The sequence below is a fragment of the Hesperophylax consimilis genome, chromosome 18, assembly GCF_061612785.1.
Source record: "Hesperophylax consimilis isolate HC1 chromosome 18, BYU_Hcon_1.0, whole genome shotgun sequence".
Taxonomy (NCBI): domain Eukaryota; kingdom Metazoa; phylum Arthropoda; class Insecta; order Trichoptera; family Limnephilidae; genus Hesperophylax; species Hesperophylax consimilis.
In genome coordinates, this window is record NC_142853.1 from 5,906,505 (window position 1) to 5,978,593 (window position 72,089).

Here is a 72,089-nt window from a genome sequence, read left to right on the forward strand (position 1 = left end):
TCATAACCTCACATTTTCATACACTATAATTTGTTCTAAAATCGGTGTTGCCACAGAAATTAACTTTTTTAATTAATTTTATTAAATTTAGACACTTTCTCGATGGCCTGTACATAACTACCTAAGAGTCTAAGCTATTCTTTAACCTTTAACGCCCGTAGACCGGTGATAAATCTGCAGCCAAAACCTTAGGACGGGACGCGCCCTCGGAGCGCAGAGGTCAACATAAGCAGCGATGTAAAATAATGTCACCCGTGTTTATGTTAATAAAGCGAGGCGAGAGATGCCCCCCGCTGCCCGAAGTGCATGGTAATTCTCTCAACTAGCAGTAGAAATAAATTAGAAGTTGCTAAGAGAGTCCACTGAGTTCTCATAGATGCTGGAAGAGCTAGAGAGGATGGACTCGCCCAGCGATCATTGAAACGTGCAGATTTGTTTTTATTATATATCTAATATAATAAAAACATAACGATTTAATTATTTTTATAAGCAATAATTATTAGCCTGAAACACTCATCCACATTGAAAAATCTCCTGATAAAAGATACATGACGCCAACGGGACTTCAACCCGTGTCCTTTCGATTTCCGGTCGACAGCTCTGACCACTGAGGTATGGCGGCTTATCTCTTATCCGCGAAATAATTCAATATATACTAGTGTTTCATTCAACAATTATTGCTTATTACATTTTTTCACCTGAAAACAACAAACTTTATTTTATATGAGATAGGCATTGTAAGTGCTACCTCTCTCACTAGATGGCGTCGAGACAAATTGTCTACATTTTTTGGTGAAGATACTTGAACTTGTCAAATATTAATTATTATTTTTTGGTAAACTAATGTTGAAGACAAGATTTTTTATGCATAAAACCTAAATAATTGTTACCCCAAAGGGGAAAAATTATTTTTATAAGCAATAATCCACATTTTCAATGTGGATGAGTGTTTCAGGCTAATAATTATTGCTTATAAAAATAATTGTTACCCTTTGTGCTATGCATAAAAAATCTTGTCTTAAACATTAGTTTACCAAAAATAATAATTACGATTTAATTACTTTGGATATTATGAACCATGAATTATGATTATAATTATTGTAGGAGCCATAATACCATGGTCGTTGCAACTTCTTTGCTGAAGAATTATGTTGACGTCAGTAGTCTGCTGGCTATGGCGTCGTCCTTTCTGAGGCGTGGAGAAATGACAACACCTCGATAGAATGTATTTATTTCTACAGAATTACATGTGCAAAATTACGCCTTATATATTAAAAAATACCCCATCCCACTACTACCGATGACAAGTTTGTTTTCCATTGAACTCCAATATTGTTAAATGTTTGCGGAAAACTCGACCCTCGATGACGGAGGTGCTGTTCCGCCGTCGGTTCCTCACTGCGGCTTCTATATGAAAAAGCTGAGGATCCGGCATCGGGATGTACTCCACGTCATACGGGGGCTCGATGTTAACAAAGCTAGTGGACCTGATGGAATACCTGCCCTGGTATTGCAGAGGTGTGCTGCGGAAATAGTTCCAGTTTTGACAAAGCTCTTCAAAATGTCCCTGAATTGTGGCACTGTGCCCTCTGGTTGGAAAAAAGCGGTCATTCACCCTACTCCCGAGAAAGGTGACCGCTCCAACCCGGCCAACTACCGCCCCATAGCGATCACATCAGTTCTGTCCAAAGTGATGGAACGTGTGATCAACGACAAACTGCTCACATACCTCGAGAAGAACAAAATTATCAACGACCGTCAATACGGATTCCGGCGGAACCGCTCGTGCGGTGATCTTCTCGCGTATGTGTCGCATGTTTGGGGGCGGTGCCTGGAACGTCACGGTGAGACCCGAACGGTCGCACTAGACATATCCAAGGCCTTCGACCGGGTCTGGCACCGAGGACTTGTCAACAAATTGCCTTCTTACGGACTTCCCGCATCCCTGTGTACGTGGATTGCTGACTTTTTAAGGGATAGGTCGATTCAGGCAGTTGCTGATGGTTTCACCTCATCCTCACACTCTATAAATGCTGGCGTCCCACAGGGATCGGTTCTGTCTCCGACTTTGTTTTTGTTGCACATCAATGACCTTTTGACATGTGCACCGATTCATTGTTACGCGGATGACAGTACAGTTCATGATAGCTTTTTTTTGACAAGCCCCCAAAGGGCACACAAACTCCAACGGCTCGTAGGGCTTTGAAGCAGAGAATGGACGGTTATCTCGAGAGTATTTCCTCCTGGGGTAAAAATAATCTCGTCGAATTTAATGTTTCAAAGACCCAATCCTGTCTGATTACGTCTAAAAGGGATCTAAATGATAATCTAGTCTCCTTTAACGGAAGCAATCTTCCGAACAGGCCTTCCATTGATATGCTTGGTGTAACTATAAGTGACCAGCTCAGGTATGGGGGCTCCATCGAACCCAGAGTAAAGTTGGCCTCTCAGAAGCTGGGCGTACTGTACAGGGCCCGCAGATACTTTAATAGTACACAACTGCTGACCCTGTACAAATTGCAAGTGCGCCCTACTGTCGAATTTGGCAGCCATCTCTGGTCCGGAGCCCCTAAATACCTGAAAAAAACCCTTGACTCTGTGCAAAAACGGGCGGTCCGTTTGATAGATTCCCCAATCTTGACAAACGGACTGCAATCTTTAGAGCACAGGCGTCAGGTAGGTATGCTGTCCTTGTTCTATCGGTATTACAATGGAAGATGCTCTGAGGAACTAGCGTCATTGATCCCTTCGGCACCTAATCATATCTCCATCACTCTCTGTTGAACTTGACCGCTTCATCAGCGGTCTTTGGAAATTCCTCCATCCAGGTGATAGGCAGCCTCCGGTGAATTCATCACCCAGTGAATTCTATGAATCAGCGTATTGGTGAACAGTGGCTTCTTGATTTCGATGAAATCGATACAACTCTTCAGAAATGTACTTAGCAATAGCGCGTGTGCACCGATACTCATTTATTGACATCATCATTACCTATATTATTATGAATTATGCTTACGACTGCCCCTACGTTAAAATTTGGCTCAAATTCATAAACTCGTTTTTCCAACGCGACTGGGGGAAATTTTTCTACACCCACTGTTATTTGCCAACACGATACAAAGAAAATAATGTACCACCCTAGCCAGGAGTACTCCGGTCCCGGAGCGACCGGTACAACAGGGGTCATTGTCTCGTTATATCTAGGAACACGTGCGTTGAGGATGCGAAGGAGGATGGAGTAATTTACAGAGTAGAGGCAACCTTCAGTCAATATGAGAATTCTTTTTTATTCATAGTCCGTCTTGCTCCTTCTTGGTTTTTCTTAATTCATTTAGCTACATCTAGCTTCTTCTTGCTTTTTTAAATCTCTTTTTTCCTTTCGATTTTTAATTGCTATCGGGATTATTCACAGCTTCAAGGTTAACTTTGCAGGAGGCTAGTGGAGGAACTAATTAACTATTGTCTAAAGCCGTTTGTTTTATTCGCATTTGCAAAATCCACTATAAAGACTGCAAAGTTAACCTTGTCAAGTTATTTAAGCACAGCACATCTCAAAGGTATATTTTTTTCGACGGAAACCCACGAGAAGCACAGTAAAAATAATTATTTGTAATAAATTTAAAAAAAAAACATTAGAAACAGGCTAACAAACGCTGTTGTATATTTATTGCGACATCTTAAAAATGTAGGTAGTCTTTCTTCGAATACTTTACGACGTTTGCTTTAGAATTTCAAATAACATATTTTTTAATCACTGAATGAAAAAATATATTTAAATGCGACACAAAAAGTGGATAATTGATGGTTATGGTTTAAAATAATGTCGATCTAAGGCCATCAAAATCAATTCAAGACATAATACAAAGCCGTTTGGTCATATCTAACAACGGTGGACATAATATAGGTATTCTGCAGCGGGTACCTACCCACCAAAGATTGTGTTTTAAACATAACGAAATGTAATAAATGTCACGGGCGCCTTTGAACTTCAATTGCCACTTTATCGTTAACGGGCACCGTACGCCATTTTCTTATTGTAGACCTTGTTGTTCGGAATAGTAAAAATGTCAAATATATCTCGCTTTAATTGTTCGAATCTGTGTCCCGCGGCCAGGTACCACAATGGTGACAGCAGGGAGCCTCACAAACTATCGTAAACAAGCTCCGGTAATGGCCGGCGTCATACACAACATGGGTAGGGTGACCATGCATATTGGTTTAAACTTTAAAGTAATTCTTTTAATATTAAGTCAAATCGTAATTGTTGCATAACTATTCATTCGATTCAATATAACTGGTAGTTTTAACACTTTTTTCTAGCCTGTTATAAACCATCGAATTACTCTTGTTTTTTTCTCTAAATTCCTATGTATAGATAAATAAATTTTGATCCATTTCGGTCCAGTGGAGCTTATTTTGTTTCTTGTGGTGTTCCTTTTCCTCGGTGTAACTTTTTTGTGCTTTTTTCCCCTCTAACTGTAACTTATTTTCTTGTGCTGTTTTTTTCCTCAGTATAATTTTTTTTTTTTTTTTTAAAGAAAGACAAACATTCCCGGGTTACGAATAACCCAACAGTGTTTGAAAATCTCCTACTACCACCACAGAAAGCCGAAAATGTTGCTTATGTTGTGATGGAGGTCTTAGCCAGCCGAGGAATCGAACACGCGACGCTCGGGTGCATAATTAATTAATTAATTAGTGAATAATTAATTTTTATGTTTCGTTTACGGGTTTTCCTTAATGTTTATTTTGTTGCTCGTGGTGTTTTTTCTTCAGTCTAATTTATTGTTTATTGTTCATTTTTATTCCTCAGTGTGAGTAGTTTTTTTGGGCTTTTTTTCCTCTAACTGTAACTTATTTTCTTGTGCTGTTTTTTTTCCTCAGCATAACTAATTTCTCTAAAGCGTAGGGAGTGTGGCGAACCCATCGCTCAGGGAGTGGAGAGGAGAGACGAAGGCCTCTTCCCTATTGGGACCTTCAGGGAACCAAGGAGGAGTGGAGAGGAGAGACTAAGTCCTCTTCCATCGTGGGGCCTTCAGGGAACCGAGGGGGAATGGACTGTTCCGCCATGGGGCCTTCAGGGAACCAAGGAAGAGTAGACTCCTCCGTTGCGGGGCCTTCGGGGAACCAAGGAGGAGTGGAGAGGAGATACGAAACCCTCTTCCATCCCTGGGCCTTTAGGGAACCAAGGAGGAGTGGAGAGAAGCGACGTGACCCTCTTCCCTCGTGGGGCCTTCAGGGAACCGAGGGGGAATGGACTGTTCCGCCATGGGGCCTTCAGGGAACCAAGGAAGAGTAGACTCCTCCGTTGCAGGGCCTTCGGGGAACCAAGGAGGAGTGGAGAGGAGATACGAAACCCTCTTCCATCCCTGGGCCTTTAGGGAACCAAGGAGGAGTGGAGAGGAGAGACGAAGTCCTCTTCCATCGTGGGGCCTTCAGGGAACCGAGGGGGAATGGACTGTTCCGCCATGGGGCCTTCAGGGAACCAAGGAAGAGTAGACTCCTCCGTTGCGGGGCCTTCGGGGAACCAAGGAGGAGTGGAGAGGAGATACGAAACCCTCTTCCATCCCTGGGCCTTTAGGGAACCAAGGAGGAGTGGAGAGGAGAGACCAGAGGCGGACTTGCAGTCTTGGCCGCCGTAGGCCCCAGACCATGTAGCCGCCCCTTTCTCAGTACCCATCATATTGACCAGGAGTATCCAAACTTTTCAGTAAGTTCCTAGGGTCAAAACCGTTTTAATTTTCCTGCCATTATCATTCATGGTTCATGGGGTGAGATTTGTACAGATCTTGGCGGCGGATACGTCTGCCCACCTGCTGCGTGGCGGGCCGGATCGAGAGAGACTGGGTTAGGGTGGCCTTTCGACCTTTCCAGCCGGACTATCTTGACCCATCGCCTTGCACCGCAGTTGGAGGGATGTATTCATACGTATGTCACTCCTGGACACACTGATCCCCAGATTTCTACCCACCCCTCATACATTTTCCTTTTCAGAACTTCCTATCCTTCCCTTCCTTAAAAAGACCCTCCACACAGCATCACCTAAGATGACATAGTTCGTGAGGGAAAATGTTTTCCTCAAAACCTCCTGTGTGGAATTAATGTAAAAAAAATACGCTTGCTAAATTCGCTAGTTCAACTACTGTATAATTGTCGATTGTCGCAGGTGACATTGGCGGGCCGTTGTTTGGAGACCCCTGATATAGACTATAGACTACATAATGAATTTACTTTATTGACAACTTTTATCGAAATCTATAATAATAATCTTATATCTAATTTCCGCGTTTTTATTAATTACATCCTGTTGTTTATTATATTTTTCTTTAGCTCGCTTGCGATACTCAGCCCCACTTAACCTTTTCTTTCCATCCATATCTAATTATGCGAAATAACACTTTTTACGTGAGGTATCGTCCACGTCTTGCAAAATATTTTGATTTTTGTTAATATTGCAGTACATACACGTCGCGTCGCGAATACCTTTAAGATATTAGAAAAACGCTCGTCAACTCGCTACAATTGCTGTACGCACACTGGCATACTGACCACTGCCGGCACTGACTGCTGTCGCCTGTCGCGAGCGGGTGCGTATTTCCAATCCCTACGCGGGTTTGTTCCTCTGGAGCGATTTCGGTCGAAAAATGGACAACGGACCACTTTTATTTTTCTGCGATTGATTTCGGTCCAAAAGTGGACCACATTTCCTACCATTCGTAAAACATTTATTGTAATTATTTAAAACATTTTCTTGGCCAGCCGTTTATTTTAACACGGAGCTATTGCAAATTGCAATGCTATATCTATTTTGACCATAGATTTCACAAATCCGAACTCCGTAGGCTACTTTAGAACAATGCTAAAAAGGAATTTAGGTACTTAGGAAGTAATTTCTTGTTATCATCTGTGACTTTTTTGTCACGATTGGCCGCCCCTAATATCTGGCCGCCCTAGGCCCGGGCCTACATAGGCCTAAGGGCAAATCCGCCTCTGGGAGAGACGAAGTCCTCTTCCATCGTGGGGCCTTTAGGGAACCAAGGAGGAGTGGAGAGGAGAGATGAGGCTCTCTTCCCTTGTGGGGACTTCAGGGAACCAATGGGGATTGGAGAGGAGAGATGAGACCTGGGAAGACACATCGTGGAAATAGAAGACATAGCCCCATATCCAATGACAACCCTGGTGAACTGTATAAAAGGGACCGGGTGACTGTTAAAGGAATGAGGTAAAATGGGAGATAGCACAATGGGCCTATTTATTTCATTTCATTCAAAAAACAGTTTTTACATAAAAAGCATGCTCTGCACATCTCACTAGGGCATTCCTATATCAAGATGTGCAGCTGTACAATAATATCATTTAAAAAAATACATATATGTAAATTTAAAATAATAACAACATTAAATTAAATTAAATTTAAACCAAAAAAGAAAAGTTTATGACACGGACGTTTCGAGACCGGTAGACAAAAGGCCTAATATTATATAGACTATGGCCTAAGTGTTCACGGGAACTATATGTAAACCGTCTCCGCTCTGTAAAAAAAAAAACTTATTTTCTTGTGCTGTTTTTATTCCTCAGTATAACTAATTTTTATGTTTTGTTGTACGGGTTTTCCTTAATGTTTATTATGGTGTTTTTTCTTCAGTGTAATTTATTATGTTTCTGTGCATTTTTATTCCTCAGTGTAACTAGTTTTTTGTGCTGTTTTTTTTCCTTAGTGCTTTTGTTCTTGTGCTGTTGTTTTTCCTTAGTAACTAGTTTTATCAATTTCAGTTTACAGGATTCACATGTACGGTTGGTAAGAAAAAGTTGTGTGGCACTGAACGCTGATAGCATTCGAAGCATTGACGGACATGGGTTAAGTTCAGATTAATCTTCTTCCTGAATAGTCTTATTTAATGACTGTTCAGGAGCACATGGAATAATATTTAAAATACGCCGCATAATTGCGTATTTATTTATCTTGAAGAACATACGTAGTGAATGCTTTGTACAGAATTACAAAGGAAATAGGGTTTGAGAAAGGATCTTGTCTATTTTACTTCTTAAATATTTATATTAATCGTTAATGTTTATTTGCAGTCGGTTTTCACCCCATTCTGTTTAGATTTTGAATCGGCACTTTTATTTTATTTCAGAAGAGAGTTCATGAGAGTATATACCGGTCGATCGAACTCCAACATCCATCCTCTCCTCAGAGCATGTGTTCCAAGTCCTGACAAAACAGTGCCCCAGGTGTACTGGTCTCACCGGGACAGGAGTGCTCCTCGCTAAGGTGGTACAATTATATCGTACCGTATCTTGTGCTGTTTTTTCCTCAGTGTTTATTTTGTTTCTTGTACTGTTTTATTCCTCAGTGAAACTTTTTTTTCTTGTGCTTTTATTCCTCAATGTAACTAATTTTATGTTTCTTGTGCTGTTGTATTCCCCAGTATAACTAATTTTATGTGTCTCTAGAAAACCTATTAAACCGAGAAACCTATTAACAATTGAATGTAGGAATAAAAATAATGTAAGTACCTACTAATTTATTAATTCAAGGGTCTAACTGAAATATAAAGTACACTTATTGTGAACAAAGTATATTCCTACCGTACTATTTTATTTCAACAACAAATATTCAAGTATGAATAATGATTTTAAGTTTGGACACACTCTACCTGAAAGACTAACAAATAAAACTCATTCTCTAGTCTATGCAGTCTTTATGAGTGAATTTACAAATGGCCACTTCTAGTTATTTAAAATATAATATCATATTAAATTCTTAAATTTGCTTTCTATAACAAAAACAAAAATGATAATGGTGTTAGCTTTGTAATTTATGACTAACATTTTAAAGTTTCTCATTAATGTTCAACCATAGTCACAGCAAAACTGCTATTATTTATTCAAATATAAGTTTAGCATTCATTTTACGGCAACTTAGTTATCCTATTATAAACAGAATAATAATATCTGTAAATAAATGGCTGCTGATTTCAAAGATATCCAAAGAGAACTAAGGAAGCATCTCGAAAATAATTAGTTAATTTCAGAATTATGCATCTCATCAATGTTATTGGTTTTTTTAATGTTAGACCTGCCTCACCCAACTGCTTGAAGCCAGTGGAATAGTTGTCGCTAGAAGAGAAAGTATCTAAATATTTTTATTATATTTGCATTGTTTTCAAACACAACAAAGAGCTACTAAATATTCCACGAATCTTGCAAGAAGGAAATGAACTGCTTGTGGCCTCATATACCTGGGACATTCCCTTACAGAAGATATGAAAGACCTGGGGCGGGTCTTCCCTTAGGTCAATTGATTTTCAACCCCCCAGAATTATAAGACAACAATAATAATAAATTATGTGCATCAAAACAACTGGTCTTATTCTTAATTTATTTGAAATGTACTGCGAAATAGCAGGGCTGTGAGCTGCGGCGGCGAGTGACGAGCAGTGACATCTATTGTCTGTAATAGAAGCTTTCACTCACATGTCCATACGATTCACCGAGTCATTTTAAAGAATGTCCCGGCTTTAGCATCTTCTGTCCCTATGCGCGCCACAGAATAAATGAGATGGCACTATGTCTTTCGTCTATGTAAGTAAATATCAGGCACCGAAGAAAGCTTAGGGACACTTAGGTCATGGCCGTGACGGAGATAACACGATGAATATTATATGTTTTAAAGAGATGGTGACATAAACATATGTGGGATTTTCATTTTACACTCTTGTTGTGTGAAGAACAATGGTTGTTTTTCAAGTGGACAGTTGGGGAAAGGTTTGGAATAATTATTTATGCTGTTATAAATATAGAATGAAGCTGAAGAATGAAACAAAACAAAAAACGTAAAAGACCATTGTCAAATAGAATCGCAAGTCTAAATTCAAATGGAATTGATAAACGTCGCCTCGTTTCACACCACGGAACCACCATACTCTTAGCTTCACACCCAGTATATTTGGATACTGCGGACGAGCGTTTCAAACCCTTATTTAATTTACTTTAACGTTGTGCACAACTACATTAAAACGTATGATCTTAAAAATAATTTGCCGTAAGTACATGGAATGTGTAGTTATTTCCAATTTACTATATTAACATAGTATTTATTTTGAGTCGCGGACTCATGACGTACCTACCTGAAAATTGTTATAGATAATAATATATGGGCATTTTTCACAATATCAAATAAAGATTTGTCAAATTTTTTTTCAAATGACCTACTACGCTTGGATCCCTAGAGCCGCCTCTGTGAAAGACGTAGAAGATATGGAATGACAAGAAGAGCCATTAAAATAAGCGCCGGAATGCTCTTAATTTGGTTCTACTACTGTAGCGGCTATGTCAGAAAACTACTTTTTAACCTCTTGTGTACCAACATACCCTTAACCTTTTCCATGCGTCATTAATTTGTATCACTTCGTTCACACGCGGGGCTATTTATTATCAATCTAATTTATGACTTTAAACAATAATCACGCATGGATTTTAAAATTTGTTTTAAAAAATACGTCGCTTATGTCTTGAATTATCTTTTCAAGTATAAATAAACAATCCGAACATTAATGGGGCTTGATAAAAATTCGAAGTATATATTCATAATGTAACTGATACGGTATGCCCGGGCGGCCATGTTTATTTCAAGGTTAACGATACACATGATTATAAACATGCCGGAGTAGAGCTCTTCAACTGTGGTGCGATGTAAGTGGTTGATTTATGGGTGCGATGTCGCGTTTGACTGGATACATGAAATATTGACACACTTGAAAAGGTTCATATAATAAAAAATAACTACACTTAAATTTACAAAAATAATGAAATAATTTTTCTGTTATTATGTCACCGTAAATATGTATCACTTAATATATTTTTTTATCGTGATTTTGAAACAGTTCTCAACGCATAACGGCAGAATCATGGCTTTCATGTATTTCAGCAGCTTCGCAATTATTATCGATGTCACTGTCACTAATTTCAAAATCTGAATCTATTTCTAAAGTAGCACCAAATATTTCTTCGTCATTAAGACCACGACCCGACATTTTGTATTTTGGCAATAAAAATACTTTCAAGAATTGATAAAAAGTCAAACTTGTACAACTTTACACTTGATTTTTCACTATAAAAAAGTTTTAACCACGTATCTTTATTTGAAAATAATCTAACACTGACGAAATTTTATATTTCTTCAATAGTTTGAATGAATGTATGTAACTGAACTTATTTTAAAATATGATAAATCAGATTTAATGTACACTGTAATTAAAATAGTTCATATCCACGAAAAAGCAAACAATAATTCGATAAAACAATGTAATCTACACGGCGAGCGTCTCTGTTTGAGAATCTTATAAAATGCGCCTGCGCAATAACGTGTGTAAAGACGCGGGAAGAATTCAAACTGATTCATTTTTCGCTCTGAGTTGGAAGATCCCTTCAAATCTTTGTATCGATGATTAGGATACGTATTATGGATAAATATCGTAAGATGTCAGTAGTGTAAAGATGTGAGATTTTTTAAGAGTATAAGTTTTACCGTGCTCAAGCATGTTTCATACCCATAACGCCGAAGAAACTTTGCGTCGCACAGATGTGCCACCCGCGTACAGGGCATGTACAGTGCGTCGCAGGCGTGCGTCTCCCGCAGAGAAAAGGTTAAGGACATTTTCAAAAAATCATTTCTCAGAATAAAACTATTCGGGAGAAACTAGTTATGGTAAATTATATACTATTTTTATAAATATACAAACACTTTATCTGGTAAGACGGTACAATGACTCTTAAAATTGTACTGTAATTGGAATAAATATTATGTTGTACAATAATAAAAAAATAAAAAATTACAAAAACCTCATTTAAAAAAAGTGAGTTATTACGAAAATAGAATCAACTGGCGAGTGATGAAAATTTTGTTTCAGTGATCAAGGAGTTATTAATAAAAATAAAAAAAATTATTTCAGCTGAACAAAATGAACAGGTAAGTGCAAAACTCTGTCTGCCATATAAAAACATCTAAATAAATACATTGAATGATATTGATAACATAAAATAAAACATATTTAGCACTGGTACTACGACTGTGGTGACTTGAGGGAAATTCTCCATCTATAGTGTACTCTGTGACGCATCAAGGCAGCAAACGTATGCACCCTTCCCTATGCAAACATCTGTCAGGCACTGCATCGCCAAGGGATGCCGAACAGTGCCCTGTTCACTGCCACTGCACTACCCTATACGTACACATCTGAGCTGGGACAAGCTGAGGGTGTGCTATATCAGTGTATGCAGGCAAATTCCAGTAATTGTCATGGTTGCAATCCAAGTGTCTCAGCTCTTCGCTCGAGCGATGGATATAGATGATGCGGCGACCTCCCTGAAGAATGTGATTTAAATTAATTTATTTTATTGTTACTTTTCGAACATGTATATATTATATTAGTCCTGGCAGTTATATTATATTACTCCTGACAGTTATATTAGTTCCTGCCGAATTAAAAACTTTAATAAATAAACGGGAGAACTGTGTAGTAAGTATTTAATTTATATGATTTTTTGTTTGAACATTTAAAACTTAAGGCGATGCACTACGTCATGTTATATTTTAAATTGAGCCGCTATCAATAACCCTTACGTAGATGGCGATAAGGTTTAAATTCCCGCTGAACACCATCCGCCTGTTTTGATTTATGCCAAAAAAAAACATGGTCAAAAAGTGCCTTTTATTTTATTTTGTGGATGTTCAGGCATAAATATTTAATTATTTTTTGATCATTTTATAAATAACTTATTTTGCCACATTATACAATAAAATCATAACCGAATGTAGGTAGGAAATTTTGAACTTTAAAGTAGTTTTAATAGGCCTTATAAATTATTTTTTTCTGGGCTTATAAAAAGACTTATCTAAAAAATACTCGATTATTTCAAAGGCCAAGATGTATTCTACTCGCAGTATTTAATTAAAGCATCTGAAACATTTCTAGGCGACCAAATTTTCAAACCAAAAACACATGATTTTGCATTACTACGTATGGCATCGCCTTAACAAAGGCAAAAAGTAATTTTGCCACTATTTCACCCTGTCATCTGTTCCTGGGTTATTCATTTTATCAAGCCAAACATAAGTAAAAAGTAAGTATAAACAGTAAGTTGCTCACTTTTAACACATTTTGATTGGTGATTAATGTAAATGGCCAACAGCTTTCGCATATTAGTTGTCAGGTTTATCAGCTTTAAGTTCTTTGCGGTCATCTGCCATCTTCAAGAGTGCTTTGATCTTTAAAAAGAACTTGTCTAACATTCAAGTTGATTCTGGAACCAGTAAGATAGTTCCCAAAAGGTTTCCAAAATGATTCATCACAGAACTTTGAAAAAACATCAGCTTTCTTCTCATACAAAATATTTTCATTACAATCTATGTTATCCCAAGGATTTACTTGAGCAGAGATGATTCTTGGAACAGCGTGGTAGCAGAGTCTTGACTCTTTGGACATTATCAAAATATCCCCACTATGAAGAAATAGCGCATCTGGTTTTATGTCTTTGGTCTCGCCTCCGATTAAAAATAAAGCAGACTGTCCAAAACTGTAAAATAAGAAAATGTCATTTATTGCATTTTACGAATAATGGTAGACTAAAAAAAGTTAAAACGTCAAAATAACAGAATTATTATTTTTTAATGATAAACTAATGTTTATAAGACAAGGTTTTATGCATGGTATAAAGGATAACAAATAATTATAAGCAATAATAAGTCGCCCAAAATATCAATACAAATTGAAAATATCTCCTGATTAAAAATAGATGCCGCCAACGGGAATTGAACCCGTGCCTTCTGATGTCCGGTCAGGTGCTCTGAAACCACTGAGCTATGTCGGCTTATTTCCAACCCGCCAAATGATTCAGTATGTACTAGTACCTCAATCAACAATTACTGCTTTTTATATTTTTTCCACCTGTAAACATTATTTTTCTAGGAAAGGCTTTGTTAGTGCTAAATTTCTCACTAGATGGCGTCGAGACATATTATATCTTCATTTGTTGGTGAAATATTTTTGACTTGTCAAATATTATTATTTTTTAATGATAAACTAATGCTTATAAGACAAGGTTTATGCATAGCATAAAGGAAAACAAATAATTATTAACAATAATTAGTCTTGGCGGGTTGGAAATAAGCCGACATAGCTCAGTGGTTTCAGAGCACCTGACCGGACATCAGAAGGCACGGGTTCAATTCCCGTTGGCGGCATTTATTTTTACTCGGGAGATATTTTCAATTTGAATTGATATTTAAGGCGACTAATTATTGCTTATAATTATTTGTTAACAGAATTATTAATGAATGTATGAGATGATGCAAGGATGTGAAATTAGCAAGGGCTAAAAACAGCCTTTATCAAATCGGATGGCAGATTTTAATGATGATGGAATACAGAACCTGGTCGTACAATATGACAAATACCTTATAGGTGGCAATTATGTTGAAAAGTGGATTAACCTTTGGAACACCAGACCCTTTTTGAGGGAAATCAAAAATGGAATAGAAAATGAACTGAAAAGTGCATGCGATTCTGTTAAAAAATTTTATACACTTTCTCATGGCATACAAGTTTAAATCGCACATCAAAACATTCCAGCTAGGGCGAAGTTCCAAAGCCAGTAGCGCATGAAAGGTTTGTCGGCGGGAAAATTTTTTGTCACTGGTGCACAAACGGTTTTCCAGAGGTTAAGGTACAGGTGTTTAAATATGTTGGAATAATTTTTTTTTTTTTAAATTACACCATGTTTTCTTAACCCTTTGGCTTATGTTCAGTTTTGAGAACAAACTATTACCTGTAGAGTCAATTTGTTCACTTTTACGAACAACTCGTAGACTTATGATCTCATAAAAATTGTTGGGTCTTCCTTACTGTCATGGTAAGAAATATGATCTGAAAGGCGATAGAACGAGAAAACACCATGCTTTATGTTCAAATCTAGAAGTTTACCACGGAAGAATTAAAATGTACACCTCTATGAAACCGAAGTTTCCGACCACAATTTTCACACTATAACAACAAAAATTTATAAATTTTATGAAGTAATAATTATGTTTATATGAAATGACAAAAATGTGAGGTGAAAATAATGTTTATTATACATTTGTCTAATAAAACGCGTGTTTTTTTCCTATCAGTAATTTTAGCTTAGTGTTTACACGAAAAAACGTAAGGTGAGGGCATTTTAAGCCTTTTTTAAGTTTGCATTAAAAAATTTAATAATTCAAAAACGATATATTTTAAAATGATATGGTTAATATTAAAACGGTACCTACTTAAGAAAAACGCATCTCTTATGTATGTAAATAATTTATTTTTTTTTTTTAAAGAAAGACTAACATTCCAAGGTTACGAATAACCTGACAACATTTGAAAATCTCCTACTACCATTACAGTAATTCACACATTACAGTAATTAACACATTCTCCTACTACCATTACAGTGCTTGTTTTGAGATGGAGGACTTAGCCAGCCGAGGAATTGAACTCACGATGCCTGGGTAGAAACCATACGCCATGCCAACTCAGCCGGAGAATGATTTGAATGGTAGAAGAGGTTGGGGACGCCTGAGAGAGACATTAGCAATAGCGAAGCATTGCAGGATCCACTAGTTCTATATAATTATGTCATTAGTAAATCAATCATAAAATACCTGATAGAAATCAGAGGTGCTTCTAAATTGACTTCAGAGTGGTCTGTATGTGGGGCCAGAGTAGAATCCATATGATAATAGTTCACTATTGATGCTTGCGGTATGTAATCTTCAAAACCAACTGATTTTGCAACAATCTTGCACATTTCTGCAAGATCATTCGGAAAACTGTTTTTATTGCCTTCTGTATACACCTGAAATCAATAATATAACAGATGTTTTAGCTTATATAATTGTTTTGCAAACATTGGTGGCAATACATTTTTTTTTACAATTATTTTTTATAATTCCGAGAAAATAAGAGAGTATAATAGTAGAATATATATAAGAGGCTGGCTCGGAATTATTATAATGTATAACCATTCACATAAACCTTTTGAGAAGCTAGATGCAATAACAATTTACAGTAGAACCCCGTTAATTCGAACCCCGATAATTCGAAAAAACGCGTAATTCGAAATTTTCGGAAAAAAAATTTCCGCTGAAAAATTTTTTCATACAAAATTTTTTTTAATTCGAAATTCGTTAATTCGTAATTCGAAATTTGATTCGTATAGTTAAAATTGTAGTTTTGAGTAAAACCCATTTAAAGTTTTTTGAAATGCGTAGTACTTATTCGTTTGTAGCTGTAACTAGTGTTCAAACTTTTGCATGTAGTTCCATCTGTGTAAAATCTACAGAAGTAATATTTACACAGCAGATAAAGAAGGGATTGGAGTTCCCAAAAGGTGATGGAAGCAAAAACAGCCTGAGTGCGTTTAAGTTGTTATTGAACCCAGCTACTCAATTTAGTCTACCTCTTTTAAAATGATTAAATTTTATGACTTGGGTAAAGTAAATTAAATACGTATGTAAAGCAGTGCCTTCGAGGTAATATTTCACAAAAATTAACCAAAGCAGATATAAATAAAAAAACAGCTATTGAAACACTATTTTAGTTAACACAAAATACCTTTGAATCCCAATTGTGGTGATATCCCAGAGTTGACCATCTTAATTTCTTTTGAAGGACCTTGTCACTGTTAATATCCTTGTTGCAAGCGTCCCACCATTCTTCGGAGGCTTTTACATCGCCATGAACATCTAGATTAAGTTTATTGGGTTTCTTGGTGTAATCGTTCAAACACTTTGTTATCCAAAGCCTCTGACCAATATTTAAAAATGGGTTTCTAATGAATATTAAACCTTTTCTTCTATCAAGAGTAAAACCTATCCACTCTTGTAAAGGACGTAAACCGTATTTTACTGTCAAATCATCTGAAATGCAGTTTTCGTCTATGTTGATTTTTTTAATACCCTGAAACAAAAATATTAAATTAAAATCATGAGAAGTTCTCAAGTTCTTCAAGACTAAGATAAAAAAAAATCATTATTTTTCTCTTATTCCGCTTCACTCTTAATACGCAATATTTCACTTTCAAATAAATGGATTTAGCTTTATTAATTCAAAACATGATTTATTATGTCGGGGGAGACGCAAAAATACGCACTTTTAATTTTAATATCGTTTATTAAGTCACTTACGCGATATGTCAATTAGTATGCGGCGCCGAGCCGACGGCGACTATGTTCATATCAAGAATTGGATTATATTCATAATATTGTATTAGAATTAAATCACAAACCAGTCTATACAACCTAGCGTAGCCCACAAACTACTTGAAAACTGGGATATAACTCTAAAGGGGACGCGAGCAGGCGTTATTAAAGGTTCCCCAATATTTATAGTAACTTTTAGTAATAATATAACTAAATTCAAGTATTAATTCAAAGTAAACATTCCATATTTACCGTGAAGCGGAATTCGTAACCTTTACCAAAAAACTATTATTTACAGTTCATTGCAAATAAATTGAATGTGGGTAGTTTAAAAAAACAATTACAGTGTCTCAAAATAATTACCTCTATATTTTTTACACAGAAAATAACCTTAAAATAGGAATAAATATAATAACATTCTGTGACACTCACATCTGGCAATCCATTCGAATTTGAAAAGTCAATAACCTTTGAGAAGTTTGGTGGAGGACACCGTGACTTATAGTATTTAAAATCCTGTTTAAATATATCACTTGACATAATTGACCTTTCGTATTTCCAATTTCGGAAACACGGATTTTTGACACATGACAGTAGAATTTGACACAGAGAAAAATATCATTCTTATATTGATCTATGATCTAGTTAGTGGTGGGCAAAATCGAATTTGGTTTTTCGTTGAAAACGAAATGTTCCACAACTCAAATGAAGTACCTGCATATACTTTTTAAATGGTATGTAAATTTCTCGTAAACTTGTTAGTACATAATTTGTTTTGTCATCCTAGGCACAACATGTATAGCAAAACTGTCCGAATAAAATTATTTCTAACATCACAAAGAATAACGAAAAACCTGCAAAACACATTTTTCACGTAGTATTCCAAATAATTAAAACAAAAATAATGTTTACAGATTGATGATGGTAATTTTTTGCTTTTTTTCATTTCATTCGAATAAATTCTGAAAACTCTCGTGGTATTCAATGCTTTTTCCAGGGTAGTAAATAATATTATGATTTTTTAAACATTTTCGGCACATTTTGCTTTTCGATCAATGATGTTTCGAAATCTGATAAAGCGTTTCGATAATGTCCATCACTACTTCAACGATGTCATAAAAGCTTCTAAACAAATTCATTTTGATGTTTAGCTTTTTCTATAGCTGTCAAAATTTTGACAATCCGGATTTGGTTTTTGATTCGGTTTGATGACCGAAAATATGAAATATTAGATATTAAAACTCTTTCTTCAACTAAATACGTTTCTAGTTCGCCAATAAATATAAATTCAGTTAACTCTATTCATCATATTTATAATTCACATAACCATGAAAACTTTAAATGATGAGACCCTTGCTGAAGAGAATATTGAATCAGAAATTGTAAGCTTGTTGATTATGTTTGTTGTAATAAACTGACTTACGAACAATTTACTGTTCGGTTTTTGATTATTATAATATTTTCCAGGTTCCTATCGTTTCGGAGGGAAAACAAAAACTCAAACAATGGCTGAATAAAAACTTTAGAATAGAAATGACTGATGGCAGAATTCTTGTCGGTGTTTTCGTTTGTACAGATAGAGATGCCAATGTTATATTAGGTAAGACGAAATCTATACATTCAAATACGCTAATTTTAATTGCTTGAACTCCCTACGGAAAGAATTTGTAAATCAACCTATGTCGTACCATGATGAGTAGTTCCCCGTGAACAAAGGGCAGTTTTAGATAGATTTTTTAAAGAGCATGTTTATTATGTAATTAAAGTAAATACCACCAAATGATAACTGCAAAAGTAAAAATAATCTGTTTACCATTGAATGGTGGTATCGAGTGGTAATTACGCGAGTCATTGAATGGTGGTATCGAGTGGTAATTACGCGAGTCATAGATACTCGTTAAGTATTGCCCTCATGCAACACCACCATTCAGAATTGAATCAAATGAAATGATGGTAAAAATTCCGTACTCCCACTTACTAATATGACTAAAGTAAACTACTATTTACACCGGGGGAAATAGTAAAATATGCATTAAAGTTACATTTTTTCCTAGTCCAAAATTTACAGTACAAGACCAATGACATTTGCTGTGTTTGATTTTCTTAGTATGATGCAACGTTTGCCGGATGCATGTTTTTTCCATCTCCCCCAACATAAATAGTTTGTTTCCTGTACTAATTTTTTTTTTTTTTTTTTAAAGAAAGTTTTTTTTTTTAAAGAAAGTCAAACATTCCCAGGTTACGAATAACCTGACAATATTTGAAAATCTCCTACTACCACTACAGTAAGCGGAAAATGTTGCTTGTTTTGTGATGGAGGACTTAAGGACTTATTATAGGAGGATGGAGAACGCGATGTCAACTCGGCCACCGACCGGTCAATGAAACGTCTTGTTAGTTCAATAATTTAGGCATATTTATGAGTAAGCGGGAGTACGGAAATTTTACCCAAGTGCTTAATGTCTTGTTCATTAATCAAATCTGAATAGCTAGATCCCACTCGGCCAGCACTCTTCCCCGCGCACGCCCATTAGAATATTTCCAGAAATTGAACTGGATAAAACAGAACTTGATGAAATAATGTTAGGTTAGGTTTGTTCACTTTTTGTATGTTCTGTTTCGTCATGTAACTGAAGTAAATGAAAACAAGAAACCAAATAACCTTTCAATCTTTTTCAGGGTCATGCTCGGAGTATCTGAAAGCAGAATCGGATGGGGAAGAACCCAGAGTTCTTGGACTGGTCATGGTACCAGGAAGACATATAGTTTCAATACAGTTTGATGATTCTATTCCCACCTAGTAAGTATCCAAATATATTTTCACAGCCTATAACAATATGAGACTAAAGGGACATTGGAGGGGACCCACCCTTTCCCGACGGCTGTGTGAGGAAACTGATTGTTTAACCTCCTTAGCCGCACACGTCAGGACTCTAATTTTTTTTGTAAAAAGAAGCTAAATTTATTTTAAAACGATTCTAGACCCTCCAATGTCCCTGTATGCATGATTGTTAGTAACATAAAAATATACAAGCCGCGTATCGAGGGCAGTTTACCCCACTATCACGGGGCAGTCCCGGCAAGAATGAGCGTGGCAAGCGGCCTGGCCACAACAATGCCAAGCACCCGCGTCCCTTAGCCAGTTTTCCGAGAGTACCCTCGAAGAAATGTAAATGGGGGGAGGGGGGGAGATACTCCCAAAGACCCTAGGAGACTAAAGGGACAAAAAAAAAACTAAAGGGACAAAAAAAAATTGTACCTTTAGGCTAGCTTTAGACTTGTAAGTTTTTTCGTAAATTTACGACTTCTAGCCAATGGGCATATTGGATTCTCAAAATGCAATATGCCCATTGGCTAGAAGTCGTAAATTTACGAAAAAACTTACAAGTCTAAAGCTAGCCTTAGAGCAGGGGTGGGAAAGCTGCGGCCCGCGAGGCTTTTTGGTGCGACCCGCGAACGCTTTCAGTGCGGCCTGCTGACAATAATAAAAGAGGAAGAAAAAAATGCTTTCGGAATGCGAGAACGGTTTTCGTTCTCGGTGTATCAGATACATTGTTATTAAACCCAGGGAAAGGTATAACATAGTTGACTGGTACTTATGTATGCATTTACGTTACTAGAAAGCAGTTTGGACACAAATAAATATCCAATATCACTTTTTAATTTCTTATTATTTTAGTAATAAGAAATTATGACTGTGAACTGGGGACTCGCTTACAGATAAAATTACAGTTGTGGATTCATCTGCAAACGCATTTAAAAGGGAAATCATTCTCGTGTCTGAAGTGCAGTTATAAAATCCTAGATGCAGACTGTGTGCTGCAAAAATCAGAGTAAACTATTTTCATGAGCTGGGTGTAGTTTTAATTAAAGCTGGAGACTCGCACAAAGATTCAATCAGCAGTTTTTTCTTCCGTATGATGGGTTAAAATTCGAATGAAACCGTTCTTATATTCTGAGTGGACTTTAAATTCTAGTTTTATCACCATATGCTGCAAAATTCCGAGGATAACCATTTGCTTGCTCCGCGTATAAGGATTTTTTAAGCTTGTGGCTTCTTATGCAGAAATGTTCTTAAGTTTAAATCAGTCTTGTGTTTTGCAACTTATAATTCGATTTGTGGGCTCGGCTGTAGACGCAACTCGAGGGAAACCATTCTCGCTTTCTGAGTGTAGTTACAAATTTATAGAAGTAGACTCATTTTTGAACACAACATTTGGTAAAATGAGATTGTAATAATATATCGAGGATTCCGGCAACCCCCCCCCCCTCCCGCTACCAAAATCTAAGTGCGGCCCGCGGGTGATACTACAAACATCCAAAAGGCCCCCAGCGGCGAAAAGGTTCCCCACCCCTGCTTTAGAGACCTAAAATAAAAAACAACACAAGAAGTGCCTTGTGGACTTATCCAAATATTTGCCTAATCAAGGCTTGAATTTCTAATACAAAATTGTGTTTACTAAATTCAAATGGGACGGAGATCTACGATATCAGGTAAGTATAAGTGAGACGGAGCGCTGGGCTACTGGGCTCAATGAAACATTTATTTGCATTCAAATATGTATGGAAGGCACTTTTTGTTTTCTTTTTTATTTTATGTTTAGAGCACTGAAGAGATAAATGGATAAAAAAGTTTAATCATTGAAGACAATATTAGCGACTGTCAAATGAAAATTTGAAAATAGAAAAAGATTCAGTCTCATCTGGAAATTGAACCCCGTACCTCAGCCTTGTCAGGACTTTATTCTACCACTGAGCTAATTCCACCCTATCCCCTTCGGTCATTTTTAACTGTAACATACTTTGATAAGAACTACCAACATTATCTTTTTGCTATCTCTATGTATATGTAATTGCAAGATTCTTCCCGGACTAAATAAAATCGTCTAGTGTCCCGGCAAGGCTAAGGTCAATCAAGGCTATGGAATCTTTTTCTGATTTAAAATTTTTAGAGTCACTAATATTGTCTTCAATGATTACCTATTACAATTTAAGGTTTTACTCATTAAGTTATTTTAAAAAGTAAGGAATAAAAGTGTAGAAAAGTTTTATGGGCATGTCTGTATGCCTGAAGGTTAATTTTTTTGGGTGTAATTGAACAAACATTTTCGCATGTCGAAATTCTTTCTTAAACAGATAGCTAATTTCATAGGGGCCTGGTTGTGTATTTCCTTTTCCGTGTTCAATAGGAGGCAGCACTGCCTTGAAACACGCACGGGTTTGTTACGCTAATTCTCTTTCTAAACTCTAGTTCTGCTTCCTATTAACCATGGAAAAGTAAATACTCGGCCTGGTAGTCGAAAGGTGTTGTGTATTGGCCATATTAGTTTTCTTTCCAATCCCATTAGTTCACACTTCTGTTTTATATGGGTATCTGTTTTATTTGACTAAATTTGGAAGTAACATAATAATTTGACCATTTTTTATCCTAATCACGTGACATAAATATCATTACATAGGTATGTTTTAATTTTAGGAGTTAATTTGAAGTTGAATTTTTTATAGAAGAATCTCATAATACACTTATCTGAATGCGCATTGGGCTTGGCAAACTAAAGAAAGCCTTCGCATAATTTACAGCTTTTCCGAAGTTTCTCAGGAATCCGGAATGGGGATTTTTCAGTTGACCGCGCATTGTACCAAAATGGGTTTTTGCGTGTCTATCATCAGGCGTATTCTCTTGTTTGCCAGACTCTACAAACTGTTCTACATATTATGTTTGGGGAACTTATTATATTATTACTGTGTAATTTTTTTTTTATTCTAGTTGAACATGAGGCATAACATATTTTAATATTGTTCTTACTCTTTCTTCAGCAATCGAAATACTGGATCCTCAGCTGAATAACTCTACTGTAATCATGAAATATTGTTCATTATGATGTTAAATTTTTTTTAAATTATTCCTTCGTCAATGGTAACCTGTATTTGAAAATATTTGATTTCATTGTATCAAAACAAATCACAAGTAATTTAAATCTGAAAAACATACTATTTATCCTGTAATGATGAACATTCTAGTCAGTTGAAATACTTTTTGTCTTGGTATTTTGTTAAATAAATAAAAAGAAAAATTAATCTCAAAATCTTTTATTTTTGTAATAATTATTAGTAGTAATGAAATGGATAAGCCTAAATTAAATACTAAACTTCATTTGAAATAATATATGTACAGAGATAATTGAATTTTGTACCAATGGATTAAATGTGAGAACAAAGATTAAAAACAATACTATGGCTAAACTAATGAAGTTATCGATAAAGCGTTACAAAAATAAAATTACATATTATTTAGGTATTTAATAAAATAAATCTTGTATAATTAATCTAATGTAATAAGTCTCAATTTAGCTAACTCTTGGAATTACGTTAAAAATGAATTGGACTAAATCTCTGAATGTACCCAAGAGATTTGACAAAACACTTCTCAAGATATTGACAGATATATATTTTGTATAGAATATTCAAGCCGCCTATAGGATGAAATTAAATTATGATTGGTGCCAAGTTATTTATGATGCAGCCGTTTTGTACTGACAATATGGGGTAAGGGCCAATCTTGCAAACATATTCTGTATATCAAATCTTACAAAATTTACTTTCAAATAAATTAATACTAATATTAAATTGTTTTAAACAATGGTTGAAGCTTAAAATAATGATTTAAAATCCTTACACAACTATTTTTAATTTCAAAGCATTCTTATACATTAACATGGGCTCCCAATAAACGTTTGGAGTATTGTGATCAAAGGGATTCTGCAGATCATGCTCTATATTTTTGTTAGTGTTTGCATTAATCTCTTTTAATAAAGACTGCAAGAATGTAATGATATGTCCTTTAGATCCGCAGAATATCTTTTGAAGGTACGACGCACTGAGAATAGTACCGATATGGATGTTTGGATGAACACTCAACACCTCATTGTCCTTTCTTACCAAGTGCATTTTGGAACATTCAGTTCTCAGGCTGCTGTCCTCATCTTGCAGAAGCCACAGACAAGCCACCAATATATTACACTTTATTTCGTGCACATTTTCGGTAATGATGTTCTTCTGACGATAGTATTGCAAAAGTTTAACCAAATGCTTCATAGAGACCGCTGCCATTCTCCGGTTGGCCGCTTCAAAACGCTCAGGCTTAGACAACTGCTTGCAAACCCTAGATAATTCTAAATGCAAGTCTGTGTTGGAGCATGAAATGTCTCTATCACAAGCCATAGAGCATACTAGCGGTAGCAAATAACCATAATGGTAAGATTGCATAACATCTTCAATGTATAAGTTGCAGTAGATTCTTCCAAGTAGGCCAGTGTACGTAATAGATCCACAATTAGTCGAAATCACATACAATATTTCATAAATTAGTTTGCTAACTCGCTTCTTCCTTTCGCAGGATAATTGAATCAAATATTCAAATATTTCTTGAAGTGTTTTGTGTTCCGAGCTCAGTGAACACTCAATACGTCCTTTAACTATTGACCAGAAGTCTAAATCAACGAGAATAGCGCTGTTGCTGTTGACGCACTGTTTCAATATCGGTAATAATTCAAACTCGTGGCAATTTTGAATGGCGTGCACTACATTAAGCTGCAGCCAATGATAAATACCAATTTGGAAATCTACATTGTCATTATATTCCATCATAGTTTCGAAGCCATCTCCGACTAACTTGACATAATCTCTTTGGTCATCATTCAACAACTGTTCAATTTCTAAATGCAAAGCTTTCACAATAAACGAAGAATTTTTTTCAACACTGATCATGTTCATATTATCAAGGACAGTTTTCAATGTATTCAAAATCTCATCTTGCTCTTCAAGCTTTAACATATAGTTTTTGAAACTAAAGTAGTACATTGCATGCTGCTTCAGTGTAAGCATATACCCGTGAAGTTCATTCTCTTTTAACGGACACTTTTTAATAATATTCCAATGATTAACAAAGAATGATAAATCGAAAAATGACGCTATAATTGTTGCAGCGATATTTCTAATGTTGTAGATTGGACTTCCGATTAACATGATCAAATTTGGAAAGATGTCTTCGAGGTTTGCGACGCTAATACCAAATTTCTCAGTTTCTTCTAAGCAGTATTGATTGACGGTATATCTGTTTGCCATGCTTGAGAGAAGGCTCAATATTGGAACAATGTTTGAGTGAGCAGTTAACATGTTTGGGGCGGCCGTAGCTTCTTGCAAACTATCTTTGATGTAATTCCAAAGTGAGGGAATGTGTGAAAAGAGTTCATCCGGAGATACGGAAGATTTCACAAAGTTATCTTCACCTTGACTCTTCTTTTGTCCGATGAGTTTGGGAACCAAAGCACCATACAATTGTAAGGCGGCATTCCTGAAAAGAAAGGTTAAATTAAATTTTTTATCTCCATGTATAGTAAGTAATAGCGAATGCCTTGAGGTGATTTTGCACAAAAACGGCGCTACACAAATCATCCAAATATTATTATTATTATGTACTACATAGTAAATCTGCATTTGTTTACCAATAAACAATTAATTTTTTCAGTATATATGTTTTTGTCGTTTCAATGTTACAAATAAATGGTATTTTCCTTAATATGGCAAAAGTATACCACCGCAACTAGAAAGTTTATATACGACATACATTTTTGTATGTAAGGTAACATCACAAAATTTTTGAAAAAAATTGTTAATATACCAAAAAGATGTCTTCTTAGAATACCATTTGAGTGTGGTAACAATATGGGTCAATCATGTGCTAGCTACAGTGGCAGTTTGCTTGGTTGGAAAGTCGGCAGGCACAAACATGTTTTAACCCTTCAAGCTAAATTGTTCTCTTTTGGGAACAACTCATATGGTCTCACAGAAATAGTTGTGTCTCCCTTATTGTTATGGTGAGAAATATCATCTAAACAGTGTTAGAAAGAGAAAACACTACGCTTTATATTCAAATCTAAAAAAAATTATATGTACCTTTATGAAACCAAAGGTTCTGACCACAATTTGAAATTGTAAGTTTTTTATTCATTATTTTTATATGAAACGAAAAAAAAGTGAGATGACACTAAGGACAAGTTGTTTCGGAGAATTTGAACAATTCATCAAATTTCAACATTCATTTTTAAGTTCTGTGGAAGATTTTTTTCAAGTTCTGTTTTTATTTCAGTTTTGTCAAGCAGCTAGCCTACAATGATATAATAACAGAACTTAAATAGGACTTTCACAGAACCCAAAAATGAACGTTGAAATTTGATGAATTGTTCAAATTTTCCGAAACAACCCGTCCTAACATTTGTTAAACATTTGTCTAATAAAAAAGGGTGCTTTTATATATTTTTTTGTTTTGTTCAGTAATTTTAGTAAAATTCAGTTAAGTGTGCCCTTTTATTTTTTTTTTATATAAAAAAATGTATGTTTATTTTTAGTAATAAAAAATCAAAAGCGTATTTTATCACCTTTCCAAAACAGTTTTCAGTTTTCGGATATGTTGAGAAATATTCAATTAATATGCATTTCATTGCAAAGCGGAAATATCCTGGCCTTCTGAAGGAATATGCATGAGGCCAGAGGAGTTAAAAGTATGTATGTATTATGCAAATGTATATCTACACCTAACTATACCTAGAATAAAAAAAACAATTCAAGCAATAGCTTAACCTATGTCAAACAATAACAATAATGTGCAAACTTGATCAATTACATTATGTATAATCCTATTGAAATACGACAATATCAATGGATAGTATTTAAATTGAAGTAACCTCAATGTTCGCACAATTTATAAATTGGTAATATTTAAACTGAGGTTAATACTATATTTTGGTAGTATGTTACATAAAGGATTAGTAATAAGGTGTGTGGTTCCTTCTAATTGATTTGTATCTATGGTTTCGGTGTGTGGCACCTCCAATATTTACTCAATTAACCATTGTTCATTGGTTAGATTGCTAAACCTGCAATATTTTTGACGCACTTCGGTTGCCACATCTGAGCTCTGAAGAACACCTATGCAGTTCAAAAATCAAGCACTGCCATTCCTTGATCAACAGCCCAGAGCATTGGGCCACCCCTGGAGTGACGGACGTCAGATCCTACAACTCGTAAATAACGCCACCATTACCTGACATTGGAGACTGAATTCTTGGAGAATTTGGTAATCGGAAAACATCTACCTATCGTGGACACTCACGGACTTTTTGTAATGGAGCCATGATTGACAAGGCCTTTTCTTTCTCTGGAAGTTACACTATTTTTTGAAAATCCAGCTGAATTTCATTACTGCTTGCTGTGCTGTTCATCAACTATGCTTCAGCCAGTATCACACTATTATGTATGTATTACTAAGCAAGCCCTTTTGCCAGACAGTTTAATTTTAGGATGCTTTTGATTTTTGATAAAATCATAACATTTCTATTGTAAAAAATCCAGATCTGTTTTCAGAGCAGTGGTGAAGAATTTAACATTTCAGTTTATTTTGTTTGTTGCGAACTAATCCTGTGGTAACATGTGATGATGTGCAACTTTTTCCCCTTTTCTCCTTTATTTTTTTAAGAGAGACACAGTCTCCCCTGTCTCATTGCACGAACCGCCACTGCTAGCTAAGCCATAATTTTCCACTTATTATGGTGTTCGTTAATATTTTAAGAAAAAAAGGGATGTTTTATGTCAAGTGTACTACTTTTGATAAAAAGTACATGTACTAAGGCACTCAATACAAAACATTGCTTTTCCTCTCCTGTAAAATTGTATAAAATACCGCAAATTATAGCATATAACATCTTAGTACCGGTAACCGAATAAAACAGAACGGTGACTAAACAGAACATGATAATAGAATAGGTTAGTTTATTTTTGGTTGAGATTTTTTTTTTGTTATTTTTGTTTGTCACTACTCTGTTTTGTCGTGGAAACCTTAGTACCGAAGTATTCAAGCTTATTCTTACCTAACTTGCCATTGATCATTGATTAAGTGATTGAAGCACACGGTTGCTAGCTGCGGCGCAAACTGTATCACATAACTGGCCAGAGAACTTTCTAGTACAGTGCGGCACAACAGGTGCAGGGCCCTTGCCAAGGGGACGTCCCTTTCATTGGAAATGTCCAGTGCAACATCATCTGAAATAATACTTGTGTCTTTTTCCCTCAGTAGGGAAGCTACATTTCTGCTCGGTTCGTGGAGTTTTTCAGATTTACTTAGAACTCTCAGGAGAACGTCCATGGTGAGATAGAACAGTGGCTAAAAGGGAAAATGACAGAATTAATGTTCTGAATTTAGTAGTTGTGGTTTCGATTATTGTAGAGAACAAAAATATAACTGGGGCAAGTCTCTATCTTTTTAAGTGTTCTACATTTGTACACTCATATATATATTAGAAAACTGTCAAAATGGTAACACGCTAAAAGACAGACTTAGGTTTCTAGTTCGTTTCTTACAAATTTATATGAACTCTGCAAGAGGTAGTGACCACTACAGATGACCGGTTTGCCCAATACATCTATTCCCTCCCTAAAATCAAGTTATTCTCAATTAGCGAGGTTTTAATTAACAGCTTGAAACATACATTATATGTGTACCCGCCTCGGAACAGAAATCTTCTAGTGAGGCGGGTTACATGCTTGTTTGTATATGATAATGTTATTTCAATAAACGCCCGGGTTGCCGGCAAATAAAAAAATATTTACCCTTATGCAAATCTTTTGAAATAACATACCGTCGGTATATATATACTTTGTAATTTTCTTGATATTAACCCTCTGTCTGCTGTACACTTACTGATGATTTTACCTACTTCTATCATTTATATAGCGCAGTTTATTGTCATTTCACTTCAAGTGCGCTTAAATATAACAAACTTAAAAATGGTAATTTAGTATTAGTGGTCATGTTCTTAAAATTATTCCTACAGTGTGCCTTACCCAATACAGATCTAATATTATAACACTAAATATACTATTTATACAAAGTGATGACAAAACTTAGAAAAACAATAATAGCAGGACGGGACAAAACAAGAATATTAAAACAAAAGATATAATATAAAACAGGAGGCAGTTTGTGCTCAGAAATGAGAATCTTCTGAGCAGACATTTTAAAAGGTACAATAAGGAGGCAACCGAAACCAAACAATTACCGGAAGTTTTAGAATATGGCTTATTATAAAATATCAAAAAAAAGTTAAGATTTATGAATGTGGAAATGTGGAAAGGGATCGAACGAGAGGCTTGACTTATGGAAAGGACGGTAGAATGGCCAAGCCCTTCGACGCAAAATTTTCAGTTAGTACCTGGGCTGGCCAGCTGTCTGTAGACGCCTTATGGAATCCCAATTGGACAAAGAAGTGGGAAATGGAGCAGGGAAAGAATAAGGCTATTCTAATTTTATAAAAAATATATATGATAAGGAAATATGAAAATATTGTTGGGTTTTATTATACAGGGTGTATCGGCACGTACCCGACAAACTTTAACCAGTTATTCCTTAGCATATTTGGAGTAAAAAATCTTATGTGCACTTTGCTGTCCGGTAACGTTTTTTTTTAATAAAAAATTTATTATTCATATTTTCACCACATGTCAACACTGTTATATAATTTGTCAAAGCTTGAAAACCCATCTGGCAAATATTTTATTCGAATTCCGTTGAATAATGCACGTGTGTACCTATATTGGCGCACTTTCACAATCACAACGAAATGGCACGGCACCATTCGTCTCATTTTTAACTATTATTATTTAGTGTGTGCGAAAGAGCGAAGACGCTTTTTGACATACTTGCTTATAACAGCTGTTGAACACGAAACGCAATGCCAATGACAGTGATGTAGTGTGGAAATTTTAATTTTTTTTGTTTTTAATTGAAAAAAAAATGCTACCGGACAGCAAAGTGCCCATAACATTTTTTACTCCAAATGTGCTAAGGAATAGCTGGTTAAAGTTTGTTGGGTTAGTGCCGATACACCCTGTATTTTGTATAAAGCGAAATAAGTGATCTTCTTCACAAAAGAAAATAACTTATAGGAAACTTTCCTGAAAATAAATAATTCAGTACTTTAGCTACAGGGACTTATGGCTTTTAATACATGCTTTTAAAATGAAAATATATTAAATATAAAATTCCAAAGATAAAATGAATATTATGCACTTGACGAAATGAAAGCCTAGAATAATATTATGACACGTACATTATTTTCTTGCCAGGCCCTTCAGGCCTCTGACATATTCCATCAGAAGGTCGGAGTATTTCTGCTTTGCAATAAAATCCAAATAAATATTTCTGAATGTATACGAAAACAAAAAACTGTTCTTGAAAGATGATGAAATACACTTTCAAATTTTATTGTTAGAAATAAATTATTTATGAAATATTAAAATTATAATTCAAAAATAAAAAAGGCTCATTTTTTTGTAACTAAAATTACTGATACCAAAAAAATATATAACAACAAACCCGTTTTATTAGACAAAAAAAAGTATTATATTATGTTTCATAAAAAAATTCACAAAGTTTCATAAATTTTTTTCAAATTGCGAAATCTTTGGTTTAAGGAGCACATTTTAATTCTTCTAGATTTGAATATAAATCGTGGTGTTTTCTCTTTCTAACACCGTTTAGATCATATTTCTTCTTCTTCTTCGATGGCGCTACAGCCCATATCGAGCTTTGGCCTCCTGCAACAGTCGCCTCCAACTCCTCCTGTCCTCAGCGGCTGACTTCCAGTTTGTCACCTGGAGAAGCTGTGCTGCATCCCCTCTTACCTCATCTTCCCACCTCAGTCTGGGTCTTCCCACTTTTCTCTTTCCACCTGGGTGACCAGTCAGAATTCTTTTTGGGACGCGTGTATCCGGCATTCTCTGTACATGACCAGCCCATCTCAGCCTGAGGAGTCTCATGTGTGCAGAGATGCTAGGGGCCTTATATATATCGTACAATTCTCTATTGTGCCGGATACGCCACTGTTCGTCCTCTTTCACCGGTCCACATATTCTTCTCAGCACCTTTCTTTCAAAAGTATCCAGCATTTCAGCCATCTTTACTGTCAGTGTCAGCGCCTCACATCCATATGCCAATACAGTTCTTACAATGGTCTTATATATGGTTATTTTGGTTTTTCTGTGGACACTACGTGACTTAAACACTGGCACCAAAGAGAAGTATGTTTTGTTGGCTGCTGTGATTCTTCTTCTGATTTCTGCTGGATCCTCATTGTTCTCTGTCAGGCTGGAGCCCAGGTAGGTGAATTGATCGACCACTTCGTATGAGTAGTTGTCTTTAAATAGTGCACTACTTCTTCTTCTGTGCGAAGGGTTCCTGCTCTGTACCATCATTTTTGTTTTGTCAACATTAACTCGCAGTCCTACTTCCCGCGCCGCTATTTCTAAAGGGTCGAAGACCTCCTTAATGGCTGAAATTGATCTTCCGACAATGTTGATGTCATCCGCATATCCGACAACTTGACTGCTCTTGAAACAAATATTGGAGCCAGTGTCTATTAGTGTTTTTCGTATTACATGTTCGAGCACAATGTTGAAGAGAGTGGGAGCCAGACTGTCCCCCTGTTTAAGTCCCTGTGATACTGTAAATTCTTCCGACAATTCTCCGTCTATTTTGACCTGACATCTTGAGTCTGACATTGTGGCTTTTATGAGCCTAACCAATTTAGGTGGAATCTGGAATTGTAGTAGTATGTCATATAGACACTCCCGATCTATGCTATCATATGCTTGCTTGAAATCAATGAATAGTTGGTGTATGTCTATGTCAAATTCCCAGCACTTTGCCAAGATCTGTCTGACGGTGAACAGTTGGTCTGTTGTGGATCTACCGGTGCGGAAGCCTGCCTGATACTCTCCCAGTAGGTTTTCTGCATATTTATCAATTCTTTGTTTCAGTATCATGGTGTAGATTTTATATGCTGTGCATAGGAGTGATATGCCTCTATGATTTTCGCATTTTAATTTATCACCTTTCTTGTGAATTGGGCATATTATGCTTATTTGCCATTCCTCTGGGATTTTTTCCAGTGTCCATATTTTAGTTATTAAATTGAGTAGCAGATTTCTCAGATGCTCATTTCCATATTTGAACAACTCTGCCGGGAGGTTGTCTTTCCCAGGTGATTTGTTGTTTTTAAGTTTCTTTAGTGCAGCATTTATTTCTTGCATTGTTGGTGGGTTCGCTGATTCTTCATTACTTGATTCAGTGGGGATGTTGGTAGGGTGACTTCTCAGGTCGCTATTAGGGTTGAGAAGTTTATAGAAGTAGTTTTTCCACACTGTTTTTATTTGTTCCTTATCTGATATAATTGATCCATCAGCGTCTTTGCATAGTGTTGTATTGGGTTTGAAACCCTTCTTGAAGAAGTTTACTCCCCTATATGCTTCTCTAGGATTATTATTGACAAAGTCCTGTTCCATTTTTAGCAGTATATCATTCAAGAATTTTCTTTTCTTTCCCCGTATCAGCTTATTCGTTTCTTTTCTCGCTTGTTCGTACGCCTGTTTTTTGTTTCTTGTTGACGTTTCCAAGTACTTTTTTCTGAGTATATTCTTTTCAGCTATGTTTCTTTCACACTCTTCATCAAACCACGGGTTCCTGGGCTGTCTGGGCATGTTTCCGACACTTGATTCCACTGCTCTTACGATTGCTTCTTTTATATCATTCCAATCTTTTTCGAGTGATTCTTGGGAGTTCTGCTCAGTGATCTGATCTGGTAGTCTATTTACAAGGGCGTTGTGGTACTGCTCTTTGCCTTCTGGTGTTTTTAGAGCTTCCGTATTGATTTTTGGAATAGTTGGTGATTTTTGTGTCCTGTTGTTTGCAATTCGGCTCCTATAGGTGGCCACCACCATGTAGTGGTCTGAATCACAGTTGGCACCCCTATACGTCCTTACGTTTGTGATGCTCGTTGCCCCCCTTCTTTCTATCAGGACATGATCAATTTGGTTATGGTGTCTACCATCTGGCGACGTCCAGGTCCGTATTTCTTAGCACAACTTTAAAGGAGACAACAATTTCTATGAGACCATACGAGTTGTTCCCAAAAACAAATTTAATCATTTAAGAATTTTTATTGCTAATTTTTATTATTAATTATTTATAACAGTGAACCAAAGATTAATTTTTTTAATTTCTTCGTCTTTACCTTTCCAATTTCCGAATCATTGCTGACTATCCTGTGCACCAAGATACTCAAACCAGCACTCTTCCTTGTGACAGACCCTCCGTGAATGTTTTCCGAAGTAGACTGAGCCAAGAACTCCCTCAGGATATCGGAAATTAATGTATAGTAAACCGGGTTATCCAGTGACGTGAGGTGTTTCACTGAACGACCTGAAATAAGAATTTGTACATTAGAATAATACTTAATAAATCCATTGCATTTAAATTACAGTGTTTTATTGTTTAACCCTCCCCCACCGGAGGGGGGTAGTAAACATTCCCCAAACAAAAGTTTTGTGCTATTATCTAAGTTGTTTTTTACAAAAAATTTCCATAATATAAGTAATACTAGAAAAAACTATAGAGTAATCGAACTGCATTTAAAAAATTTAGCCCGTTACTATATGTTATGATATTTGTGATAATCCACTGTTACCAGCTCTATACCGTTTATGTTAAGTATGTTATGTTATGTTTATGTTATGTTATGTTATGTTTATGTTATGTTCATGTTTATGTTTATGTTATGTTCATGTTTATGTTATGTTATGTTATGTTATGTTTATGTTATGTTTGGTTTATTTATGTTACGTTATGTTATGTTATACATAACATTACATCAATTTTATCCTGTAATTTGTTGTATTTATTAATTAGAAAAATGTTGTAATGTATGGCCAAGATCACTCTTAATGGGTGAAAGCCAATATAAAGAATAAAAATAAAAATAAAGATATTAAATAATATCTGTCCAATTCTGACAAAATTACTGTTTCCTCCTACCCCGGATTCACTGGAAACAGTTACACTAATACATATTTGAGTTACGCTCGATTTTGTTCTCTTTTACCATTTCACTTTACTTAATGACTGCTGGGTGAAGATAGGTGACATTCGGTTAAAACAGTAGGTTTTTTTGCTATTTGTTTTTGGGGTATTATGCCGTGTTGCGCTAACTCCTTCTTTAGCCAACGTTTCGGACAGCATTGCAGTGTCCATCATCAGGGCAGATGTGTTGAACACATATGCCCTGATGATGGACACTGCAATGCTGTCCGAAACGTTGGCTAAAGAAGGAGTTAGCGCAACACGGCATAATACCCCAAAAACAAAGACGCAGCTTACCGCATCTCCCAAAAAATACCTAAAGACCAATGTAGGCCCATAATCATATCATTTAAAACCAGTATTGACCGTGATGTTTTCCTGTCAGACATAAAAAAGTTCAACAAACAAGCTAACAATAGAGAAGAAAAACTCAACACCACCCTCGTCGGAATTGCAGGACCTCGCTCTCACATATACGTCTCGGAACACCTGACGTTTCGTGCGAAACACTTATGGTTCCTTGCACGTAAGGCTACACGGGAAAACTTATATAAATTCGCCTGGACCCGTGGAGGGCAAGTGTACGTCCGTAGAGATATTGGAACACCAGTCATTATTATCAATGACAAAAACAAACACATCTTATCTCACACACCCAATAACTTGTAAAAGAACTGTAACTATTGTATTTATGTTTATAAAATATTTTTTACTTTACTCAAAATTCATTAACATCACTATTTTAACTATTAATCTCAACCTATTATATGAAACAGAAGGGCACAGGTATATGGTTACAGGGGAATTTAAATTATTTAATTTGTATTTCTCTAGTTTTCTTTTATCTCTTTACCCAAACACTACATTTAGTTTTAGCATTAACCAATATAAATCTTGTACTATGTATCTTCAATTCATAGTTACACTATATGCCTGCTATAATTATGTAAAATACTTACAACAACTAAATCCCTATAACACCTATGTACTTTACATGCTTATGCTTATGTTTTATTTTCTCTATATACTTATATTTTATATGCTTTATATGCTCGTGATATATACTCGCAACAACTATATGCATACTCTGTATACTTATGCCAATGTTATGCATACTTTTCACGCTTATGTTAAATATCCGCAACAACCAAATCCATATATCACTGGTATACTTTATATGCTTATGTTTTATTTTCTTTATATGCTTATGTTTTTTAATCTCTTTAAGCTCATGTTTTATTTTCTCTTTATGCTTATATTTTATATTATTTATATGCTTATGTTATGTATTATTTATATGCTCATGTTATACATTCGCAACAGATATAAGTACACTTTATTCACTAATAGACACGATACCGATATAATTATAATAACGGAGCGTAATTCTTTTAATTTAATTCTTCATAGTTTTGGCAAGCTTATGGATGTATGTGCTATCAATTGCTCTAAATGAATTAAAATTAATTTTAAATGGATGATTTTATAGCTAGCCAAATAGAAAATTTCTACAAAATCCATGAATACGAATGTGCAAGCACAGAGACATGTAATGAATTTTTCCCACACAAATTTAACGGTCTATTCATATTACACCAAAATATTCGTAGTATGTTTCAAAATTTTGATGAATTTATTATTAAAATCAATAATCTAATATTACAACCAGACTGTATAATATTAACAGAGACATTTACAAATGATGAGTCACCAGCCTTTCAACTTCCTAACTATACATACATCCCAACTAAAATAAATATCAATAAAAATAGTGGAATCGCAATATTCGTTCACACCAAATTCAGTATTGTCACGACTTTAGAACACCCAATATTACTGACTAACTGTATTCAAATCGAAATTAAACTCGATAAATATATTTATCACATAATTGCCATTTACAGAACACACGAATCAAATATTTCACATTTTATAACTCAACTGAAAAATATATTACTACCGCTTAAAAATAAAACCTGTTTTATCGCGGGTGATTTTAATATTAACATTAACGAAAAATCAGAAAATATTTTCAAAAATGAGTTCCTAAATTGTATGACTGAATTAGATTTTAAATCATGCATAAACAAAAATACTAGAGAAATGCACGGACAAAAATCGTCTTGCTTAGATCATATTTGGATAAACATAAAATTACAAAACCTATATAAAATCAAAACAATGATTTGGCAAACGAATATTACTGACCACCACACTTGCTTATTATTGTATGATAATGAAATAAAATCACAAATTAAGGCTCCAATTACTATTAAAAAAACCACAAATATTACCACTTTAGAGAAAAAATTGAAAGCAGAAACTTGGTGTACGATACTACAATCTAACGATGTCGAACAATGCTCAAATATGTTTGAAAAACAAATTATGGATCATATTGAAACCTCCACAACAGAGGTCTCATTATACACGAATTCAAAATTCAGACGTATAAAACCTTGGATCACTTGTGGCCTAATAAAATCTATCAGAGAAAAAGAAAGGCTATATAAAAATACAATTAAAAATCCACACGATGAAAATGCTAAGATAGTTCTCAAAAAATATAGAAATAAATTAACAGCTTTAATTAAAAAAAGTAAAGACGACTACTTTAAAAAAATAATTTCTACTTCAGAAAACAATCTAAAAGTTATTTGGAAAACGGTAAATTATGCAATTGAAAATAAGAAAAAAAATAATTCTATAAAATATTTAAAACATGAAAATAATATCATAGACCAAAGACCCAAAACTAACAGCAAACATTTTTAATTCTTACTTCTCTAAAGTAGGAAACAATCTCGCTGATAAAATCACTAAATCTGTACACACACCAAAAACTATAACAACTAATACCCAAAAACAAAATACACTATCCACTTTTAAAAAAACTACCGAAACTGAAATACAACTTGTAATAGAAAGCATGAAAGACGGATCCTCTCCAGGTTTTGACCACATTTCTGTGAAAATTCTTAAAGAAATGAAAATGTATCTACTGAAACCACTAAACCACCTTATCAATCTCAGTCTGACTAAAGGCATATTCCCAACAAATTATAAAAAATCTATAATATCCCCTATCTTTAAAACCGGCGACCCGCAAAATGTTTCAAATTATCGACCGATATCACTAATATCGAATATAGCAAAAATATTTGAAAAGATTGTGAAAAAAAGGGTTGTTGATTTTCTAGAAAACAATAAAATATTACATTCCAATCAATTCGGATTCTTAAAAACAAAAAGCACACAAGATGCAATAGCAAATGTAACATCATTTATATACTCTGCACTTGATGAAGGAAATAAATGCGCAGGAATATTCATAGACCTAAGAAAAGCATTCGATAGTATCTCACACGCAAAGCTTATCAAAAAACTGAAATTAAATAACATCAATGATAAAGCCGTCCAATGGATAGAAAGTTATTTGAACAATCGTGCACAATTTGTTAAAATAAATGACCAAACTAGCGTCCAAGAAACATCAAATTTTGGTATCCCACAGGGCACCGTGCTTGGACCAATATTGTTCATTTTGTATGTAAACGACATATTTATTCAACCATTGCATGGCCAAATTATCTCTTACGCTGATGATACAGTCCTTATAATAAAAGAAAAAACTTGGGAAAAAATTAATCTAAAAGCTACAGAAGACATAAATAATCTAAAAATATGGTTTGACAATAACCTCTTGTCGTTAAATAGTGATAAAACATATGTCATTCCTTTCGAAATTAACACTAACATTGTACCTCCAAATCTTCAAATATTCTTACATAATCATTCTCTCGCACAACAAAAATGTTCACTTCTGAAAATAGCGGATAAAATTACATATCTTGGAATAATCATAGATAAAAACCTAAAATGGAAAGATCACATCGACCATACAATAAAAAGAGTTAGGAAGTTAATTCATATATTCTTACGGATACGAAACTTTTTATCAACGAAAAACCTATACTCAATATACTACGCATTAGTACAGTCTATTCTTCAGTATGCCATTATCAGTTGGGGAGCAGCTTACAAAACTAATCTGACCCCCATAGAAATTGTTCAAAAACTAATAATAAAAATTATACTAAAAAAACCTCCAGACTTCCCAACTGACAGCATATTCGAAGAATTCAAAGTTCCAACATTTAAAAACTTATTTATAAAAAATTCAATTATACAAATTATAAAAGAAAAAGATAAATACGCATTTATAACTGAAAATCGTACTAGACTTAAACATGTATTTGTGTGCCCCAAATTAAACACTTCTTTTGCACAACACCATTATACTCACCAAGGAAAATTCTTTTTCAATAACCTACCAATAGAAATCAGAAGCATTAGGAACAAAATTCAATTGTTGAACTCCATCAAAAAGTATTTTAGAGAATGTCACACTAAAAATCTTACTTGTTTTTCTTCTTACTGAATACATATATGTTTACATATTTTAGTTAACGGGTCTGATTGCCATGTGTCTATATTACCTACACATACATATATATTGAAATACATGATTATAGTAAATAGTAATTATAATTATATGAAATGTATTAACTGTATTAACTGCATTGTATTAACTGTACACGTGACTTTATTTGTACATAATATGTGAAATGTTAACTCTTCTTCCATCCACAAGCTAAGGCTTTTAATGGAAGACCAGTAAAATTATAATATAAAAAATGTAACTAACTAAAAAAATAATAAAAAAAAAAAAAAAAAAAAAATAGCAAAAATACTTTTGGCCGTGAAAATCTTAAATCATAAAACAGTAGGTATCTATTTTTATCAGTAGGTGTCTGTTTTTCCTCCTTCATATAATCCTGGCCTCTTCAAGACCTGCATTAATAAATCCCTTCCTACATCCCCTACCTTAACCCGCCTTACAAGGCTACCCAACAGACAGGGGTGCTCTTGTGAGGTCACATAAATAAAATAAAAAGAATAGTAACTAATATATGAGTGTTACTGGAAAAGGCAAAAAGAGTTTTAATTAAGAGACACAATCGCTCCGCAGTATATGGGGGACCCTTGTGACATTAGGGTGATATGTAATTTTTACCTTCAGGTACGTAAAGGATAAGTAATTTCGATACTTACCCAAGGAAGCTCCTGCAGATTCAATAGCTCCTTTGTGGCGACATCTTGTCAAAACAGATATGTTGATATCTAGCAAGGCCGCTATATCCGAATCTTGCAATCTACTAGTTTGGTGGATTAGCAGAGTGCTTGACAGATCGCAGCATGCCTAAAAACGGACCAATGAATTAATTAAAAATGCTAAATAGTAAAATCTGATTTACGATCGAAGAGTTGAAAAATAAATATAAATTGTACATTTATATTTCATTAACTCCACTCATCTCTGGGGATGCTGTGTGGAGGGTCTTTTTGGGAAGAGGAAGGAGTGAACATGGGTATTGAAGAGACTTATGCTGTAGGCGGGAGGAAACACAGAGGCCGGCAAATCGTTTCACAGCCGAGCTGTTGAATTCAAGAGTCAACAGTGTAAATATGTTTACAAGTGTCCCGATTATGCACCGGTGCCGAAGGGATCAATGACGCTAGTTATCTGATGCTTGTGCTTTAAAGATTGCAATTCGCTTGTTATGATAAGGGAATCTATCAAACGGACCACCCGTTTCTGCAGAGTCAAGGGGTTTTTTACAGGTATTTTGGGGCTCCACACCAGAAGTGGCTGCCAAATTCAACAAACACAACTAATCAAGAAAATGAGGGAGCTAGTAGGACTATTAACTGAACATTTTGGAGTGGAAAGCACCAACATGAGTTAAAAATGTGAAGGGTTGAAAAAACAGCGATCATCTATTATGTCGATGTCCTGCCTTGATGGGAAGAAGTCTTACAGATAACAGTCGTGCCAAGTTGAGGAAGAGAAGTCATGAAGAATGCTTTATATAACGAATGATGGAAACATCATTATTTAAAGGTAAAAATATTGATTTATAACTCACCTTTAAGTTGAGCCAAATATTATTGAGTAACAGTTGGTGCGCATTAGAGAGATGTTCAGTTTTTTCCTTTTCATTATCGTCCGCTTTTAATTCCGAAGATCGGATAATGTATTCAATGCTTTCTCCCATTTCTGCAAAGCTCGGAGGGGCTACCATATTACAAGCCTCACTTTTACAAGACAATATGTTTATAAAATGATTCGTTACCGTTCCTAGGAATTTGTTCAAGGCAGAGATGGATTTGAAAGTCAGCAGCTGCTCAGAATGTGTGATGTACATATCGATGGCAGCTATCATCCCGTGCAGTGGTTGGTTATTATAAATGGACAGAAGTAAATCAGTTTCTTGGTACGTAAACTGCTCCCAAGCTTTGTTAAGCAGGTATTCGCAAATATCAAATGGGTGAATTATTTTCTTTATCGGATCGTTGAGCTCTGATCCTCCTCTGTTGAGATGTGCGAGCATTTTGAACATCAAACATCCGCACTCCGCCTCGTAAAACATTCTACTGTTACATAATATAATTCCATTTATGAAAAAGTTTTCTCTGGATCTTTTAAATGTTTTATTGTTGATGAAGTACTGAACAAGAATTTCAACTGCTATTTCTCTAATATCATTGGTAGAATCACTTATGCATGAAATCAAAGCTTTTATACTTGGAGGAGAATCGAACAGCCATTTCTTGCGTTCATCCAAGAAAGCGGCCACTTTCCATCCCTGATCACGCAAGTTCCCTTTACGACATAAACTCTTCTGTATATTCACTTTATCCTTATACCCTCCACACAGATATCTTAAGATCACATCGTAAATTTGAAGAGAGAGAATTTTCCTTTGATAATTTCCTCGATTGTCTAAATTCTGGATGAGAAACTCGTGAATCCAAATGAAGAAAGATTCTATTTCATACAGACTTTGTACATTGGATTCCTTTTCAACAATCACTGCATTTTTCAATATGTTTAAGCACGAATCCCGAATTCGAGTGAGAAAAATAGTAAAACAGTTTAAATTATTCTGTCGAAAACTAGTTGAATCGCTGTTTATATTATGCTCCAAGAAAACTTTCATCTTTCGAAATTCATCAGTGGTGGGCATGTTGCTCTTCTGTGCTACACAAACTACCTGAATAGCTCGAGATCGGATATCTTCGTTAATGTGTACTAAACCGACATCGATCACTTTTTTGTAATCATGTTTCATTTCTTTACTATTCCAATCGGCTAATATCAATCCCGATTTTCTGGCCAACGTCATGAAACTGAGCAACGGAGACAAATTAAAATTCTTTATATTATTTTCATAGAGGAAACCAAGCAAGTCTTCCATTAACTCTGGATACTTTTTAATGGTTACGGGTATCCAATAATTCAAGAGATTACTTTGTGCGACTGTTTTATTTCCACTAATGACATTATAAAACAGCGCCAAGAAAACATCACTCCAATCTTTGAAGCTTCTGAATTCATTAAGGATGGTTTTATACAAATCACATCCGGCAGAGACGAGCGAGGACTGTCTTAGACTGTAATCTACACCGCTAAAACACATTGGGTTATTATTTAAAAATTCCATAATGTCACACTTTAAGTGAGGTATGATCTCAGTAAGAACGAAATACTTGGCTTTGTTCCATGGAAATTTAAAAATGCAGTCAGTAATGCTGCTGAATAAATCCTGTTGCTTATCTAAAATATTTAAGAACAACTTCCAGATTTTCAAATTAATCTCTCTAATGCCAGAAAGCAAATTCTCCCAGTTGTTGAATATAACAAATAAGAGAACATTCTGTACATCACCGATTACTCTATCACAGCATTCCCAATCGGTCAGTTTGACTAAAATCGAATGGAGATTTCTAAAATGTACGAAAGTGCTACACGAATATGTCAAGCAAGCTTTTGTGGTTATCTTAAAAGATACAAGCATAATGGCCTCCGCCAGTTGTCGTGCCCTGGAGTTTTCGGGCAAATGGGTTTTGTCCAATAGATTGGTTTGAAACAAGCCACTGATTAGGGTTGTAATTCTTGTTTCTTCTCTACGCTCTTCCAAGGTGTTGGTGATCATTAAAGTGTTGGTTAGGTTATTTTCCAAGTGACTTGTTTGTTGCAGGAGAAAGCATGACAAGGTTGTGTTTAGGTTCCTCAGGCATACTTCGCAGTATTCTTCAGGTAGTATGACAAAAAGAGCACAATAAGCTGTCGAACACAAAGTCTGTCCTTCGATGGAATTCAAACCGGACTTTATATGAACCATTAATCTTTCCGAGAGTTTAATGCCGGAATGAACCACATTAGGATCAAAATACGGCTTAGTTTCAATTTCATTATTGGCTTTTGCTTCTAGATGATGGCACGCGCGTATTATATTCTGCAAAAGGAACAGATTACGGACTGATGATGACAATTTGAGGCATGAAATAAACATGTTATCAGATTAGCATTTCTTTTTAGCATATTCAGATGAGAACAACATTATTCAATCCATTTGTTCAAATAAAAATGGTATTTAAGCAGCTACCTCAATCTGACAACCAACAAAACTAGCAAAAATGTTTTAAGATGTTAATAAAATCATATTCCAAATTAGTCAATATTACAAAATAATTCAAACTAGATCGATTTTATTTTGAGTTGAATTTATTAAATATGTAACAATGTTTAACTGTGCGAATTTGGTTAAATGGTGGTTAAAGCATATGTTTGGTCAGTAATACAAGTTCAATATTTCGAATCATTAATACATTTAAGAGTTTTTTTGAAATATAATACTCACCCTTAGATCTTCCAGATCAACATCTTCAGCGGGCTTTTTCAAATTGGTGCACCATGTTTCAATTACATTTAAAGTTAATTCCATTTTATATGTTAGACATTAACTAGTTATCACTAATTAACTCCCTTTATTGTATTGTTGTAACATTGGGTATCTTTAAAATAAATTTTAAATGTTCAGGATTATAGTGTTGCCAACGAAAAATTACCGGTGGTGAGATCAAGAACTACAAGTGTGTCAACAAAGATTGTAAAATTTTTGATATTTTAGCACTGAATAAATTGTAGTTTGTGATTTCATCGTGGGCAATGTCTCGGTGGTCGGGGTATAATAATGACTGTAAGATAAAATAGAAATCTACATACATAATTTACCATCCAAGTTTAAAGTGATTTAAATATTTTATTGTTATACATTAATGATGGCTATATTGTTATAAATACATTTATTATTAGAACAAAGACAAAGTCTTCAGAATATGAAACATACAATGACAAAAAAAGCCATCATGTTTAATTTTAAAGGTGTATTTTTATTAAAAATATATAAACACTTAGGTATCCATTATTTATGATTTCATTCATTTGAAATGTTTATATAAGTAATATTTACCACTGGTTTGAATGGCCTTTGTTTTCTGGCAGTGCCCAGAGGAGCGACTGAGCTAGCCGTACTGAAAAATATTCTAAGTATTAGGTAGGTAGACTAGGAACAAATTAAATAAAAAAATGTAAAAAATTTTAACAGTTTATTCAAAACAGTAACATGCTAAATCTAGAATACATAAATATTACAATACAATAAGGGGCATTTGGTAAATAATATTTAAGTTAGTTAAGGTTTAAATTCATTATGCCGATTTAGTAAAGAAACAAACAAAAAATGGGTATTTTTTTTCAATTAAGTTTTTCAAAAATTATTACAAAATTTGTTGAATGTTGAAATCTGAAATACAACAGGAATGTTTTGCACATTCAGTTTTCCCCGATACATATTATTTGTAAAACAGTGGAAAATGGGCAACAATGCGCAAATAACAAATAAAAAATCAGAGTTGAATTGAGTCACAATATTGCACAATAAAGTATGCACAATTTAAAACAAACAAAAATGGTTTTTAAAAAACAAAATGGTTTTTATTCTTTGAAATGTCATAACTTCATTTAATCATCAATTAGGTAGATAAAAAGTAAATTATACGCACATAAACCAGGTTAAATTTAAGAGGGTTTTAAATTGTTATTTTGTAGCGCTTACTTTTAAGAGGTGTTAAAAAACATTTAAAAAAATTAACTCAAATGATAATAATTACTTGTCTTGCAGGGGATCGTAGCCCTCAGTTTCAATTTTGGCTTTAAATAACAGATAATTCCTTTTCCTATCGAAATGTTTGACCCACTGATTGGGGCACATGGATTCGTAGAACTTCCTAACTTGCTGACACTCTTCGGGAGACGGTTGTTCCATGCCCACCTTGTGTTTATCTAAACATTCCCAATACTTGTCGCGTGATTCCCAACAGGTTTTTCTATCCGACTTATTAGGGAACGACATTATTGCAATTCAAAAGAAGTGATACAAAACAAATTACACACTAGATTAATAGATAATATATTTTTAATACATCTTATTATTAAAGCACTTCACTATGAATGATCATAACTTAAGACAGGTTTGAATCGGCGAACTTGTGCGACTGACCTGAAGACAAGAACTGAACTGGTGGATCTTCAGCATCCAGAATAGCTTCAGCTTCGTCCAATCCGGTGTTTCTTCTAATGTCCCGTCAGCCAATGGGCAGACACCAGGAAACTTAGATCGAATTAACCCACTGAAAAATAATGGGAAACACATTTCTCTATATTAATCATAGCTGTATATCGTTTTCAGCACGCCCAGTGGGCGGTTGGCCAAATTGACACTAACAAATCTCAAAAAATTACATATTTCATCTATTTATTGGCCGACTGGTGTGGATTCTATTTCGATTATTGCAAATAAAACCAAAGGAAGTCACTCAAAATTATCCTCAGATAGAAATATCTTTGTGATTTATTGTTCAAGCAATATAAATATTTGCGGTAACAGATAAAAAAAATTGGCAATTGTAAGTTTTCCAAAAAATAATTGAGATTAAATATTACATACGTAAATGAGCGGTGTATTATTATAATATCGTTGCTTATTACCCGATTTTCTGCCTTGTTGTCAAAAGTAATAACACAGTATCCTCTTTGAGAATCTCAGTGGTAATACTGTTTTTTTTTTTTACTAATAACAGCAGTACATGCATAATGGAGCAATAAAAAATGTATTAAAAAAAGCGCCTGTATTAATTTTTAATTAACTGATCTAAATATCATAACCGTGATGAAAAGCTTGAGATTGTAAGCTAAAAATAATTGTTTCGAACTAGAAAATCCAAACTGGGAAAATTTCTTGAAGCCAGAGCTCACCATAAGAATTTTCCAAGGCTGATTTTAAATTTGTCATCAAGCATAACATGAAACATTTTACGTAGTTAGAAAAGGAACAATTGAGGGACTATGATAATGTTCTAACTTGTTTTGTTGTAAATGAGAATTTGAAAGAAAGCAGCTATTCGGTTGTGTATAATTCGTAACATTAAAAAAGAGTTATAATTTCCAGTCCCGTTTTATATCAAAGAATGTTGTAATCTAATGTGATAGGTGAATGAAAAACACTTAGCGTCTGAAACATTCCGAAATATATTTAGATTACCTTGAATAATCTCTTGAATCTATTTTAGTAAAATTCCCCGTTGACATGAATATACACACTTAGTCACGCTTTTCTAAAATAGATTTAATGAAAGCTAGCGCAGACTATTTCATAAGGTGAAATAATATTGAATTGCTTGCACAGGAATTAAATAGAAATGTAAATATTATTGTGAATGGAAAAGTTTCTAAATATTTTTGGATAACTTGGGGTCAACGTATTTGACTTAGAGTTAGAGGATTGTGGTTTTGATTCCCATCGCAGTGCAAAAATATATTGACATGGTTATTGTGCTTGACTTTGTTTGACTTTCGGTCCACATCATCTGTCCTGATGATTGACACTGCAAGCCTGTCCGAAACTTTAGCCTAAGAACACTTGAATTAATTATTGTGTTATTATTTTTTTTTTAATTTCTGATCTAGGGAGTTACAAGATAACAGTACATAAATATTTTTGAATCAATATTGTAATAATTTCAGATGAAAATTAGAATAATTTGACTACTCAGATGTGAAACTTTTATATGAAATTTATAAATTTAAGGAAAATACTTAATAATAAATAAATTAATAATATTGTAAAATGAGTTGGGTGATATAATTTTTAATTTATTTATAAAGATAAAAAGGAAAACATAGCATAGTCTTTTATGATCCTTGGGCTGGTTCCAATTCTATGCAAGTTCATTTCAAATAAATAAAGACTTCTTGCGACATCTGTGATGTTTTTCGTAAATCATAATGTATGGAGAAACTAGATTTATAGAGATCTGCTCAAAGACATTTCAAACATATTGTAGACACGTTTGTCACACAAAAATAATACAAAATGTGGCAAGTAACAAAAACATGTACGGTTCCAGTAAATTCTCAATTCAAATGTTCATTCATGCATGACTAAGACAGACGTTCGAAGAATGTGCGTATGTATGAACGAGATAGGTATAGGACTGGGCAGCCTTGCTTAAAAATTGCATCTAATGCTACATTCTACATCACAGGTGTGATTGAGATGACAATAGGCTCATGCCATAGACATTCAAATTGATAGACTTGCTCTAACGTGAAATCCGGGTATGATTTCGACAAGCTGGAGGCAAACCACTTGACCATATTTTTAGCACCAGAAGGATTCAGATTCATTCTTTGAAAAATCATACGCTGGAAACTGAAGAGCGCACATTGAAATATTCAGACCCTGAGCAAAAAAGTAAAGTTTGCTAAATAAGGCAACGATTTGCAGCACAGCCAATTGCGGAACCTTTCTGCGCAGGATCGGAATTTTCGTAAAACAGCCTTCAAATCGAATTGCATAGTGACCAAAAATGACTGAGGTGGGTAAATTATAACACATTATAAGTGTTATTACAACGTTATATATATTTTTTAAGTGTCTTACTAAATAGTGTCACAAAATATTTAGTTTAGAAAACATTTGTTTACCGATTTAGGGTTTTGTAGTAAAAAAAAAATTTACGCACAAATTACGGACTAGTTATTTGTATTTTCATTTTCTATTTTTATTTTTTTATTTTCAGACTAAATGGTGACATTACAATGAATGAAAATGGAATAGATACCATGGACCGCTTGCTCAATCGGCGTGATAAAAACATCAGAGCCCAAAATATAATACATCAGGTATATTTATTTTTACTTTTCAGTGATTCGTTTACTTGTTTTGGTAAATATTTCACTTACCGCTGCACTTTTAATAGGCACATATTATGGAAATTACACTTCGTTTCAACTTAATTACTAAAAGAAATAACGATTTACATAGGGATAGATGGTAAAAGATGTATTATAATTCCATTTTTATTAAGTTTATATATAACTTTATAAAACAATCCTTTTCTCGCCATTTTAGACTTTTTTGTATGGAATGACTCTCGCAATAGTTTCATTTCAATCTAAGTACCCATAAAATACTTGATTAAACCAAATCAAGAACCTAATAACCTATTTTATGAATGTAAATAGTTGTTTCTTATAGTAAATATTGAATGAATGTGCAATTTGCATAATCTGTGCCTAAAAGTGCTGCGGTTAGGGAAATAATTAACTATGTTTTTTTAAGAGCGGTCTCATGACTGATAGAAGTGCAATTTCCAGGAAGGTTGATTTAAGAAAACACTCCAAACCATTAATGTTTATGCTTTGCTTACAATCTGTCAAAATCTTTTGAATTAATAATATAATAATAAGTGTTTTAATAAGTGTTTTATTATCTTTTTTTTTGTGTAACAAATAGATATAATGATATTGAATAATTGAATCGTTTATTATAATTGAACTATATTATAATTGAATATATTATAATTATTATATTATGATTAGAGATCCCAGTGAGGATATCGTTATATCTATTTGTTACACAAAAAAAAGATAATAAAACACTTATTATTATTATATTATTAATTATATTATAATTCAATCATAATATAATTATATTATAATTGAATCGTTTGTTTTACGTTTGACTTATATTTCAGTAAAATCATAAAATAAATATTAACAATCGACGCATTGTGATCAAATAAGAAGATAAACACGATGATATGTGCATAAGTACCAATATTGTACAATTTCTTAGTAATCCCCTATATAAAACGCTGACATTAACATCACTTTCAAAATTTGAACCATTAATCAAAAACTGATTCAGAGTAATATAAAAAATGAAGTTTATTAAAACTTTACATACCGAATAGCATTTACAAATCAATAAGAAATGTTTACGTAAGAAAAACCTAGATAAAAAAATGAGGTTAAGGATATACAAATTCAAAATAATAGCCAAATATAACGATACCCACCTTCGTTTTAGATTTTAAAAATAGGTCTTCCTGTTTTCTTACGGTATGAATATTCTCAAGTAGTTAAAATCAAAGTAATTAGCAATATCAGCATGGAATGGAATAATGAAATCGAAATCATCGGCGAATTTTTGACAGAAGTAATCCATCGATGGTAATGTTGCCATAAGTTTAAATGTTTATTCCCGCGTAACGCATATTTGATCACCAGTTCTTACCTTGATAAAATTGTAATTCTAATTTTCACCGAATAATAATTTATTACACCTAGGTATATTTTTTTTTAAATAATGAACGTGGTTTCACGTAGGAAAACATACTTTCCCTGAGTTATTTATTTTTTAATTAATGATTTTTCAAGCAAATTAAACTTCACACCTCTTAAATAATAAAAAAAAATGATGATCCCATGATAATATAGTTCTTTCAAAGGATCTAATCGAATACTTTTGGTTTCATTTTCATGGTGAACGGTTAAAAATATTGTGCAATTATACATTAATGTTACATGTTTGTATCAGAAGATAAATAGCAAACATAGATACCTGCCTACCATGATAATAAACTTGTAGAATGATCGAATGATGAATCAAATAAAACATTTATATGCAATGCATGTACGATCTGAACAAGCACGCGAAAAACAATTAACAGTTTATCTTATCTTGATATGATAGCAATTTCATTTCAACTTGCGTACTGTTTATGTGATATGAATGCCTACATGAATTCCTAAGAGCGAAATCGTAAAGTAAACATTCGTTTCATTATTTTTCTTAGTTGTGCAGAGAAATCTCGTTGAATTTTTCCCCGAAGGGTCATAATCTAATGGTCCCCATTAAATATTGTAAGTCCCCTCGTTCCTCTAGGCGTGCGTATTCTTAATACTTACTTATCATCCGTATCTATTCCTATGATAAATGTAAAATTTATTTTGTATTTAGTACAGACAAAACATATTCACAAATATTTATTAAAAATGTATTGACTGTCCAATTAGAAAGATTTTCCGTTTCAGAATAAAAAAGTGGTAAAATTTAGGTCTTTGCTTAGGTACAATAAATTCTAAATAAAGTCATCAAATTGAATAGCAAAATATTACTTTTTCGCAATCCGAAAGAGAGCACGCCAGTTTGATACAGCTTTTAATAATTGAAATGAAACAATTTAATTAAAATATAAGTTGGTACCTACTTACTTAATAACCTGTTTATGTGTCATTTCAACGTAACGTTCTTTGATTTGTTTTGATCAATTTGATTGATAAGGTTTCTATTATCTAGTAGGTACCTACCTACCTTCATTCATAGTTCAATGTAGGTACCTACTTATAATATGACTATCATCCGCATCGTTTTATTTATTATAGAATCTATAATCTGTTCGATATTCGAATACGAATCATGTAAGTGGCAGGAAATGAGATGTTGCCAAATCAAAAGATCAGTATTTAGCTAATCGTAAAATGAGATCAAAGAATATTTACCAATTACCTCTTGATAAAATTGATAAAGCTCAAATATTATAGTATCAAGAATGTCTATTTTATTATAAAGGTTAGAATTTTTGAAGAGAAGTCAAGAATGCTAGCCTTCAAATTATTATAGGTAAGTAACTACTACATTTCTTGTGAAGAATCCAATTCTCAACACAAGGGTTTGCAAAAAATTCTAAAGGTAGGTACCTACCGACCAATATATTTTGTAAAGCACATCGCTGACAAGCGAAAGTTTTTTTATGAAGATATTTTTTTTCAACATTAGGTTACAGGAAATTTATAATATTTAAGAAAGGTTTTCCGGAAAGCCTTAGAAATCGGCTGTATGCTGTTATTGGCGGGAAGCTTTATGACTATGACCCTCAATGTGAATTGTGACTTAAAACGTCTGGAGGATAAAGATAATTAGGTATAAGCAGGTACTGCAATGTGTAATAATATTATGAGTATTCAGAAAAATTTTCCCTCCCAACCTTCTCCTTTCCCATCTTCCTCCCCTCCCCACTTCCTTTAACCTCACAACATACCAACCTACTCCAAGTAGGAGAAGACATCACTGTCCCTGTATTAAATTAGTCGGTACGTACTTACTCAATCAATATAATATTATTACAAGTGTGTACCCATAACTACGCCTAGATTAATGATAATAATGTGCAATAAGATATACTATCTATATAGAATACCTGTAATAATACACAGCTACCTGACCAAGAACCAATGGTTCTTGAGATTCAAATCATTTGTACCTATCGCAAAAAACACTGAAAAGATAACAACTTATCTTTTGTAATCTCAATGTTGGTAATTCCCAACTGACGAGAAGCTATGCAGGTACATACATATATACTCGTACACCATTATTTATAACATACCATTGACCATTGATTGTAGATTGGTAAGTGTAAGTCAATGTGTACTACATTGTATGCATTGTAGAGCTTGACGAACTACAGAGACTCTCAATCCCCTTGATAATGATGTTTTTCCTGTTTCAAGCAAATATTAATGGCTAGGTACCATTGACGTCAGAAGTGATTGTGCTGATTTGTATGTCTATGGTAGGTACCTATGTACATTTTTTAAAAAAGAACTCGAGAAATGCGACGTGGGCGTATTTCGTGATACAAAAGCCTGACCAATCAGGCCACCCTACAATGGAAGCTATGAGTAAAAATTTATTTTTTAATTAAAGAAGAAAATTAAATAAAGAAGAAAACTAAAAGTGCCTTGTATACAAATTCGAATGGAAACAAATGTGCCACTGTCTTAGACCATTTGGTTCTAGAATTCTAGACCATTTAGCACGCGGTCTCTCTTATGCTGCGAATACATTTGCGAGCCTAAACGCGAGCCGGGCCTCGAATAATGAGAAAGGAACGAAGCAAGCGCAAGCGGCGTTTCGTTTTATTTCCCAGTTGCTTCGCCCCTTTCCCATAATTTGGGTCTTGACTTGAAAATGTATTCGCGCCATTAACACTTGCCTGAAATTGTATATCCCTACCCCTTTTGAATTTCGTATCATGGGGAAACACAGTTTTTTATGGAAATATGTGCCCAGATGGGGCTCATATTTGGATCATGAAACACGCCCACAAGTCACTTCTTGTATTTTTCTTAATTCTATATTTTTTCCCCACAGTAGGTACTTATTAGTAGTAGGTTGGGTCTATTTATCGTTGGTAGAGTAGGTGTCATATTTTTTCACAATATTCTTATGGTTTTTCAAATACAGAACAGTATTTCTTCATCATTATGAAATTCAAATAGGGATACACGATGTCAGAGGTAGGGCGTGTGCTAAAAGGGCTAGGGCCAAAATTGGCCACATTGGTCTCCATTCCAATCTAGTGTTTTTATTTATTTATTATTTGGTGAAACACACCAATAACATTTCAACACCAATTAAATAATTTATGTGTTTATTGATAGCATTGCCGTATAAATTATTATCGTGCCTGATGGGTACCTACAAGAAATTGGATGTCATTCCGATTAGATGCCAATAAGATTCTGCCCAGAACAATTAAAATATTTGTCCTTTTTAAATGATTTATTATCTAGCTTTGATAAAATATGATTAATCACTGTGATAATTGTTTGCCCACATATCTACATCAGGTCACAATCATCAACATCTGGGCTTGCAATTTTACAAGACCCACACATTACAGTAAAGTACTAATCGAGTAATATAATTCATACTCCTATAACACTCGTATAATGCGACCTCGGTAGCCTATCGGTTAAGATACTCGGCTACAGATCCGTCAAATCCATTTACATGTATTTAGGTATAGTAGTTCCAGAGTGATATATACTCCCAGAATCGCCCCGATAAAACAACAAACGATTGCTTGGCATTTACACCAGCCGTGCTTGGCACTTACGTTTCTCTTTTTCAACCCTGGTCTCACCAGCCTCACAACATATTACAATTGGGGATGCCATGGTCCCGGTTCTGGCCAGTTGGGGCTCTTGTCCGGTATTCACATTAAAATACAATAAAAATACGTTCAAGACATGCCTAAATACCTAAAATAACTACACTAAAAATATTAAAATTAATGTATTCTTTTACCAGACTGTCATTTAAATAGATTGATTATTACACAGAAAATACACAACAGAGAAAGAGAAATGAACTTATCTCAAATAACCTTTTTACAATAAGCTCATGCCAAAATATTTCATAACGTTATTTTATCTACCTCAAAAATGCGTGGTTTATCTAAGAAAGAAAATTTATTATCCACAGGATTATTATATTATTGTTTTATTTTATTTACTCAAACACCTGATAATTTAAAGCATGAGATTATGATTAAACAAACGGCATATACAGGTGTCCGGGGGTAAAGTGCTTCTAGAGGTGATTCTACATGATGGAAGGAGTAAAAAAGATAAATAACTTTTCTTAATTCCAATGTTTATTTTCCCATACAAACAATTTAATTTTTCCTAAAAACTTCTTTAAATCATTCGAATTTCTGTAAAAGGTATTTAATTTTTATACTTCTAAAATCGTGTGGAATCACTCCGAAATTAGCTCACTTTACCCCCGGACAATCTGTATAATACACTATAATAACCTGTATAATACAATATATCTCCATTTTTCAAAAATAATTAGTAGGTATCTACTACCAATAGCTACATAAATTGTTATCTTCAACAATATTCTCATTTTCTCGACCAGCGTGGCAACAAAAAATTTCTATCGGCTTATTTCTTTAATGTTGTTTTCCAGTAGTGTTTCAGAATTTATGATAAAATAAAATTTATTGTTTTAATTCCTTATCTACTATTTTTCCATCTTGAATTGTAAGGTATTTTGTTTTTATTTTGTTGCGGACATTAAAAGACCTTACACACCTCCCTGTAATCGAAGGCAATTTCGGGGTAGTGGTGGGGAGCACCTTTGATCGCTTCTTTGATCACCGCGTGAGTAGAAAAATCGGCTCAACTCGGAAGTGTGAACGGGTGACCCCACGATATCAGTTATGATAAATATAGTATAGGTCTGCTGGATGCAGTATTCTCATTACATTAATGTGGTTAAAATTACAGCGATTCATCAACCAGTTCTTCAACCCAATCTTCTTTTGCACGCAAGAAAGCGTCAGAGCAACTATTTTCAGGGTTTTGAAATTGTTGGCGCCATCTTGATCGGCGAGCGCTTTATTGCCAGTGATGGCAGGCCCAAATTTTCTTATTTCTCTAAATTTCACACTGAAATTTCCCTAGATTTCTGAACGGATTTGTGTTGGAGTAAAACTTATTCCCCACAGTATTTTAAAATAAGTAGACTAAGGGGGTAGCTACGGAATTTCGAGAAATAATTCCCCACAAAATGTTTTCGTGTCCTCTAGTACGTTTCAGATAAAAAATCTCACAAAAATGTTCAGTATTTCGAAATATTCTCAAAATTTCCCTACAACATGCGAAATTTCCCCAGAATTTGCTCTACTTTCATCGACATATAAAATATTTTGTGTTTTTTATTTTTTCCCTAAAAACATTTTTCTCCCCTAGATCTAGGGAAATTTCCCTAGACATCACATCAGTGGCAGAGGCGGGTGCTTTGTGTAGAGAAGAATGACAATTTTACCCCCACAACCACTCTCCGTAAATCGACTACGATTGCAGGGAGGTGTGTAAGGCCTTTTAGATGTACTCTGTCTTAAAAAAATAAACACGTAAAAGCCCAGATGGGCGTGAAAATGATAATTGAACAATCTGATAATTATTGCAACATTACTCGCTGTAGTCGCTGAATTTCTCTTGTTTAGTAATACCCACAGCGATTCTCAAACGAAAGTTTGAAAGAGAAAAATCAGAAAAACGTTCGAGCAAAGACCCGGCAAGGTTGAGGTCATGGGTTCAATTCCTAGATGCGAACGAAGCTTTTTCTGGTTCAAATTTTCGTTTGAGGGTCGCTAATATTGTTTTCAATGCTTAAAAATTATTTGTAATAATTAAATATTTCAATGAGGCATAAACTTCAATAAGTTTATCCTAATAGTTACATTTTTTAACTCCACTTAGGAGGCTCTGAGGAAAATAACTTCCCTTAGTGCCATCTTTGGGAAAGCTGTTTGGAGGGTATTTAAGTAAAGGAAGGTGACTAAGTTCTGGGAAGGAAAAGGTATGAAGTGTGTATGTCTAAGAGTGACGTGAATATAACCTGTTAACCCTTCAGGTTTTAAAATATTTTTACCAACAAGTCCCAACGATGTGGTGAAATTTAATGGAATTTCGGAATGCTTCCTAGGTATCTAATATTGTGCTACACATTCCTTACTTTTGAAATTTTCATTAAAAGAAATACCATTTTAGAAACAAGATAAAATTACCTTTGAAATGTTTGTATTTGAAATAAACATTGATATTCATAAATAATTTAATTTTAATATCAAACATAAAAATGTTAACAAAAAAACGGGATATTTTGACTCGAAACGTACATAATTCAGAAATGATTCGATATTTAAAAAACACATTCTTTTTTCTGTAGAGAATCAGCAAAAAACTGTCACTTCAATTTTTATAGCGTTTACACAATTAAAAAAAATATTTTTCGACTGTCAATGAAAAAAATCCCGCCAATTTGTAATCATGAATTTGACATATTTTGGGATTTTTTCCACGTAATCATATATAAATATTTGAGACAATTTAATAAGAATAATTATTTATCTTTCCAAAGACGAACAAATCACATTGAAAATCGCATTATAGAAAAAAATATTCTTTTATTAAGACGTCCTGGTCAGATCTGTCCTTCAGAGCCTATAATGGAATATGATGTTTGTGGCCAGTAATGTCCTTCCGGGGCCTGAAGTACCTAACCTAACATTTTTGTATGTTCTCCGGCTCTCTTATATTTTTTAATCATTTACATTGTAACTATGACCTCTTGATCAGGAATTGATGGCTTTTCCGTGGGGTCTCCGTTCTGTGCACATAAATTATAAATTAATTAAAAATAAAATCAATAATTTTTTCAAAATGTTTATTTTTTCACTTCCTCATTTTAAGTACCGTGTTGTTTAACTTTTTAAATATTTTTTAACTGAGACAGTATTATTATTTTCCATTGGTGTGTTATTTGTTATTTTGCAACACTGTCGAGCAATCGTAAAACGCTTTATGTTCGATCGTAAATATTATGGATTTGGTTTTGTAAATATTTTTTATTTTGTTTCTGCTACTCATGCTGAACGGTGAGTGTAACTGTATCTTCATTGTGATTAATAAGAATAATATGTTATATCCTTTGTTTATATTTATATCTTTATATCCTTTTTTCGCAATGTCTAATTTCTAATGCCCTTTGAACCATCTTCATGCTTTGACTTATTATTATCTCCCATTCTTACTTTTATATTATTATTGTCATTGTTATTGTCTTCGCTCCTCATTTATATATGCTCTCCTTTCACTGTCATCTCTGTTTATAAAACTTATTCGTGTAATTAATATGTTGTTAATGGACTATTTGTCCGTAAATAAATAAATAAATAAATAAATAAATAAATAATAAGCTTACGGGTTCGCCCACGAATTTATAGACGAATATATCATGGTCATTAGACAAGTACAGGTTGCAGCAAAACAGACAGTGCAGTTTTGAAGAGTCGGTACGTCCGTATGTTGGGGGTAGGAACCTGGGAGGTGTCTCATTGTGTCGGGAGAGTCATGCCGTTTTCAGTCTTTACCATCGTTTAGGTTAGTCGTTTGGTCTGGACAACACCATCCGCACGTTTCTTGAAAATTGAATCGTTCTTCGACACCCAGCAGGCCTTACGGCTACAATTTGCGACTTCTTCCTGTGGGGCTACCTGAAGGAAAATGTTTCTAAATATAGGCCTCACACCTTGGAAGAACCTAAGGATCGAAATCAGGAGATGTGCCAAAATGCGGCCGAAATCTCCTTCATTAACTTATGGCTGCTGGGGGCCATTATCTTTCTAATGTCGTGCATAAAACGGCATGATGTTACCTAATAAAATAAAATAAACCCTATTTCTGCAAGTTGCGCCGTTTTTTTAATAGCCTTTCAAAACTGCAGTCTTTTTTACACTGTCTGATTTTACGCACCGTGTACTAAATTTGGTTGAAATATTAGTAAAATTTGATAAGGTATTGAAATTAAATTACACATATATTTAGATAGTAATTGTCCAAGTTAACAAACATATTTTTCAAATGTACAACAATACTCTCTAAATTAATGAATTATTGTCATAATAAACGTAATGTTGTATGAATGGGCCAAAAACTTGTTGAAATTTACAAAAATTGTCTTAAATTTTTTATTTATTTATTTATTAACGGACATCGTCCAAATTACAAAATAATAACACGAAAATAATAAAATGAAAAATACAGGATTAGATAAAGGTACATGAAAGCAAAGACATAAGGCAGATATAATATAAGAAAATAAAGTGACAAGTCGAATCAAGTCAAGACTACGCCGTGGGTCAGGACCACGGGACACTTATAATATTCTGTCACTTGTTTAGCGACCGGCAAAAATCATTCAGACTTATTCCAAAGAAGTTAAGGTTTTGACTTGAGTTGACCAGTCTACACATTCTGGACAATGGTGAATAATATCCAAAATTTGTCGAATGATGGTTGAGGAAGAGCAGTTCATTATTTCTGAGTCTGTGCGAGGGGATATTGAAGGGAATGAGTTGCAGTAGAGTAGGTGAATCAATAATACCATTTATAATTTTGAAGAATTGAAGAATTTTGAATATGTCGGCTTCCAAATTTTTAACGCCTTAGAAATCTACACACTGAAAATTTAAAACAAAACATACAACATAAATGGAAATGTTCGTTTGTTCAAAATCTTAAATCTCCAAAAGTTCTTCATCGATTGCTTTAAAATTTTGTCCCAAAGTTGCATTAAAATACGCGTGTTTTTATTCTGGAATAAAAATTATTATTATTAAACACCGATATTTTATAGATGTCACCTGTGACAAGTATAAAACATGTTTTTTTGAAAAACAGCGCCTTCTGTTGGATGTTGTCTATGTGCACATACATACTAAGCCACAGCAATGCTAGTTAGTTAAAATAATGTCATTAGATAGACGTACAAGGTGTGTGATAAAATCCTCGACCTTTCAATCCAATATGTCAGCGAGTCGATAGTATGCGCTAAGCCAACATTGATATTTAAGTAGCTTTATTACCACTTTCGAACCAGAAATTCATTTATAATGCTGTCCGACTGATTTATTGAGGCCTAATACAAAAAGCGAAAACGAAAATGGCAATTTTCCATTGAGTATTAATTATAAGTGTAAACTAATGTGCTTAAAGATTTATTAATTTTTTTAATACAATTCAATCAATACACAATATTAACTACAGGGTTTTCCAATGAGAGGTGTTATTTTGAATAGCCCGCTACTTCGGTAGATGTTACTTTTGAAGCTGTCATTTTTTCACATTGAAATTATTAAAATTCACTTGAGTGAATCAAATGCAAATCATCTTGAGTGATGAGGCCCATTTCCACCTCGGTGGCTTCGTCAACAAGCAAAATTGTCGCATCTGGGGCTCGGAAAACCCAAGAGTTATTGTTGAAAAGCCTCTCTATCCTCAACGTGTGACTGTTTGGTGCGGTTTATGGTCCGGCGGAGTCATCGGACCTTACTTTTTCGAAAATGAGGCTGGAGCAACAGTGACGGTGAATGGATTGCGCTATAGAGAGATGATTAATGATTTTTTATGGCCGGAATTGGATGGGATTGATCTGGACAACGTTTACTTTCAACAAGACGGCGCTACGTGCCACACAAGCAACGAAACCATTGCTCTTTTACGATTGAATATCAAAATAACACCTCTTATTCAAAAACCCTGTATTTATATAAGAGAGAAACTAAAAACTGCTGTATAATAAAACAATGAAATTTTCACCAAATTTAAACCACAATTTAACCATTTACGATAACAGATAATATTTCGATTCTTGTTTTTAAGAATACGCTTGAGATAATAAATTATAATAAAATAATAATGATAGCTTATAGCATAAAACTTAATTTATAACCTGTGGAATTAATAATCAATAAACGCAGTATAAAATTGATAAAAATGTATACACTAGTATACGCGCGTCTGGTATGGCTCAAAGTAATAGCCAGAATACTGATAGAGTGGTGGTAGCGAGGCTTATTTAAACATAAGCGATATTCGCTGCCGCTGCATGGGGAAAATGATCCTGTTAAAATAGTGACAGCATACCAACTTCCTGATAACATATTAGTCATTCAGAATATATCGAGAACACGTGGTCCTTTCGTAATATGTATCATGACGGAATGCGACAGTATCAGTATTTGTATGAACACGTGTTCCGCCGTTCTCATAAAGCATTCACTTTTGACTAATACTCTGTTAGGAATTCTTTCAATTCATTCGTTATATACTTTCATTTTTAACAGGAAAACGAATAATTTGACCAGATTTTATATAAAGTAACAACCTTTGTCGTGATGGAGGATTCAGCCAGCTGATGAATTGAACGCACGACGCCTGGGTGGGACGCGATGTTAGCTCAGCCACTGATCGGTTCACGTACACTATGAACGTGACTGACTAGACATTATAGAGGTGGGTCCTGTGAGTACTTTACTCAAAAGTATTTTATACCGACTTGAGGATTGATTATAGTACATATCTGGGGACAGAAAGTAATAAATACTCAGTCCCAGTATAAAATAATTATGAGTATTTTGTAACCAGAGAGTAATAAATACTCAGTCCCAGTATAAAATACTCGTGAGTATTTTGGAACCAGGTATTTTGGAGATTTGTCACAACTACAAAGTACCGCATGAAAGTACCCGGTACTTCTACTGGTTACGATAAATACGTCCCTCCTCTACTAGACAGGCGAAAATCAACAACGTTTCGCTGCCTAGATTGGTAATTTTTCCACAAATGTTACTTTTTTCTGATTTTATCATTGAATCGTTTAGTAATTTTAATAAATAGAATAACATCAGAAAATTATGGATTTAACTTACAATCCATCAAGCCGTTTACTGCAGGAATAAGCTTATTTTCAAATCACTTTCCCTTCAAATATTCTCCTTTCTTCGTTCATTTTTTATACACGTTCATTATTAATTATTAATATATTATGATTGAACGAATTACTTCACACTGTGGGTATAACAAATTCATTATGGTGTTAATTTATTATTGACACAGTTTTATCTAGAGCTAAAAGTGTGAACATCTGACACCAATGGAAGAATAATACTACACTACAGAATGAGTCATGAAAATCTTTAATATTTTTTTGTTTTACTAACGAGCTGTACGTAAACAATCTAATTAACCCGCTTATTTGTGTACTAAACAAACTTTCACCGTAGGAACAATTTAATGATACCTACGTTATTGTTTTTGATTTAATGAAGTTATTACACCTTTTTTCAATTTATAAATACATATTAGGTATTCTATGAGCTAAACCCAAGAGTTAATGTTGAAAAGCCTCTCTATCCTCAACGTGTGACTGTTTGGTGCGGTTTATGGTCCAGCGCAGTCATTGGACCTTACTTTTTCGAAAATGAGGCTGGAGCAACAGTTACGGTGAATGGATTGCGCTATCGAGAAATGATTAATGATTTTTTATGGCCGAAATGGGATGGTATTGATCGGGACAACGTTTACTTTCAACAAGACGGCGCTACGTGCCACACAAGCAACGAAACCATTGATCTTTTACGATTGAATATCAAAATAACACCTCTTATTGGAAAATCCTGTAGATCGACTCCTTCCTTTCCAAAATTGCATGATTATTTTTTTTATTTTTTCATAGTCTCCATGGTTATACACCAAAGTTTACACCATACAGAGAAGATTGTACGAACCTTAGATCACATAAAGGTACATAGAAGTATAAAAAGGTCATGAGGGGCAGTTTCACTCTTTCGTGAAGATAGTTGGTGAACTGTCTGTAAGTGACGTTGCTAATGTCAATATAGCATTATTGATCGGTTGTGTCGCTCAGTTGATTGGCGCGTTCTGATAGGCAAAAGTCCTCGCTTTCGGAGCAAAATTGCATGAGATCTCCCACAAGTATACTTCTTGGTAACCAATTAAGTAATAAGTTGGTAATAAGTTAACCTCTTTCAACACAGAAGTTCCAGAGATTAACATTAAAAACGTTTACCTGAAAATATTTTTCGGCGTGCTTACAAGGTTGAAAACAAGTATTCCCACAGACATAGGAATTAATAGACGAGAAGATAATGGCGAGGGGTAAAATCAACTGTTGAAGAACGAAGGGGGTTAAGCTGACTGTGATTCGTCAATAAATCAATCTGACAGTAAATAGGCATCTCGCATTATAATATCACCATTTAGTTCTTAAAAGTAAAATCTGCTTTTGAATGAATAGACATTTTTACATGGGAGCGCAAATTACTCGCCACGTTATGAACTAATTTGCGAAGTCCAAATTCGGCAAAGTAAATTTCTTCTGTTTGCAGAGTCGTAGTTAGTTTCAGAGTATTTAGTTAAGACACTTTTACAAATGTTTCATAATTTACTTACCCCAGTAAACAACGATTAGCACACTTGAGAATCGCTACATTGTGATGTGATAGTATATGTTTCTAAAACTGATCCATATAATACGGTGTGAATAAGCTTAAAATAAAGTAAAATAATGCTTACTTATGGAATGTAATACGACAATTGGGTTTATTCTCTTTTTCACATCTATTTTTACAAGTTTTCATATCATAAGTCAACATTTTGCCGTGTTATTTCGTAAAATGAACCGATGATGCCTCGACCATAGTTCGCACAAGAATGATGACGTCACGTTTTCAAATTTCACTTGAGGCCATACGCGAGCCCAGCCGGCTCCAATGGAACCGGTATGGGGAGTGGGGATAATTCGCTTTTAATCACTTAGGGCAGGTCTACTAATATTCATATGTCCATGAATATTCCTGTGTTGGTTACAGAAATGGACAATATGCTATGTCTGTGACAATATGTTTATTATCTCGTGTACAGGTAACGCATTAAACCTATGTTGTACTTTTGCTATTTCTAGGATTCACACAGACGTTTGACGGCCGGCGTGGTCTAGTGGTATACGCTTTTGACTACAGATCCGAAGGTCGCGGGTTCGAACCCGGCGTGCGCAAATAAATTTTATTTGATTAATTTGTGTTATTTCACAATTAATTAATTAAAAATAATATATAGTATATTTGCGGCACGTTCCAGAGTGGAAGATACTCTCAGTATCGCCCTGGTGTAAGACCACCATTCAGAATTGAAACGTTGCTTGAAATGGCTTTAGCCGTGTTTGGTGACCAGATCTGAATAGCCAGGTACTTCCCCACCTTCCTCTTCCCCATCTCCCTCCCCTCCCCAATACCCTCAGCCTCACAACATACCCCAATTGGGGATGCCATAGTCTCACTGGCTCCAGACGGGAGCAGTTGGGACTCTTGTGCGGTAATACTGTAAAAAAAAAAAAAAAAAAAAAAAAAAAAAAAAAAAAAAAAAAAAAAAAAAAAAAAAAAAAAAAAAAAAAAAAAAGCATTCTTAATTAATATGACATAAGTCCTGAGGGAAATTCAAATTTGTATCTATATATTTTCAGGTATCGCAGACTATTTTGCATAACTGTAAAGAATCAAAACAAATTAAATGCAAAAAGATCTGCTTTGCAAAATATTATTAAACTAGCTGACTTATACCCGGAGTTTCTCGACTTTTCTCTACTTTCTACAAATATAATATGCGTGTATTATATATATAAACCTTTTGGAAGAAATTCTCTAAATGATAGTCAGAAACTTATTAAAATCCGTTGCATAGTTTAAAATAACTAAGCGCACAAACAGACTCAAATAGCGACTTTATTTTAAACTATTATATTAAATAGATATTATTTTATGGATACGAACATATCAGGTGATACATCATAATTATTTTATATCAGTTTTATCGGTCAAGGCAAGTCTTGGGAGATCTAGATCAAACGTTGGAAAAGGCAAATAAGTCGTTACCTAGGTAGGAATATATATAAATAATTATCTCTTAACTAAAATATCTCTTTTCTGATGACGATTTTATGCAAGTGTTATAACTTTTAATTTTGATTATTAATCATTAATGATGTAAACATTATTATAAATATTTTGTGCCACATCTGATAAGCCTGATTATTTTTTATGATAAAATCATGACCATGAGGATACCGATCAGATGTTGCACTCGTCTTTTTGTTATGCTGCTAAAGAATGCAAGATAAGTTTTGTAGGTGCAGCCGCTAACATAATTCATTAATCATTAGGATATGAGATAAAGGGATCATTCAACAGACAAGCATTTATTTTATTATTTTATAAGAAATAATTATTAGCCTGAAACACTCATCCACATTGAAAAATCTCCTGATAAAAGATACATGACGCCAACGGGACATGAACCCATGTTTCAGGTGAAAAAATGTAACAAGCAATAATTGTTGAATGAAACACTAGTATATATTGAATTATTTCGCGGATAAGAGATAAGCCGCCATAGCTCAGTGGTCAGAGCTGTCGACCGGAAATCGAAAGGACACGGGTTCATATCCCGTTGACGTCATGTATCTTTTATCAGGAAATTTTTCAATGTGGATGAGTGTTTCAGGCTAATAATTATTGCTTATGAAATAATTGTTACCCTTTGCGCTATGCATAAAAAATCTTGTCTTAAACATTAGTTTACCAAAAAAATAATGATTTATTATATTACTATCACAGACCCGTGATAATTACGGAATACTTAAAAAAATGTATGGTTTCCTCGTTGTGTAAATTTTCACAACTACTGTCACCGAGCAAAAAAATGATTATATAAAATCAAATGAAAATAAATCAATAAATGTTCTGTGCTCCTGGTATTTTGTTATTGTCGCCAGGTTTACGCTTTGACGTTATGTATAATTGTGACATTAGCGCCACTATGTAAATTAACACGATGATATTTCTGCGTTCCTGGCATTTTGTTTCTGTTTACGGGTTCACTTTTTGACGTTTATTATTTATATCTATTATTAATTATATAGCTTACTAGGAAAATTAAAAGTTTTTATACTTCCTATTTTAAAAAGACTAAAGACTGTAGGTACTTACTTGTAGCAAAGGGAGTGTGGCAAACCCATTGCTCTGCGAGTCAGCTACCGTGCCCAGGCTGAGTGACACTGGGGAACAGTGTTACGAACGGTCACCGTTCAATGGTGCCTCTGAGTTACAAGGTAATAACGTCTCTGCTTTAATCTCTTGCGCGTCTTTTGCAGTCTTGCGCTTCTTTTGCAGTCTGAGTATATTGCAGTCCAGTTTCTCCTCGCACAGCATCTGCAGCTAATCACTAACTGGCCAACTGGGTGTCTTCATAGAACTATGGGTGTCTTCCCTCTTTCGTTTGAACACTTTAAAAATAATTGAAAGGATGAAAAAACATTAATTCCAGTTTTTTGTATTACTTCTCAAAGGTTGAACGCCATCTTTATCATTGGCACCATAACATTTATAGAGTTAGAACGTCTTTACAAAACGCTTAACTTCTTCTGGTCTCTTGCTTTCTTCCTCTAGATCTAGATCCTAATTCCTGAGGATTCGACGTTAACCTAGTCTTGGATTCATCTTGCCGCTTTAGTTTAGGTCTCCCTTCACTCCTCCGTCTAATAGATTTTTTTAAATAATCCATTCATCCGGTTCGTCCTTGCTACATGCCATACAGTTTTATAAATGTTGTCACTGTCAGCTCTTGCAAATTGAATTACTCGTGATTGTAACTTTTCTACCAGACACTATTTTGTTTTATGACTCCAAAGGTCCTGCTAACGTTCTTTCTCTGCTGCTGTTTTGTAGAAGAACCTTGAGCCTCGATATTAAGTTCTTCCTTTGTAAAAAAAGTCATAGCTCGCCACTGCAGATTGTAATTGGCACAAGGATCACACAATAACAGCGGCAAGCCATGACTATTTTTTACAAAGGAAGAACTTAATATCGAGGTAAAAGGTTCTTCTACGAATGTTAACTTCTCACAATTTTTTAACATTAACTTTCGGTTATATTTGGATTAAAATTACAATCTGCATAGTGGTTACATTAATTGCATTCTCCTAAAATTGCTTTAATACAATGTTGCAAGGTGCAACGTGCATTTTGCGGTTTTGAGCATTTGCGTGAAAACGGCCAGAAAATTAATGAGCCCAGCGTGTTTATAAAACAAATATTATTTATTTTCATCGCTATGTAATACAAATTTGAACACTTATGTTATGTTTACTTGCACTGCTGATATTTCAAAGCAATGCTCCATAAATAATTCATTGACGCTTTGGATGAGGTAAATGCAATATAGTGTCGTAAGTTGATTCACTGCTTGCTCTTTGTATATTATCTACATGACGATTAAAATTATAGATTAACGTAAAGTCGTAAAAGTGATAGATCTATAAGGGGCCGTTCAAGTATTACGTAAGCAGATTTATTACAATTATTTACCCCCTCTTCCCCCTTGTCTCCAAAAGTAAGAAAAGCTCTTACCCCCCCCCCCCCTTCCTAAAAATTGGTACCTATATGCATTTTTCTGTTAATGTATTCTGTTTTATAAACAATTCAACTTTGGCGAAAGAGGATCAACATTAACACAAATATTAACTTGCTTTGATTTGCTTACAACACGTCAAATCGTCAATCGTACTGAAACGAAACAATAGATTGATGGAAGAAATTTTGACAAGTGAGTAGCGCGCAGTAATTCCCCCATTCGCTTCTAAGCGAGTACCTAAACGTATTAATTATTTGTGGGAATCCCCGAATATGTATTCGGTTTTCAAACATAGACAATGTGTGGGTTACCAATGTGTAAAAAAAAATAACTACTGCTGAGCAGTGCTGACGTAATCACTATCTCGACCCCCCCACCCCCAAGGTCATCAAAAATAAGCAAATCAAAGACCCCCCTGCCCCCCTATAGTGCTTACATAATACTTGAACGGCCCCCAACTAGAAACTTCGAGTGAGCTTTGATGCATTGGTTTGCAGGTAGGTAACGATTGAAGTCATCGCTTTAAATATAAGTTTTGCAGTAATATGAGTTACACAGAAACTGTTCTCAACCGTCTGAAGCTAGTGAGACTATGGCATCCCCGATCGGGGTATGTAGGTACTATGTTGTGAGGCTGAAGGTAATGGGGAGGGGAAGGAGATGGGAATAGGAGAAGTACCGAGCTATTCAGATATAAATACGTCCAAATCAATTGCAAGCAACTTTTTAATTCTGAATGGTGGTCTTACACCGGGGCAATACTGAGATATTTAGATACTGATTATCAGTGATTATCTTCCACTCTGGAATGTGGCACAAATATACCATATATTATTTTGAATTAGTGAATTGTGGAATAACACAAATTAATCAAACAAAATTTATTTTTGCACGCCGGGATTTCGCCGGGAGACTCGACCACGGAGGCCGTCAAAAGACTTAATTTTATTTATTTAAACAACTTAAGTAATTTTTGCCATTATGTTTACATGCCAGTATTAAACTCTACAGTAAAATACCACTCTCACTCAAAAACCTCAACATTTTAACATTTAAATCTCTCATAAAAAGCTGGATACTTAATATAGGGAGATCTGAAATAGAAAATATACTGATAGCAAACACAGACTAAAACAGAATCAACTGAACTATACCAAAAAAACACTATCTTACTTATTTTAAAATTATTTAAAAAAAAATATATATATATATATATATATACTACATGATATATGTTCATAATTAAATTCATATATGTAACTTTGTTGTAATATTAATTTTCTTATAATTAAATTATACATAAAAATAAATGTAAATGAAATCCTCAGCACGGTAGATCCCGGTGAGGATATCATTATATCTATTTAATACAAAAAAGATAATAAAACACTTATTATTATTATTATTCTTTTTTATTGTATTAAAGTGTTTACTCTGATACAAAATGCTTGTATTTTTTTTAAGAAAAGCATACTAGGGCGTGTAATAAATAAAAATAAATAAAAAAAATTGTTCCAAAATTATTAAACACAAGTAAATCAAATTTATTTAGACACACCCAACTTCGAAACCGTGACTTCTGGATTAATTTATTCTTCCAAGTATTTAAACCGCCAACGAAGGTAATTGTAGATATCATTAGCTATAGAAGAAATTTAGAACAATGTGTTTTCTCCAACACGCTGATCGGTTTCGAATTATAATCAGTAATCATATAGATGCAAAGTTTTTTATCAGTAGAAATTGAACCGAAATCATATTTTCTGAAAAAAGTGGGCAGACATTTCACAGTTATTTTTATGAAACCCGTTTATCGATACGTTACTTTCGGAAAAGGAGAAATGTGATTGATTTATGTGTTATAAATGACGTGAGTGTGTGTTTATAAATTATCATTATTTTTCTAATTTAGACATTTAAATTTTCAATAAGCTTATTAAAAAAGAAAACAAAACGTTATTTTGGTACGGTATTTGTTAAGGAATTTCACATTCTATTAGAAACAGTCCATACAACGCGTTCGTCTCGAGCAATTAGTTTTATAATTTGTATTGACGCCATATATATTTATTAACATTGTGAAGATCAAAAGAGAACTCTGCCGCGAATGATAATCATTTCTGTTGGGGGAACTACGCACAGAAAGTTCAACTAGGAATATACCTACAGGGTGTTGAGGCTTAAAAGGAAGAAGAAGATGGTTTGAAAGGGAGATATGTAAATACTAATGTTAGAATTGTAGAAGGAGCGCGCTAATATTAACAACAAAAAAACGATAAAAATTAAAAAACAGAAATATCTCGACAAATGACTAAGTTGCTTTTAAAGATACGATGTGATTTTTTTATACCTATAACATGTTAAATAACAGAAAAAATATGTTTTTATTAATTTTCGGAACGTGCTTTGCGATTTTTTTCTATCGAGGGAATCTGATAGTATTAATACGCTTGCGTCTGGACGGTGTAGGCCCTGTGATTGGTCAAATTCAAATTGTGTTTAAATAAGACATTAAAAATTAAGACACGATTTCATATTGAAATAGAATCGCCACATGTAATACGATATTTCTTCAAAAATATCGTTTCTGTTCATACAATTTTTGGATAATATCGAAGAAAATATGTCTTAGAAAGTTCATAATACATTGGATTAATTACATTACAGTGAAAATTATCCACAATTACGTGATTACGTTTGACGTTTGACGAAAAAAGCACGCGTTAATTCAATATGGCCGATACCCGATACGCACCGCGGCAATAGGTGGCCGACAGAGGGCACCTCTGGCGGTGTAAGAACGAATCAAGACTGGCGCGTATATTTAAATATGCAAAATTACTTGAAAAAGCGTTTAATAATAAGATTTTTTCTGGAAGTTTATTTCAACTTTGCAATGGCATTTTTCATTAATATTTATAATTTTTTTTGCTTATTAATTATATCTGATTTTATATTGACATGTTTTCTAATTTCTGAAATTTCAAAATTATTTATTTGCGATGCTTTAATCCTGAGTGAAGTATTATAAGACCTGAATTTTTATCGAAAGTGTGATTCAAAAGATGATTTGCAAACTCAGATTCACTGTTTCCATTTAGAACTCTGAGATGTTTTTTAGTTCTGACTTCAAAGTTTCTATTGGTTCTACCTTTGTAAAATAAATTACAATCCAGCCCAATTGAGTTTATAAACTCCTGATTTTTTTGTTTGATTTTCGCCATCTTTATTATTAAGAATATATTTATTAATTCTGTTATTAGTGTAAAACGCCGGTTGAATAGTACCAGGAATGTTTATATATATAATTTTAGAAGTGTCGTTATCCACAAACAGAATTCTAAGTCATTGTTTATTTATATCTTAAGAAATAGGGTAAAAATACCGTTTGAAGATAATATGTTTAATTATTTTATTTATTATTTCAACCATCAATTTATTAGAATAACCGTTATTAAATGTTATTTATCTTATGAATATATTGTTTTATGGTTATATGCAATTTTTTTTTCAGGTCTTAAAATACTTCACACAGGATAAAGCATCACAAATAAATAATTTCGAAATTTTAGAAATAAGAGAACATGGTTATAAAAGTAGATGTTATTTACAAGAATTTTTTTTTCTAAACTCTCTTTTAAATATTTTCCCACTTAACTGGTCTTTCATATTGTAATTCCTAATTCTTATAAACCCAGCCTACTCTTACCCCTCCCCCCTCCTTCCACTTCTTTTTTCCAATTGTAATCTATATTTAATTTTTCACTTTGGTGTAAACTTCGTTCATGAAACATGTATTGGTTGTATATAATAAAGTGAAGTTAAAAAAGTTATTTGTTTTTTAATAAAATAAAGTTTAATCGGATAACATTATTTTATCTATTTCCATTGTATATCAATGCATACGTACATAATAAAATGTAAACATTATATTTATTTATTAATTGGACAATTTGCATAGCGCTTTTGTGAGATATCATCTCAGGGGCGCTATATTGTAATAATCTACCTTTATATATAGATTTTACTCTCCTGGTGAAGGTGTATATATAATCTAACTTTAAACTTTATTAGATACAGTAACAGTTTTAGGTAAAGAATTACCACCAGTTGGAGTAAAATTCACACCTTTTAATTAAACCGACTGCTAATCACATCGCACAATTACCCTCCTTTTATCCATAAACACGGGTACAATTAATCAATATGTAATAATCTATTATTTCAGTCAACTTTGTTATAACTATCTTTGATTGTTGTGACAAACTATACGATATTGATTCAACTTATAGACTTTGACGGTTGTAACACATATTTAAGCACTGCAAGTCTCCTATGAGCAAATTATATTATTAGGTACCATAACAGTTAATATCAGTTGTAGACATATAGTCAATTATAGTGTTTCATTTGAAATAATCCATCACAAATAAGTAAAATTTCATTTATTCAAACAACTGTCATTCGTATTATGCCTAAATTGAGCATGTTATTATTCATTTACTCCTTCCTGTTCCGTGTTTAAACAATATATACTCACTCTCTCTCTGTGAATGACCTAATATCTATCTATTAAATGTAACTGTTGTTAGTATCACTTAAACTGGGCGCAGCCCAACCAAGTGCCGCCCGCAGGGCCTAGCAGCAAAAACCCGCGGAGCGGGTTTTTAACTGCTAGTTTCATATAATTATCGTTTGAGCTCTACAAATGTACGGATATTATTTTGAAAAATAACATAAATTGTTTAGGAACTTAAAAATTAACCTATTCAAGAAAAATACGTCATAAATCGGTAGAAATTCGGAAACGGGAGCTAACTTTGCTGATGTTATTTGAAGTAAAAATGTAGATTTTGCTTTTTAGTTAGCGTTTTGGTCTCCGGTGAGTTTTTTTATTATTTTTTGTTACTGTAAAAACATTTAAAAATGAGGCAATAAGTGAAAAAAATTTATTTTTTATTTTTTAAAGATTATATTGACATTTTGACTCCAAATAATGTCGTCCTATGGGTCGGTAAGGACACGACCTAAACCTGTGCTGTAAGAACCTGCGCAGAAAAGCTTCGCTAAAGTAAGGTGCAAGACTGCATAGCGCAGTCCATTGTGAGGCTTTTCCGTGAAGGGTCTTTCAGCACTCGGTTTCTGTCAATTCCTTACCTACCCATCGGACAACGGGCTAAGTCAGGTATGTCTCTTAACACCCTGTATATAGAAGAGACGAATTTGTAATAATTAGAATAAACTGACTCCTATTAATTTGCAATTTTTATGCTACTTTTGATGGTAAATATAATTCTACAGAGAGTGTAAGCACATGACACAAAAAATTTCTACCGCAACTAACTATTGTGACATTGTTTCATTTTCGGACGCTCGACTAGCAGTTAATAATATAAATAAGTACTATATTTTTTCGCCCACGCCTAGTGAAAGCTCCAAATTCGTATAATGTTTGTCAATATTTTATAAAATTATTTGATAATTTATGTAATTTGATAATAATAGTTATTTAAGGGTTTGTACAGATTTGCATCAATGGGAAATAATAAATTATTATATTTCATTAATACGTCATTTTAACTTTTTTTCTTACATTTTGTTTTTTTATATTTTCTTACAGTCATTGTACTTTCAACTTCTTAACTTTACATCTATGTTAATGGCGCATGTTGTGCCATATGTTTTTTAAATAAATAAACTGGAAACAGCTGAAAAAACCTAAACAACTTGAGTGTTTTGTACGTCATTTTTGCGTCGAAAAACTCTTGTGTGTGTTAGAAATAATTGAATCGAAGACAACTTTAATGTTTTGAGATTGGATGCTTTCACCAAACAAACAACTGATCTTTAAAGATTTAGAAATCTCTATTTAAAATTAGATGATAGTTTGACCATTGCAGAGAATTGACACAACATGCGTATTTTCTGTTTTTGTTGCTTTGAGCAAAAAGACGAAAATTCTATTTTAATTTCGGAATTTAATTGGTTTTTATGACTAGTAGTTCTATGAATAGAAGACATCGCGTCCAATAAAGTATGTTTCTAATTTTCTCTTATTTAATAAATCAAAACCAAAATTTCTCAAATACTTACTTATTAATTACTAAACACGACAATTCGACAAACGACCATATTAAAAAATATATATATATTTATATTTACTAAGGCATTCAAACTGCACATAACCGAAACTTAACAAACAAATTTACAGAAAGGCGAAATGCAAATCGCATAGTCGGAGTTAACCCTTTTAGTACCGCACTTTGTTTTCAACATATAGACCAAATTTAATGCTTGATAACACCTTGAATAATTATTTGGTGTACATTTTGTTTAAAAAAATTTCATTTTTTAGTTTTTTTTATTATATAATTTTTATTATTTTTAGGCTTCAGAGTTATTTTTTATTAGCAAGGTAAAAACCTATCACTATTAACAATAAAAAATATTTATTTAGAGTGTAACATGCATAAATAACATAAAATAATAATCTATCCCTTTTTTATTTTTAAGTTGAGAATATCTTTTATAGCGATTTCAGCTCTACCTCTCTCCTACCATCATCTTCACTGTCTTCTTCCATTTGAAAAAAGTGCCGTTTTCAATTTGCCGCCAAAACGACATTCTCGTTTTTATTCGTGAATTCGGCGGCGTTGATGTCACGCCCGCGCCGGGCGACGTTGGTGACAGCCGTCTGGCGATCTGTATTAATGACGTTGTAGCAAGTTGGAACCGTTTCAGAATGCGCCGTTTTAATATCAATAATTATGATTGAAAATTAAAAAAATAGACATTTTTAGTACATTGATCAGAATCAGAAATATAAACTTTAAATCTTCCACACAATTTTAGCGGTACCTTATTCATAGTTTGTTAAAATTCACCAATACCGATAGCTTCATTGTAACCTCGCTCTAAAAACATAATACAGAGTGTCCGGGGGT

At 34.0% G+C, this 72,089-nt stretch overlaps 3 protein-coding genes across 6 annotated transcripts; 1 reads left to right on the forward strand and 2 right to left on the reverse strand.

The window, feature by feature from the left end:
- Nucleotides 1-11,965: 11,965 nt before the first annotated feature.
- AlkB (alpha-ketoglutarate-dependent dioxygenase AlkB) lies at nt 11,966-17,818 on the reverse strand. 2 transcript variants are annotated; one of them, XR_016303755.1, is made up of 5 exons: nt 17,663-17,818; nt 16,644-16,988; nt 15,692-15,885; nt 13,155-13,581; nt 11,966-12,370 (listed from the first exon to the last, which is right to left on the reverse strand). XR_016303755.1 is itself a non-coding variant. In XM_089642333.1 (4 exons), the coding sequence occupies exons 1-4, from the start codon at nt 17,768-17,770 to the stop codon at nt 13,245-13,247; spliced, it is 984 nt and encodes a 327-aa protein (XP_089498459.1). In that variant the 5' UTR covers nt 17,771-17,818; the 3' UTR covers nt 12,598-13,244. The 2 variants fall into 2 exon arrangements, 1 of the variants encoding a protein (XP_089498459.1); XM_089642333.1 differs by lacking the exon at nt 11,966-12,370 and having other exon boundaries at nt 12,598-13,581.
- Nucleotides 17,819-18,370: 552 nt separating this feature from the next.
- Sbat (LSMD1 domain-containing protein Sbat) lies at nt 18,371-23,298 on the forward strand. Of its 2 annotated transcripts, none has more exons than XM_089642273.1 (4): nt 18,371-18,612; nt 18,698-18,830; nt 19,910-20,030; nt 22,998-23,298. In XM_089642273.1, the coding sequence occupies exons 1-4, from the start codon at nt 18,559-18,561 to the stop codon at nt 22,999-23,001; spliced, it is 312 nt and encodes a 103-aa protein (XP_089498399.1). In that variant the 5' UTR covers nt 18,371-18,558; the 3' UTR covers nt 23,002-23,298. The 2 variants fall into 2 exon arrangements, with proteins under 2 accessions (XP_089498399.1, XP_089498397.1); XM_089642271.1 differs by having other exon boundaries at nt 23,048-23,298.
- Nucleotides 23,299-23,370: 72 nt separating this feature from the next.
- Nucleotides 23,371-48,668, reverse strand: LOC149415286 (cytochrome c oxidase assembly factor 6 homolog). 2 transcript variants are annotated; one of them, XM_089642458.1, is made up of 7 exons: nt 43,580-43,609; nt 42,968-43,121; nt 40,190-42,562; nt 39,315-39,462; nt 33,355-33,542; nt 28,156-28,448; nt 23,371-25,583 (listed from the first exon to the last, which is right to left on the reverse strand). In XM_089642458.1, exons 2-7 carry the CDS (start codon nt 43,049-43,051, stop codon nt 23,903-23,905), a joined length of 4,767 nt encoding a protein of 1,588 aa, XP_089498584.1. In that variant the 5' UTR covers nt 43,052-43,121; nt 43,580-43,609; the 3' UTR covers nt 23,371-23,902. The 2 variants fall into 2 exon arrangements, with proteins under 2 accessions (XP_089498584.1, XP_089498585.1); XM_089642459.1 differs by lacking the exons at nt 23,371-25,583; nt 28,156-28,448; nt 33,355-33,542; nt 39,315-39,462; nt 40,190-42,562 and adding exons at nt 44,280-44,798; nt 48,531-48,668 and having other exon boundaries at nt 42,987-43,121; nt 43,580-43,640.
- Nucleotides 48,669-72,089: the final 23,421 nt, after the last annotated feature.

Coding starts and splice junctions, on each gene's coding strand:
- LOC149415286 (XM_089642458.1), bottom strand. CDS start 43,051: ATGGAATTAACTTTAAATGTAATTGAAACATGGTGCACCAATTTGAAA. Junction 42,563..42,967: donor TTGATCTGGAAGATCTAAGG/GTGAGTATTATA, acceptor TTCCTTTTGCAG/AATATAATACGCGCGTGCCA. Junction 39,463..40,189: donor ATATTTGGCTCAACTTAAAG/GTGAGTTATAAA, acceptor GTCCGTTTTTAG/GCATGCTGCGATCTGTCAAG.
- AlkB (XM_089642333.1), bottom strand. CDS start 17,770: ATGTCAAGTGATATATTTAAACAGGATTTTAAATACTATAAGTCACGG. Junction 16,989..17,662: donor ATTCGAATGGATTGCCAGAT/GTGAGTGTCACA, acceptor TTTTTGTTTCAG/GGTATTAAAAAAATCAACAT. Junction 15,886..16,643: donor ACCACAATTGGGATTCAAAG/GTATTTTGTGTT, acceptor TATTGATTTCAG/GTGTATACAGAAGGCAATAA.
- Sbat (XM_089642271.1), top strand. CDS start 18,559: ATGAAAACTTTAAATGATGAGACCCTTGCTGAAGAGAATATTGAATCA. Junction 18,613..18,697: donor AGAATATTGAATCAGAAATT/GTAAGCTTGTTG, acceptor AATATTTTCCAG/GTTCCTATCGTTTCGGAGGG. Junction 18,831..19,909: donor AGATGCCAATGTTATATTAG/GTAAGACGAAAT, acceptor AATCTTTTTCAG/GGTCATGCTCGGAGTATCTG.